The sequence below is a fragment of the Triticum aestivum genome, chromosome 4B (assembly GCF_018294505.1).
Source record: "Triticum aestivum cultivar Chinese Spring chromosome 4B, IWGSC CS RefSeq v2.1, whole genome shotgun sequence".
In the NCBI taxonomy this organism is placed as follows: Eukaryota; Viridiplantae; Streptophyta; class Magnoliopsida; order Poales; family Poaceae; genus Triticum; species Triticum aestivum.
In genome coordinates this window covers 623,262,538-623,334,626 of record NC_057804.1, presented here as the reverse complement: position 1 = coordinate 623,334,626, position 72,089 = coordinate 623,262,538, and the positions used below count along the sequence as shown (strand labels likewise).

Here is a 72,089-nt window from a genome sequence, read left to right as displayed (position 1 = left end):
GCTAAATCAGAACGCTTGTACATAAGCATGCAGCCGTGGCGTGATTAATCAAGGGTAAAACTGTTTGATCTATCTGATTCAACATAAACACGAGTGCAACTGAATTGTTCTGATCCTCCTAGCTGGTACATATGCCAAAAACTGCAGTTCAGGATTAGTATTTGACGGCTTTAAGCACACACATGGCCAAATTAATGATGAAACCAAACATCACAAAATACAATGCCCGACATGCTTTGCTTAGTGAGTAGTGTATAACGTAATGGAGAACACTAATGGCTGTTTCGCTGGACGCGAATGCTCCACGTACGCACTTTTGGATGCTGGATTGCTGGTGCTCTCAGCTGGCCACAAATCGACCACGACATGCATGTAGTCGTACAAGTCTACGAGCGCATGGGCCAGGACTCCTAAAGCAAGCGACATTGCGCGTACATGTCAGGCGTGTGTAAGAGCCCTAGGTGCTTCCGCATGTGCGTGGGCCATCCTTAGTTCAATACATGCCAAAAATAAATCAAATTCACGCCGTATACAATGCATGCGCGGATCCCAATGGTGGCCTGACGGCAGGGATTCTGGCCTGCTTATACCGCGGCCACCATTGGAATTTTTCGCAGCTATCAGCGTTGCTCTTTGCGTGCGTCTTTTTTGTTCTTTTCCTGCTTCCTAATGTTATAGTAATTTTTTATCAAAATATTGAAACGAGGTTTGATCCTCTATCCCCTATGTAATATCCCCCTCAGTGTTTCTTTTTGCTATTACACATCATTGTAGGTTTTGAAAAGAACCTATCATCCTTTTCAATGTTCTTTCTTTGGAAGAGATCATCAAACTTTTCCAATGGAAGAACAAGGGACTAAAGTTTTGTTGATGAATTTATTTTGTCCCATATATCTATTTATTTTTGCATTCTTTTTGTATACACCAATTCCCCTTTTTGTTCTACTACATTTTGTATATACTAACCAAAATCAAGTATGTACCATGCATAGGTGCGGTAGAAAATTGCGTAGGTGGGTCAGTTTTTTCAGTCAAGAAACATAAAAAATGCAGCTGCCTCTAATACCGAACGGAACTTGTTTTTAGAGTGGCCCAAGGACACTGGATGGGGGTAGCCCAGCCATGGGGTATGCTGATGGTGCGGTTTGTTGAGAGCAACTAGTTGATGAGCGCTTCTTTGGGAGCCTCCCAACGATCACTTGAGGGTGGGCTACTTGGTGCGTTTTTAGCCACCGCCATATGTCGCGCTCTGGGTGCTCCTTACGAATTATATTTTTTTCTGCACACATTTTTGGCTTTTTAGATGGCTTTTTCCGGATTTTTTTGACTTTTCGGTTTTTCACCGGTCATTCTTAGCTTTGAGACAAAATTTTGATTTTTATGAAAAAACACTTTTTTTGGTTCAGTGAGAGGTATGATTTTGCTTCCACGAGAGGCATGGCCGTGCCTCTCAGGAACAAAAAAAAACGTGGTTTCTCTTTTTTTTTCTATGAGAGGCACGGTTTTGCTTCCACTAGAGGCACGGCCGTGCATCTCGAAAATAGAAAAAAAATACTCGTTATCTTTTTCTCTTTTCTTTGGTGAGAGGCACGGTTTTGTTTCTGCGGGATGCCACTGGAAACAAAAAAAAGTGTGTTTTATCTTCTTTTTTTTCTGAGAGGCACGGTGTTGCTTCCGCGAGAGGCATGGCCATGCCTCTTGAAAATGGAAAAAAGACGTTTTTTCTTCCGCGTGAGGCACAATTTTGCTTCCGTGAGAGGTATGGATCCGCTTCCGTGAGAGGCAGGGTCGTGCCTCTCGAAAACGGATTTCGAAAAGAGGAAAAAACGTGCTCCTGATTCAGTTTTTTCTTCTGGTTTTTTCGTCCGCTTTTTTCATGAAAAATAAATTTCATCAAAAACCATCAACATGGGATCTAGTTTTGAAGATCTCGACGCGAGGAATTCAACGGTGAAAATGATTAGAGATTTGGATGCACGGTTTAAGAAATAAAACGTTTTGAGTAAACGGATCTACGAAAAAGGAAAACTCCCATGTTGCGAACGCGCCATTTGTAATAGCCTGAGGAGGTGAGAGTGATCTTTGGAAGGAGTACTCTTTAATTAGTGATTTCTCGGTTTGTTTGTTGTGAGCGTGTGGGTTTGTTGTAGGGGAAAATCTAGCAGGTGGAGTGGGCCAAGAAGGAAATTCGACCTAAACCCCAAATGAAATCAGCAAAAAAAATTCACCCAGGACCGGACTGGAAACTAACAAAGACACGTGGCAATTAAATGTTGGACAAAGAAACAACCCGCAGTTAGATGGTCAGGAGGACAGTGCTAATCCCAGCCTATCAGGGTTCAAGTCCTGATTTTCGCACTTATTTCAGGTTTCCTGGCGATACACTTTCACTGGGAGGAGATATTCCCGTCGACTACGAGACACCTATGGTGACTTTGTAAATCTCAAGATAATTTTCTGGCTCAATCTCTTGAGGGTGCTCATAAAGATAGGGTGTGCATGAGTGTGTTCATAGGGGTGAGTGTATGCGCGTATATATGAGCGTTGCGTATGTACTGTGTTAAAAAAACTAAATGTTGGACAAAAAATGTGACTTTAACACTACTAGGGAAAAGCCTAGCAGCAGCGCGGGTTTTAGGCATCTCAGTAGCGCGGGTGCCGGCGCTACTAATAAGGCGCTACAGCTAACGTATAGCAGTAGCGCCTGTTGACCCACGCTACTGCTATACATGAATAGCTGTAGCGCGCTTTAGGAAAGGGCGCTACTGATATTATCTGCAGCGCTGTTTACGGGAAAGCGCTGTTGGTAAAGCGGCGCTACTGCTAAATTTCTCCCCCTCGCTACTACTAGTTTTATTAGTTTTTTTCCTGCATATTTGTTTTGTATTTGAATAGGCTTTATACAATAATCTTTAGCATATCATACACATACAAATGTAATCATAGCATATACATACAATTAGTCTCATCAAATTATGTCATCATCATAATCATCATTCAACACAAAGTGGTCGCTCATCATCAATCTCGAAAATAGCGATACAAGTCTCGATTACTTGCAAATACATCATCATCCATCTAAACAATGATATACGCGAGAAGAGCTATCACTTTGAGTACATGAGTTTGTATCCCTCTCTCGCATTAGCGTGAACCTAAACTAACTACTGCCTGTCGCTCGGAAACTGGAAACCGGTACACCTGGGCCTGACACTCCGGCCGCTTGTCGTATATATACTCCTGGCGTAGCACTTCTTCGTCATCTATGATCTATGCACCTGCATCGTCACATGAGTCGATGATATGCAACATATATAGTTGAGCAACAGAAAGAGACAGACTTGGCAAAAATAGAAACAACATATCATAAGCATAAATAACAAAGTTCATCGTACCCAAAATGCCCTAACTAGAGTGATTTTCGCTAGTCGAGGAGGACGGTTTAATTACATCACAAATAAAGTTTCACCGTGCATAGCTCAAAGTTTTGTCATACAGAAAGTATGGACTAAACGGACACATTGTCATATATCGACAATCACTCCAACATGTTGTGCCATCCATCAATGTGAGGGAGATAGTCCCCGAGCCTAGTGAAAGGCTTCAGGTCGAGACGCTGAGCGGCTACCCATGTTCGGACGTCTTCCCGCGACATTTGTCCTTCTTCGTAGAACATCCCTGTTTTTCCGACGACCTCCTTCATGATGATTTGGGCAAGTTCGCACTGGATGTTATAGAACTCAGCTCAAAGTCGATGATCCTCGATATCTCCTATGTCCTTTGCTCATTGCAGAATATGGGCATCGCCAGATCTAGGTGACATGTGAAGGTTCTGGTGATCCCATCTGTACTCTAGCATGTGGTGTAGGACATAGAATCCATCATTAAGAGAATCGTTCGGTTGTTGGATGCAGCAGAAGTCGGTCTTATGGCTGAAGGCGACCCTGCCGCCCCTTCTCTTCTTGCCCCTGACCTCTCCACCCCTTGCTTGGTAGTCAAACATAGCACTATCGAAAACATCTTTGATGTGGGTGTAATCCTTTTTGTGAATGTTTTTCGACGAGTCCAAGTAAAGAGCGTGGGAGAATCGGGGGTAGAGGATGATGAGGACGGCGCGCCCGCCGCTGCGCAAAATAAGTACACCTCAAATTAATTAGCCTCCACCATGCAAATGAATTATTGAAATCGAAGGAAGGATAGCAGCGCGGATGACTTACACGGGATGATAAGGCACGAGAATCGCCTCCTTGTCCTTATTGGCGAGCATGAAACTGACGATGTAATCCCTCATGTATTCACGCTGCTCTGCGCAGACTCCCAAGAAGCCCTCGTGCATGTAGTACGGGTCAGCGACACAGATATGACGTATCTGCTCAACCCCAATGATGTAGTTCATGTGCAAGGCATAAAGGCGGAAAAACGTAAAATCCAGCTTCTTCACGTGAAACATGTCGAATATGTAATCGAATCGGAGGAAGAACTTATCCGCGGGGAAGCAGTAGACATACGACATTTGCCGCGGAACGTTAACCACGTAGAGTGGGTATCCTGGATCTTTCGAGGCGATGAGGCCTTTCTCTACCCGCAGCATATCGTCATGAAGTCTCCTTAGATCGCCGAATCTGGCCCGTAGCGCTGTTGCAGGTAGGATTGGTTGACCGGGGATATGCCATTTATCCGCATCGGGGATATCTATACGGTCCCGAAGCCGAGGCTGCTGAGGCGGCTGGATCATAGAATCAGCTTTTTTGCCTTTCCTCGCTCTCTTCCTAGACTTCTTTACTATCGGAAGGTCATCCTTAATACGTTGAGACGGTAATTCAGGCACCGACTCATGACGCTCAAACCCTGAGGAGGCGCCAGTATAGACATACTGTTCAGCGCCATCGTCATCCTCATCCTCATCCATGGCGACGTCATCAGCGACTAATGGAGCCTCTTCCTTACCCCGTCCGCTATCACCCAACCCGACACCCGACGCTAATTGGGTAGGTGGGGTGTTGATATTCATACCTTGCTGAGGCTGTGTGCTCGTGGGTGTGCTCCCAGCCGCCTCCAGACGAAGCAGACTCTTTGGCCACAACAGGACCCATCCATTGCAACAATCACCAAGCCGCCGCAGGGTCTCGTCGTCATCCCCCACTAGTATTAGAGAAGGCAAATTCTCGTGGCCCGGTTTGACACTAGCCACGGAAACCTTGAAGACGTTCGGGGGGATCGGCCGGCTGTGGAACAATGATTCCTTCGGCTCCATTATCGTCGCCTTCCCCACATCCACCTTCTGTTCGCCGATGGTGTACAATATGGTGCACGGGGTTTCGTCGGCCTGCAAAGAAAAGTATGCGACGTGAGACATCCGAAAGGCAACAAAAACGGGAGATTATACATTTATATTGAAGGGGCCGGTGTGACAGATACCGTGAGGGCATCGAGCTCAGCCAAAGAGGAGGCACCACCGAGCACGTCCAGTGCGGGAGCCGGTGCGAGAGCAGGTGCGGGAGCCGGTGCGGGAGCCGGTGCGGGAGCAGGTACGAGAGCCGGTGCGGGAGCAGGTGCTCCCAAGAAGTCAGCAAGGGGAAAGTCCTCTGCATTTTTTTCTGGATTTTGCCTTGTCCAAGTGAAAACGCCCATCACCAAGGAAGTAGATATATCTGCAATCGCCTGTTTTGCGGCAGCTACCGCTGTTGCGACTGTCTGAGATGATTTCTTCTCAACTGCAATCTCAACCTTCTTGTCGATGTTTTCTTTAGTTAACCTCCGCCTTTCCTTTCTCTCCTCCATGGTCTCACGGTAGTACTTCTTCCACGTGGCGCTGTCTCCGACACCGTGCACGCGTCCATACGACGGTAGAGTATCCACTGGTTGTTGTTTCAATATGTTCAATGCCCGGTTGAATGGAGTGTCCCACTTGGGCCTCGCCAATGCCTCAGACGGCGAGTCGCTTTCGGCCGCAATCCGGTGCTGCTCTCTCTGCAAAAGGCACAAGGATCATTTACAAAGGTGACTAACGTGTGCAGTCGAATTGATCAGAAACTAAAATTACCAGCAGTCTCATGAACTCCGTAATGACCGGTGTTGTCTCGTAAACCTTCTTCACTGGGTCCCAACGGTGTCGGGCCCTCAGTACGTCACGCTCCTGCGGGACGATGAAATCCGCCAAGGGGTCTGGGATGCCCAGACTCGCGGCTTTCGCGTCCTCCTTGGCCCATTTGGACCTCTTTCCGTCGTAACCACGGCTTCCGAGGTGGTGGCTCCCAATGTTCCTCTTTTGAAGCCCCTTCATGTACTTAGACTTTTTTTGGCAGCTTCGGCCTCGCAAGCCTCCTTGAATATTTGAAACTGCTCTTCCGTGATTGTCGGTTTATCCTTTACAATCTCGGAGTAGGGTTCCCCGTCGTTGATCTTTGCTTTCACTCGATTTTTCCAGGCGGCCAACGCATTGCTAAACTTGGTCATGGCGTGTTTGTTTATCTTCTTCATTGTCGGGTCCTCGTCTGGATCTTCATAATCCTTCTCATTCCGGCCCGGGAACAAGAATATCTGGTGAAACTTCTTTAGGAGGGAGCTCCTCATATTTTCTATCTTCTGTAGTTTCTCATCGTTGATGGTGGCGGTTGTCCATACGATGCAGCCTATTTGATTGCCGTAGCACGCGCGCGCTTCCTCGGGTGCCTTTGGCTCAAAATTGCCGTCATCCACCTCCGTGACCACCAGTCTAGTAGTCCTGAGTTTGTTAGGAACCCGTTGCCTCTTTGCTTTCGGTTCTACACCGGCTCCGCTCCCCGAGGCAGCACCGGTCTCAGCGCCGGTCTTGATGCCGGTCTGAATCTCAACGCCGGTCTCAGTCTCAGCACCGGTCTGCGTGTCGATCTCAGTCCCCGTTGCCACCGGTGGGCCCAGCAACAACATCTGTTGATCGTCGGTAAGGCTAAAAAATTCGTCTGCCGCCCGGTAGACATCGTCGCAATCACCAGAACTGTGTCCTTCATCGTTGCTAGCCATGTTTCCTATGATTAAATCTAGTCAATTAATTTTAGACCTAATAAAATGAATAATGACATAAAAAAGGACTATTGTTTTGCAGGAATGTTGACTCCTTCCTGGTGCCGTAAATCACGGGCACTCGATATGTCCTAGTTTGTAGCACAAGTCATGCCGAAATTCACGGAACATTTCGGCATGACCTTTGCTAAAAAGTGGACAAATCGAGAACCTGAAATTTGTCGGAACAGAAATGAATCAACATTCCAGCAAAACATAGGCCACTCAGCATCATTCCCTGGAAACAACAAAGCCACTTGGGCACAATCGAACAACTTCAATGAAAAGATATAACATGACCACTTAAATGAAAAATAAAATTTGCCAAACACACATTATTATCTAGCTATTCCTCTCTCTCACACAAACACACATTATTATCTCTAACCCTTCTCTGCCTAGGATGGAACCCAATTAAATTGTAAAGAAACTCCATTTCTCTAACCCTTCTGACATAATGCTCTAAAATAAAATTTTCCTCTAACCTAGCCAACCTACTTAACCTAGCTTGTTAATCCAACGAACCTAATTAACCTACCTATTTAACCTAGTTAGTTAATCTAGTTTACCTAGATAATTAACCCTAATTAAACAAGTTAACACAGCTAATTCTCTGTCAAAGCCCAAAATAAATTTTTGCACTAATTAACCTAGATAATTAACCTAATTAAACTAGTTAACCTGACTAGTTCTCTGTCAAAGCCCTAACTAAATTTTTGCACTAACCTAGATAATTAACCTAATTAAACTAGTTAACTTAACTACTTCTCTGTCAAAGCCCTAACTAAATTTTTGCCCTAACCTAGATAATTAACCTAATTAAACTAGCTAACCTATGCATGAGAGAGAGGAGGGGTGGGGGCTTACAGAGGATGGCTCCGGTGGTGGCGACGGAGGCAGTGGTGGCGAGGAAGGTAGGGGCGTCTCCGGTGACGGCGAGGGAGGCAGGGGCGTCTCCGGTGATGGCGAGGGAGGCAGTTGTGGCGAGGAAGGATCCGGTGGAGTCGACGGCGGCTCCGGTGGCGTTGACGAGGCCGCGCGGCTCCGTGGCGTTGGGGGCGGCTCCGGTGGCGTCGACGACGCACGGCTCTGGTGGCGTCGACATCGGCAGGAGACGTCGGCGAAGTGGGGCGACGGCGAATTGGGGAGACGGCGGCGCGCGGGGTGGGTTGAGGGATTTGGGGGAGAAGTGGTGACCGGGGGGAAACGGTTTTTTGGTTAAGTCAAACTTAGCGGTAGCGCGTTTGGTAAAACGCGCTATAGCTAAGATAGCTACAGCGGTTTTTACAAAACGCGCTGCTGCTATAGCTATGTAATTTTCTTCCGTTTTTTAATTTCCTTTTCTGTTTCTATAGCGGGGGTCTAGGACACGCGCTGCAGCTACGTTAGCTATAGCGCCTCTTACAAACACACGCTGCTGCTATGCCTTCCTCCGTTTTTCCGCTTTTTCATTTATTTTGCTTTATATTTTATTTTTTCCTTTCTCCTTTTTCTATTTCTTTCATTTTCATTTACTTTTATATTTGTTTTTCATCTTATTTTATTTCCGTTAGTAGTAGCGCTCTTCCTAGAAAACGTGCTGCTACTTATTCCCTAGCGGTAGCGCGTTTCCTACAAGCCCGCTACTGCTATGCGTAGCCTATCATTATAGCAATGGGAATATTAGTGGTAGCGCTTTTGCCACTACACGCGCTACTGCTAAGGTTGTATCTATAGCGTGGTTTTTTTCGATCGCTACTGCTATCTAGCACTAGCGCCCTTTTTTGACCCGCGCTGTTGCTAAATTTCTGTGTATAAGGTTTTCTCTAGTAGTGTAACCAAAATGAAAATCGGATGTGTGATGAGTAGACAGTCCCTAAAAGTAAGTTTCTCGAATAATAATCCCCCATTAGTAAAGAATCAACAGAAATATAGTTCCCATTGCTAGCCACAAACAAACATATATACATTCTTCCATCTCTTTCCTCCTCCAGAAGAAAAGCTCTTCTCCTCCCGTCGGCCTGCCCCATCTCTGATGGCCTCTAGGCCATGAAAGTGCGGATGATCTCAGCCCTCTGCCGGCGGAAGGGACCCCGTTCTCGTTCTTGTTAGATTCAGCGTCTTGGTTGGGGCTGTGTGGCGGCGGCGATGTCCCTTAGTAGGAACAATTTCTTTCATGTTCTATCCCCGTCCCGATGGGGTGTCTGACATTGTCGGAGGGCGTGTAGAAGTTTGTCTCCGTCGGATCTTGCAGGATTCGGTCGGTGCTGGTCTTCGGTGGATCTCTTTGGATCCGGTCTTTGTTCGTTTTCGTTTGAGTATTTACAGGTTTGATCCTTCATATCTACGACTTTCTTCATCGGCGATGGTTGCTACTCTGGTGCACTAGTCCTATGGGGCCTTAGCACAATGATTTCTTGACTGTCTACTACAAGAAGGTTTGTCCGGCTTCGGTCAGGAAGGGGCAATGGCGGCGGCACGCCTTCAGCTTGCTCCAACGCTTGTAGTCGTCGCTAGGTGGTCCACGGACATGGTTGTAATTTTTATTACCTTGATGTTCTTTATACTATCTGCTAAGTAAATAGGCAATTTTTTGACTAATTTAAACCATAAGTAGATAACTAGCATGGCATTGACAGAACTAACAACATACTGGTACTGGTCTAAACAAGCACATACTACGCAAACAGTAGACAAATCTACACATGATGCTAGCACTGCTAATACAGAAATTATCAGGAGAGGGATAAACGCGTTATACCCTCCAGTAGGCCATGCAGAGGCCGCCACGGCGGTGGCAGCAGCGTCCTCGACGGCCTTCTTGTCGGCCTCGGTCTTCTCGTCGGCGGCACGTTCAGCGTCGCTGGACATGGTGATGACGGAGATGACGCGGACGTAGAGGAAGTAGTGGATCGGAGGCGAGCAGTCGCGTAGTCGCTTCCCAAAAACCTATTCGGCTCTCTCCCGTACAAGAACCAGAGAGACGGGGTTTCGGAGACCTGCTCTCCCGTCGATCGTGTACGCGGCGGACGGGATGGAGTCACCGGTGGCAGCAGCAGCAAAGGAACGACGGTGGGCGGTTCGCGTGGAGCAGATGTGATCTGATCGTGGCGGCTAGGGTTAGGGGACACTTCACACTTATATAGACGCAGCCGCGTGGAGAGACGTGGGCTTGACCCACGTCCGAGTCCGTGACAGCCCATGATCCGACGTCTCAGATCGTGACCCTGCTGTCAGAACCTCTCCGTTAGTGACTGGCAAAAATAAGCGCATAGGTGTGAGCTCGGCTCATTCCCGCAACCCGCGGCGGGACGAGGCGAGGCGCGCGGCGGAGGAGGAGCGCGCGAGGGCCTCTTCTCTTCTGAAGCTCCAATAGCATGTAGAAGAGTCACCCTTATAAACCACTCCAACTTTCCTTCCACTAGCATGGTGGGACTAAACTTCCCACCACCTTGTCATGCCACTTACATGGGCCCTTAGAGATCAAATCTGAAATTGTCATATGGTCTCTAGGCCCATCTCAGATTTCAACACTACCATGATTGAAAATCAATAGATTGGAAGTTTATCGTAAAAAAGAAATACAGTGCATATATGAAATTGAAACAAAAGATTCTACACGGGGCGCAGCGTGAAACGAAGTTGGAAGAGGGAAAAACAAATATATTTTCAGGTTTCCTAAAGGGAGCCATGCGCCACCGCAGACGGACATGGGTTTCATCTTTCTACCTCTCACTTGCCATGCAAGCATGTGCAACAGTGGCCCTCGCCCAAAGGCATGGGTGAACCGGTTCTCTGGCCGCCGGTGGAGGCAGAGTACGCGTCGCTGACTCGTTGGAGGGCAGTTCCATGACCAAAGGCGTCGAACATGCCGGACGGCTACGACGGGCCTCGGAGCATCTAAAGTCCAGCGTCCCAAACCCGTCTTAAACGTCCGGGCAAACGGCGTAGTCAGTGACCGGTCATCAAAAGATGACTTAGATGAGCTCCTCGAACGGGGCTCAAACGTATGGGTTGATCGACACCTTTCATATCCCACGCCCTTCGGCTATTTAAGCCGGCCGACATCCCTCAACCCTAGCCACATCCACCTCTCCCTCTCTGCGTCGCCAACCCGATCCCATCCATCTCTCTCTCTCTCTCTCTCTCTCTCTCTCTCTCTTGCTCCACTACTTTTCCCACACCCTTCAGCTATGCCATGATTTGGCAAAAGAAGACCACGTATGCTATGCTCATGCCGATGCGCTGGTTCCAGAGTGAGGAGGAGATCCGATCGCTGCCAGCCTGCCTCCGGACTCGCTAGAGCCGGAGGAGAAGGAGGAGGAGGGAGAGGAGCAGCAGCTGGCTATGATGGAGATGGAGGATCCGGAGGTGGAGAAGGTGGAGCAGCCGAAGGAGGAGCTGATGCCAACTCCGGGGTTCAACATGGAGGGCGCGAAGGCAGAGTTTGTGGTAACCCAAACGGTCGAGATGGCGGAGCAGCAGGCCGTCCCGGAGTCCATCCAGGATAAGGCCTATGTGGAGGCCAACCGCTAGTTTATCTGACATGAACAGGCGGCGACCGACGCGCGTTTTGCCGAACTCGACATGGAGATGGAGGCAGAGGCTAACGCGGAGCAGCCGCAGAAGCCGGAGCTGCGGATGTCGCCCATGTACCTAGAGATGGGCACAGAGATAGTAGACATCTCCGATGAGGATTAGGGCAGTATAGGTTATTTGATCTACGTAGAAGGTGGATTTTCTTGTTTGTATGCTTTTTACGGACTAGCAAAAGAGTCCGTGCGTTGCAACGGGAGAAGAAAATACCGCACGATTCCAACCCAATAAACATGACTAAGATCCCAATAGGTCTGGCCAAGGCGTCTCTCTCTCTCTCTCCATAATATGAGAAATCTATTTTTTTCAAGTAAGATTTTGCCGAGGCGTACATGCACGGTTATCGACAGTTTCTTTCATCTCCAATTTAGGTTTGATGAGGTGTTCATTGCAATCCGGATCGGCAGAAAGAAAAATGGATCGTGTGCTATTGATTAAGTTACGCCCTAAATCGCATTTAAAAAATATTTAACAGGTAAATTAACATCATATTCATATTCTACAAATTTTTCTAATCAAATTTCATATATAACATGTTAAAATTGAAGTTAGCGTTTAATATATATGGGTATTTTTGAAAAGTATCATTTGTTCTAGATGGAATGCGGTTAAGTATAAAAACGGCACGATTTTTTCCGCTAAAGTGCAAAAAAAAATGTTTTCTAGGGGTGCAGGTTATTTACCAGAAAAGGGAGGGGGTTTTCTGAAAAATGTTAAAAAGGGTATGTTTTCTGGTTTCAATGTGGATGGCGACTTAATTACCTAAAAGAGAGGGGGGTTTTCTATAAAAATATTGGCGATGAACGGAAGCAATCCATACTTTATAAGTAGGAATAGATTTAAGGTTTCAAATATGAGGTATCCGGATGGAGTTGAGGAAATTTGTGGTGTGATCGGCCACTGGCCGCGCCTTTGAGGGCCCGGATTTACCAAGTCCAGCTACATATGCTCTCACAAGTATATACATAGCAGTTGCAGTCATCCAACGGATGTCGTCAACTCATCATCCGTGTGGAAGAACAAGAGCCTGTAGTGGCATCGCGAGGCATGTGGGAGTGTCGCCTATGCCCCGACACACTAAGAGGAGACAGACAGTCGAGCAGGCTGCTCAGTCATGACTGTAGTCCATGTAGTTTTGGCCCGGTTAACACGTGACATGGAGGCGGACGCAAGAGGAAGACAACCGGCGATGGACGCAGACGGCATGTTCGGCCGCCGCAGCCTCCATGGACAAACACTGCAGCCCACCAAGAGGGCCTGCGGAGGAATAGTAGAGGGAAAGTGGAGGGCACCGATGCCGAAACAGAACTGCGGCAGACGCTTGCCGCTGGGATGGAGGACTGCGGTGGCGCAACCTCAACAATGGAGGCTGGTAGCTAACTAAGTTTATGGTTTTTTAATAGTACTAGATGACCCGTTGCGCCCATGGCACAAAAAGCCAATTAGAACCATGCATTATGTGACTATTGTAGGGCACCTTAAGGAAGAGAGAAATATAAGCTTATCTATCTGCGTTGATATTTATAGTACTTCAAATGGATGATCTATAATATCTATACTAACATTACCCAATGTAGAGATAGCAAGGAGCATTATAAACATAAAGTCCGACACACAAGCTGTATATAGGTGACACTGAAGGTTTATGATGGTGTCGTCATATGGAGTGAACGGTTAGACAGAGGCGGAGGCACTTTGCCTTGCGCCTAAAGGTGAAGGCATACATCGTTCCTTCATCTATGTTTGCTATGTGAAGAATTCCGTCAAGTTTGTTGTTAAGATACTCCTGTCAGCAGCTCCTTCCATAAGCCGCGCGATGATATTTATCATAACCTATATAGTTGAGCAAGAAACAATAAAATTTCAATAAAGAGGAGTGAAATCACTGAACAGGTATATCCTGTCATGCAAGAAAGATTTGCATGAGGCCAGGCAAGATAATATCAAACCTACGTTGGATCTGTAGTGGACTTAAACACCATGTAAATGGATACTTACATAGTATCTTTATACATAATGGTTTATACTTGAGGTCATGGTAGCATGATAGCCCAAAAGGACTAACGATGTACAAAGAAAGGTACGAAGGCAGTTCATGCAGCTCATTTACATTGATCTTATACATGGCGTTTGTATAGGGTCACATTGTTTCCCCACATACAATGGTCACTCAGCTCATCTTTCATCTATGTAGTTCTCACCACGAAATGCATAGTGTTTATTATGTTTCCAAAGCGACACAAGTAACATAAAGGAAGCCAGGTTTTTCCCATGGACAATGTATTCCCCATCAGCTAAATGGGCCCTTTTCCATCGATGGTCCGGTTCTGAACAAAGAGAGTCAGGAATAGGAAACTAAGGTATATGAACAATTGCAAACAACTTTTCTTTTCCGGCTATGTATTTACCTGTGGCGTTGTTGCTGAGGCAAACATTGCTGTGTGAACCTCTGCGTTCAAGTTTCTGCCTCAAAGCTGGCTTTTGTAATAAAACAATGAAGCAGTAAGGTAGGAAGTAAGCAGCGTGAACATCTGTAACTAATGGATGTCTAACATTTTGAAGTAGACTGGTGGAACAGAAGTCGGACCTGGATTGATAAGCATGCATTTGGAACAGTCACGGGCAGGTTTCGACGCTGCTTGAGCGATCTGTGGTTCTTATGCATAGCGCATGGACTGCATGGGGTTGGCTAAGAATGGCTTAAGGGAAAGCATAAATAACCTGTACGACACATGAATTTCGACACATGCTTACCGCCGATATCTTCGACAGGTATGTCGTTAGCATCTAACTCTTCTTCTTTGATAGTTACTTTCTGCACGCAAGCAGCAGACCTGTTAGGATTGCTAATTTTTGGGTGTTCTTGATGTTATGGTTAAACGGAGAGTATGAATATATCTAGCAATTTGCTTGGCATAAAATAATCACACAGGACAGAATGAGCTGATAAGAAATCCGCAGAAAGGATTGATGTATAACCTTTCCTCTTGAGTATAGTTTCATAGTTCAGACTTAATATATTGTTTTGGGTGTATGTATAATCAGTCTGATTGGGTATCTTGGCGGCATAATAAAAAATTAAACTACCTTTTATTTATTACAGAGTATAGCATGTACACAATGCAAAGGTTTCAGACACATATATCTGCTGACCAGACATCTCTCTACAGCTGATAGGAAGGCCAATAGCTAGTCATGAATTTCCTAGATCCATACTTCTATTTAATTGCAACACAGCATAACAAGTTATCGGGTCTGAAAGCTAATTCGTGAATTAGCAGGGCAAAGGGTGGGAACATCAAGAACGCATGGGGAATGTAATCAGTGCCGGCAAATAAATAATCACATAGAGTTATTTATCCATGCATCATCTAAACTCAAAGAACATTTATTTGCACCAACATTATTCCACTACTCGGTTCAGTTATTAGGTCATGGGCTCATGGCGCGCGCGCGTGTGTGTACACACACACACATGAAGCTGCATGAGTTTTGTAATCGTGTGGAGAAAATAGAAAAGAAATAAAGAGAAGAACAAGACATGGCACGTGCCTTTGGCCAAAAGTTTTTGTGTGTCGTGTTCGTCGACTTGATGTGAATTGTGATCGATCGTGGGCGATTTCCAACAGCAGAATAATTACTTGACGACCACTTTCTGCAAAGCAGCATCCTGTCTTTTTATTTTGTCACCAATCGTACTGCTACTCCATGCATATATGCAATTTGAATGTGCTGGTGGATATGAAGATGTGTATGAGTAGAATACAAACTCAGAAATAATTTTGATTTTCAGAATATGTCTCTGTTCAATTTAATTCCATCACCCGGTGAGTTAACAAGAGTATTCATTCAGTTACCAATATTTCATTATAATTCCCAACAGCATAGATGATATTTATGCACTCTAAGGATATGATTGTGTAGTTTCCTTCTTTTATATATGCATTATAGACTGCTGGGCTTAGCATTCTTAAACCTGAGACATACTTTTAAGGATGTTTGAGCTCTGCTGTTGCAATGACACCGCACTCGACAAAGCATTCAGCATATGAAACTAAACAACCAATCTACGAAGAAAGTGTCTGCTCGACTACTTGGCATGCAATCAGAAAGTAGTAAATTCACCAGCGAGCAAAAGAACAATGTAGGGCTTTATGGATTATCACCATGCTGTTCGTCACGCATCATCTTCACTGGATATTTATTCTGAACCGTTATATCAGAGACCTGGAAGAAAGCAAGAACAACAAATATATAACTCAGGAATGAAGACTGCATTTTTCAGTAAATTGAGACCTACAGTAGAAAATACCACCATTTCTCTTGTTTTCAAGGTTTACCTGATATGATATTCCCTTTTAGGCAATGTCAAACATGGCAAAACTACTCTAACAATTATCTATCATTAAACCCATATAGGTGAAATTTGGTGTTCCATTACCTTTATACACAAGTCAAACCATTTTTTTGTAACACCAATTCCAAAAATCTATGATGCTCTTGTACATGTGCAAATGCAAATTTGAATTTCTGGAACAATCATTTGGTTGTATAGTTTACTTACACTATAAATCCTTTCCTAAACAAGATGGCATGCGTGGTAGGCTCCGTGGTGCTTAGAGCTTACTCCAACTTTATTCCAAAGGATGTACACCAGCATCTTCCTCGCTGGTCCCCAACATTGCCACATGCCTTCAATAAGACAGTAGAGGGATGATTCATCAACTGAAGATGAAGAAATGAAGGAAGAGCAGAAATATACCCGAGGCATCGGACTGACACCGTACACGGATGGAGCCTGGAGGAACCCTCTTCTACACTTCTCTCGACCTACTACCGCCTTCCCTGCCTCGCGCCTTGCATCCGGACCTACATATGAAAGAACGGCCCTCAACATTAAACAACACATGAGACACAAAAGTGGGCATACAGAAAATAGTTAATTCAGCCAAGCCAAATCACATCAGTACAAAAAAACATAAGCCAAGTGGATAAGACATTTCAGCTTACTTTGTTTGTCCCTTTGTTTTTCTCTGCGGATAAGGATAGTTGCAAACATGGGACACTCCAAAAAGGGTATTGCTGCACAGGAGAAGTAATCCCTCGCCACACACAGCGCGCGGCTGTAGCTGCAAGATACCAAGCCATAAAAAATCCACAAACATTCTCAGTTCATTTTACTAACAGAACTAATTGCAAAGATGAACTATAGCCAAATAAGGTGATAATGGGTAATATTTTTTCTAACAAATTTCTGTCAATACATCAAAAATAGCTCCAGGATTTGTAACCAAACATCAACCAAGGATAGCTTATAGGTCCCATATCAAATAGATTGATTACTGCAACCAGCATGCTCAGAATCGAGCAAGCATCATCTAACTGAGCGCAAACACCATCTCTAAGTTCAGTGAATAAAGCTACAGAAGTGGTACATAGAACTGAGTAAAGAGTAAGCTCACCAGGTTATGTGGCATGAGTGCGGTGAGATGAGATGATGAATGACCTGCAGGAAGAAACTGGATGCCAAACAATTTCAGTTCATTGGAGATAAGTTTCAGGGAAATATGAAATAACTGAGTACAAAACAAAGCACAAAATCTTCCCCTCAGCTTGCTTCGATTTTTGTCGAACACATAGCAGGCATAGATAAAGCAGATTCCACACAAATAAATATGAGAATTATGGGGATCAAATCGAGTGGTGGAGGTAGAGAAGGAGCACAACAGGGGCGCAGGGTCGTAACAGGAAAAGCAACGGGGGTGGAGAAGTGCGGGGGCTGGTGGCTCTCACCTAGATTCGTCGAGGAGGAAGAGCCTAGGCGCAGCAGTGCCCGTGCCCCTCCTCCTGTCACCCTGCCGGCCATCACGCGAGACTCAAAGGGACGGCGGTGGATGCAGAGGCAGCGATGCCGCGTCGCCCCGCCGGCTACCGCGGCCACAGGATGCCGCGCGCCCTCGTTCGGCTTCCCCTGCTACTTCAGCGACATAGGCCGCCCCGCCGGCTACCGCGGCCACGGGATGCCGCGCCCCCTCCTTCAGCTTCCCCTGCTACTTCAGCGACGTGGGCGCAGCCTTGCCGGTGCCGCACGCTCTCCTGCGGAGTGCGGTCCGCACATATGCAAGCTCCGCTTCACCGCCACGGAATCTTCTCCGCCATCGCGAGCTCCTGCTGCCGCGGCCCCTCCTCCTCCTCCATGGCTCCCCTTTGTCACGCCCTTTGTCACGCCCTCTCCCCTTTGGCAAGCAGGCAGTGAGGAAGACAATGACGGGCGACGGCGGCGGCTGACGATGGCCTGCGGAGACGGACGAAGAGGCGGGGATTGGGCGAAGCGAGGCTTGCTGGGGAAGGAGAGAGAGGCACGCGCGTCCCTGCCAGCAACAGTGGTTGCAGACGCTGTAACTCCTAAGGGCATGTACAATGGTGGCATATGGATACATATGCCTCATGATAAAAAGTAATTTGAAGCACCTACATTCATTTTTCCTCTTCAATGCAAGCTATCACTAGTGGGCCTCATTAAGAAATACTCCCTCCGTTCGGAAATACTTGTCATCAAGATGAACAAAAGGGGATGTATCTAGACGTATTTTAGTTATAGATACATCCCTTTTTATCTATTTTGATGACAAGTATTTTCGGACGGATGGAGTAAAAAATAAAGACTCTAGTATACATGCATCTCTACTTTTCACTCCAACCTTTTCCGCTTTTGTCACCGGACCACGTTTTTTCTCTTCAAGCACCCGCCCCCTGAAGAGGATCCTGCTTCCCTATCCAAACCTACTTTACGTCATATCGGATCCTACATGGCATGCGAGGCATCACCTTGAAGTTATGCATTGTACATGCCCTAAGCAAACCCAAGAGGATACAGCCACCCCACTGACATGTATGGACCAGCGTGGATAGGGGCCATTTGCAACGGAACAAGGCCACGCGCGTCCAAGTACCAACTCTGACCGAGCGAGGCAAGCCTTTAACCAGCGGCTAAAACAGAGGAGCTCAGCGCACCTCACCTTACCTGACGCCGCACTTACCCAATAGACAGACGGATGGGACCAACGGTCTTGAAGAGGAAGAGACCCAGCTGGGTACACGGAAGCAGGGTGCGAGTAGACCAGCGCCAATCCACCGACCCGGCTGACAGCCTCACGTCGCCCACAATCGGCCTGGTCTGCTTTTCCACCCGGACACAGACAGGCACACACGGCGTGACTGCCACATGGACCCACGCAAAAGGCTGGCCCAGTCGTCATCCGCTCTAGCCTGATCACGCGGTGTACAGAAAAACGAGTGCATGGATGTTTACCACGATGATGAAAAGTACGCTGACAACGGCCAGAGAGGCAGCGAATCAACCCGTGGTTGAGTTGGTTAGGTGGACAGTGGTATCCCCAACCCACCAGGGTTCAAATCCTGGTGCTCGCATTATTCTTGGATTTATTTCAGGATTTCCGGTGATGCGCTTTTAGTGGGAGGAGACGTTCCCGTCGACGACGAGGCGCCTACGCTGACTTCGTAAATCTCAAGATGATATGCCGGCTCAGTCTCTCGGAGGTGCTCATAGGGGTAGGGTGTGCGTGTGTGCGTTCATAGGGATGAGTGTATGCGTGTGTATATGAGCGCTTATGTCTGTACTGATGCTCAAAAAAAACGGCCAGAGGGGCAGATCGAGCATACCGGATCGATTTCAACCGGTGTTGGCGCTAGAACGGCGGGTTGCATAGAGTGATTTATATGTTCAACTAGCAAAAGAGCTCATTTTTTTCGAAACGGAGGCAAAAGAATTGCCTCGTCGATTAATTAAGAAGAAGAGAATTGCCCGGTTAATGTACGGAAAACCGGGCTAAAACCGACCATAATCGGGTTACTCACCAATCATGACCCCACAAGCACTCGTGCAACCCGCCAAACCCTCCTAACACGCAATAACTCCTCACGCTTGTACACCACAATTTTGAACCCGACAAGAACATCCCAACGAAAGATAGTGGACCACACCGAAACCACGTATGACGACCCAAACCATGAGGATGAGCCGAGGGACCGGGAATCATCCATTAAGCAGCTGCGGGCGCGGCGCCACTCTTTTTGCCTTTGCACCTTGGTGGCTTCTCCTTCACTATACCAGACCGAGGGCAGTCACTCGCCTTCTTGTATTTGCCCTTGAATGTCGTTCCCGTCAGGAGGCAATCAATCGCCCTTCCAGTTCCAGGGCTAACAGTCTCCACGCTAGCAAGCAAGTCACAAAGCTCTTTTGCAAAGAGAGCATTGGAATTATCCGTTGGCGGGGGTGGAATGGGTGCAGAAGCCACATGTGAGTGCGCAGCCGAGTTCACCTCACTCGACTCACATGTCAAGGTTGAATCATGTCGCTCACACGTGGTTGCTTGCGTGTCCACCATCATATGCTCCACTGATAGAGGCGAATCAGAGCTCGCACATAACACTTGAAGCTCGGGCATCACCTGTAGCACCGGAGGCACAACCACGGGAATGGTCCCGCCCTCAACGGTAGACATCACAATGGGCAAGGCAGACGGCGACGATGAGTTGTCCATAGCTCTAGGGGAGAAACAACCATAGAGCTCCCCAACTCTGTTCTCCACTGAGCCACCAACATCAACCTCGCTAGGAGGATGTGGAGCAGGAGCGGATTGCAACACAGCCGGCACAAGAGAGAGCTTTCCCAGAGCAGCCTCCGCTCGCTCTAGAAAGCTCCCAACACGCACCAGGAGTTCAGCCTGGGCAGCTAGAGTGGACTAGAGCAGCACATCAGATGGGGTTGCCGATTCAGCATGAGCGGAAACGACCGATGCCCAGGACCTATGGTGAAGCACCTTGGAGGGGAGCTGGGATACCATCGGACCATCACAAGGAGTTGGAGCTCGGTGATGCTCGGTGTCGAGGCGAGACCGTGGCGGCATCGCGAGGCATGCAAGTGAGCTGAATGGACGCCAAGCATTGCGACACCCACGCGCCAAGTGGCCGTTCTCCAAACAGCGGAAGCACCTCAAGGGATCTGTGCAATCAGCGGCTCGATGACCAGGAGCAAGACATCTGCAACACCTACCAAAGAGCCAAGCCGGAATGGGACGAGGGGGTAATTCCGGAGTTGGCGACTCCAGACGGCGCCGGCCACGCCGAGGCAGCACATCTTGCCATCCTCCAGTCGCCTCCCTCTCGGGCATCACACACTGATCAGCACGCTGAGCTGCCGGGACAGAGCTTTTGGCAGCCGATGGCGTCAATGGGGCCAACTCCTTCTCTTCCTCATCGTCAACATCCCCGTCACCAAGGGAAGCCCAGGACACATGCCGCCCCATGTCTAAGTCGACCGGGGACGCGTCGGCGGGCGCTGTCGGGGACGATTCGAAGATGAGCGCTGCTGGAGACGAAGCGGGAGCGGAGGGCTCTGTCGAAGCCGAAGATGTCGTCGCCTCCTCCCCGAGGAGCGTACGGGCCACCCTTCGCCCTTGGACGGTTGGGTCGGCGCGGCGGGAGGCGAGGGCGGCCGCGGCGAGAGCTGACGCGGGGGCTGGAGCGGGAGGCGGCGGGTAGCCGGCGCTTAGCACGACAGGAGTGGCCGCCGCCGTCGCGACCGACGCGGATGCGGGCCGAGGTCGTGGGTCGGGGCGGCGAGAGGCGAGGGCGGTCGCGGGAACTGGAGCAGCGGGCGGCGAGGAGCCGGCGCTCGGTACGGCCGGAATGGCCGCCGCCGTCGCGGCCGACGCAGGCGCGGGTCGAGGTCGTGGATGAGCACCCATGGCGTCACCCCGCGAGGAGAAGCGCGTAGGTTGCAAGAGGGCGTCGAGAGGATGCCGGATCTGGACCGGGCAGGTGCAAGGGAGGCCGGAGAAGAGAGATCAGGGCGGCGGCGCCGCCGGCGCAAGCGGGCTCGCGAGAGCCATGTCCGCTCGTACTTTTTACCGCTCCCCCGACTAAGCAGCACTAGCAAAAGAGCTCATGCATTGCTACGGGGTGAGAAAATTATGCCCTTCAAGTCAAGCGACCGACAACATAATACCTATAATGATTATAGATAATATACAACCCATATTGTAAATTAAAATCAATAAAACTGATATTGATAATTAGACATGCTAATATAATACATTTAGTTGATGGACTACATGACACAAGCTTAGAGAACGGTTGTCATGAACCAAAATGAATCAAACTGATTAAGTGATTAGATCTCTATCGGTTACCATGGAGGCAGGGGACAAGGCTCGTTTGAATGGCTCAAAGATGCCATAGACTCATAAATGAAGTTAATGAAAGTGATGACGATGTACTGTACTACTCAAGCGTAACAGTTTCAGTAAACAATGTCTCACATAGTACAGTTTTGTAGAAGGAAAATAACTTAACCTCTTGATGTAGAGAATGCAACACAGATGCTCAACTACCTTACAAGTGTGTATGAGGAAGGATATGTGAGGTCAGCTCTGATTGCCATGGTTCAATCGCTTCGACACGGAAAAAATAGAGTGGATATCACCTCCGACAGCAAGGCTTTCTTCTTCTCCCCCCTTCTCACTCCCACTGTTAACCGCAAAAAATTTCAGACACCATGGTTGCTTGCTTTCCTGACAGCTAATTCACAGATCCGGACACACTTTGCAAGGCCAAACTGGAGAGAGGTGTACTCTGATTTGGTACTCACAAGAACCCTCATATAGGTTAGTCATATTTGATCATTACTAGGAAACATGCCCGTGCGTTGCAACGGAAGAAAAAAAATCGTATGCCCCTATCCTCCTTGCACATAGATCCACATCACTTACTTGCAAGGATATATGGCCACAAATGCATATTCAAATTAAGAACGATCAAAATGCATATTATTTATCTTATATATATTTCATACAGGGAAAATTCAACCTTTGAAGAAAATGAGGTGAAAGAGTTAACTTCTGGAATGAAAGTCAAAGCCAATTACCTTTTGGGGCAATGTATTATTAAAGTATATCCATACAACTTGCGATGTGATCATGAGAGAACAAGGTTGAATAATGATTTTTTTTATCAAGTAAAGAAGGTGAGAACAGTGCTCAAAACTCAAGTGTGAGATTATAGACAACATACAGATTGCCTTATTCCAACTGAAGAATATATGTACCAATGAGATCGATCTCCATGCTACACCAAATTATCAATTCATCAATTGATTGTACATTGCATATCAATTTACTTGCCTGAAATTTTAAAAAACCTGACTGGTGATGAACTAACCGATTCACACAAAGAGCTACAATCAGAGGAAGTGGGTAAGAATGGCAATTAATATAAATGGCAAACAACAATCTAACAAAATAGTACAATACTTATAGAAACTGGCAACGAATTTGGAATTTAATATTTTATTGAATGGAAAAACCCCTCCGCATTATTAGTGATGCCAATCCTGAAATAAGATAACAACTTGAAGAACAGAGAAAACTAATTTATTTGGAGCTCGTAGCTCAGAACACAAATTGCAGTTTCCAGCCTGAGAGATAGACACATGCCAGTTTCCCTCACATGTGTGACCTTCAGAATATTGCATTGCTCTCATTACCAAAATGAGGGCATCAAATATTTAACCTGCAAACCAGAACATGTGACAATATCTATGAAGAGCTGCATCTACTTCATTTCAATGACATATTGATTAGGAGGTAGTAGCATGCAACATATACAAATAAAAGTTTTGCAGTGCGACAAGCGCCACCTCCCCAAAATTCTGGAAAGCTCAATCTTATCGCACCTCCTCTTGGTCTTCCCCCTGGACTCCATCTAAGACAGCTACACGGCCGCCCGGGCGATCATTACAGCGAATGACACTGACTCAAGTTCACTCGACACCTTCTACTCCACGCTCAACTCAGCGAGACTCGGCCAACTCAAGTTGTTATCAGCAAGCCTTTGTGTGAATCGGTTAGTTCATCACCAGTCAGGTTTCAGTAACACATTTCAGTTTCACAAAATTATAATTCACCAGTCCAGTGAACATGTTGCACATTTCAGTTTCACAAAATTATAAACATATCCTGAATATTTGATGATTTTGTACTAACTATACAGTACGATAGAATTACAAAAAGAAAAGTAAGACACTAACGGACTAACCTGCATGTCCTTGGTTTGTTCACTCTGTTTGCTCTGAATTGCAGATTACGTTTACAGCCACATAGTATCACGTCAAATGTCTCATGAATTAAGATCACAAAACTTCTCTAAAAAAAGAACATCACAAAACTCTCATGAACAATATGAGGTCATGCAGGATGCAACCAACCTTGGGTCGCTCGGGAAATCAAGCAAGATGTGTTATCCCTGGTCATGTTCTTGGCCGGCCTCTGTTGCTCCGCTCTCGCCCAATCATCGGATAACTGAAACCACACAAACCTCTTGAATTCCAACTCTAATCCGCCACCATTGGTCACTATGTGTGGCTCGACATGTGACGGCGTGCGTCCAGCAAATCCCTGCAGCTCGCCGACCCAAAACCCACCGCTGCCGCCACAATCTCCTAGCTGCACTATAGTCCAAGAAATTAGAATCTCGCACCATACGTAATCAAGAGCAGAGATACGGAAGAATTCAAATACTTGGGACTGACAAACGACGACAATCCTGATTCGAGACTTGGGCTTAGCGGCTTGCTTCGAAATGTCTATAAAAGAGCAACCTCTATAAATGTCTATAGAAGAGCAACCTCAGTATAAACGTCTATGAAAGAGTTCAAATACAGAAGTTCATATAATACTACGAAAGAGTTTCAATAGAGGTTCTGAACTTCAATGTCTTAAAATTATTACTTCTTGATACAGCTGCCTGAAATTAACAATAAGCGGGTTACAATATGAAATTCCCAACAGAAAAGATTAAGTGGTCATGCACACACACAACTCACTTCAACAGTTTTCGACCAGCTAGTTAACATGTGAAGCTGGGCTGCCTGTTCTTCAAGATATTTATTATATCTCCAGGCCCATTTCAGCATATGATGGAACGATTCTTTTAGCTCTCCTTTCTCAGACTCGCTCAATTGTGTGCGCAGTTCTTGAGACATCTAAACATCAAGAGAAGCAACTTGAAGAACATAATAATCTCAAACCCAATATGAACAAGACTGAACAAGCAACCTAGATAAGCTTTTGATGGAACACATCAAGATCAATCATTCAATCACCTCTCTCCGAAAAATAATATACACTACCAAATTCAGATGTTGTAGAATTCCGTAGGATCTCTTCAATCTAAGAATCAAAAAACTGATGAGATAGAAAAAACAAAATAATAATTTCACGGGTTCAAATGCACACCTTCGATTCAACTCTCAGATTGGAAAGCAGCTGAGGGTATTTCATTGAAGTGTATGGACATCTGAACTGGACAACTTCAAGCAATTACAAAACCTAAAAGGGCAACCTGGTGCATGTAGCTCCCGCTTGCGCAGGGTCCAGGGAAGGGTCCGACCACTTTGGGTCTATAGTACGCAGCCTTTCCCTACATTTCTGTAAGAGGCACATGAAACAAATAGCAAATAAGATTTTCCAGTGGACAAATTGTCAAGACATCTTTCTCTCACTGTTAATGAATAAAAAGTTTAGCAAGTCTGGATACTTCTAAAGTTTTGTGGTGTCTTGAATGGTGAACCATTCAGGACTGCTCCATGTGCAGGTATGAGTTTTATTAAGTTCGGTGAAGCATTTGCGCTTCAAGCCACATCTGACTCCGTCATTCGCTGTTCAGTGGCTAGGCCATCAATAATCCCAAATCCACTGCCAAGTCTAAAAGGCAATGTGTCTGATGAATCCAACAACTGGCAGCGGCAAAAACCGTTGAAAAATTAAACAAGAGCGCCACCGACATAAAGATAAATATAAGAGGAAAAGGCATTTATCTCTACCCTTATCAGGCAGCTAATATTCAGATGCAATTAAACAAGGCAATCCTAGGAACACTTAGGTTAGAAAAGCAAGTCAGGAGCACAATTAATTATCTCTACTCTCATATGTAAGCAATGATAGCAGGCAAAAACTATGCTCTTTGATTGCGAAGCAGAATGTTGCCCATCTGGAATCAATGAGTGATGCGCCATAGAGAGGGCACTTCTAGTTCTAGTGCTTCAGGGGTTGGGTTTTTAGCGTCAGCAGCACCATTAGGAAAATCACCTGCATCGGCCCCGGAGAAGAACCCACCGCGGCCGTGGCGCCCGGAGAACACCTTGCGGTTCTTGGCCACGACGTCACACGCCGCCTCCGCCGGCATCCGGCGCGCGAACAACGCAGCCGCCAGGAACCATCCGGCGCCGGACCCTGCTTGAAGTAGTCCACTACGCGGGCCTCGGGGTTCCCGGACAGCTCCCGCAGTCAGCGCTCGAGCCTGACCAGCACGGCCGCGGCGAGCGTGCCCCGCAGAGCACGCCCCTGCCGGCTCCAGCGCCTGCGCGCCAAACAGGAAGTTGGACTCGTGGATGGAGAAGATCTGCTCAACGGCCCGACGCCGTGCTGCCCCGCAAGCCCCGGCAAGGCGGCTTTCATCCCCGCCGCATCGTGGTTGAACGCCCGGCTCAGCCCGCCCACACGTCGCGGCGGCTCACCCTTGGGCGCCCTGTCCGTGCGTGCGCCGGCCTCGACGCCACCGGCAACGGCCCGACGCCGTGCTGACGCGCCCGAGCCCAGGCGAGGAAGCCTCCATCCCCTGCCGCATCGTGGTCGCGTCGTCGTAGCTGTCGCCACCACCACGGACGTCGTCGCACAGCCGCAGCCTCCGAGTTCACCAGCCGCCGGTGCCCCCCTCCTCCCTGCGACCGGCGCCGCGACCCTCTACCTCGCGGACAACGACGACAGCGCCACTATCGACCGTCTCGGGCCGCCCCTCGCCTCGCTCACGTGGGCCGCAGACAACCCCTGCCGCGACGCCTCGTTCTATTCCTGGGCTTGGACGGCGCGTACTCCCGGTGGTGGAGAACGGGAATGGATAAGCTGCCGGTGGAGGATAGGGGGTTTAACGTAAAAATGAAACGTTTTCTAAACTTAAAATAGGACTGCGGGTTGATTTCATGTAAACTTATGAGCTTGTTTGCAAAACGGCCACGATGACGGACGACCAGAAGCATTAGCTGCTTTATTAGTAGAGAAAGATTATTTGGCTGTGCACCTGATCAAAATTGAAGTGACGAATCCTACTTTACATTACAAAAAAAGACACTACATATGAGAGTAAGGAACAAAATCAATAGACTGCTTCTGTCATGTTAATAGCTCTCACACAAAGGTGATGTTGACGGACCCGTGCCGCAGAGTCTCCCTCGCCCCTGTCGATGCCGTGTTGCAGCCGCGGCGCTTAGGAGCTGGACCCGGACACAAGCTGCTCAACATCTCCCTTAACTCCGTCGACGCCGTGCTGCAGCAGCAGGTACGCGGCGGCGTTCAGGAGCTAGAACACAAAGCTTCTCAAGGTCTCCCTCGCCTCCTTCGACCCCGTGTTGCAGGGGCGGGTACACGGTGACGCCGTGTCTTCTTATCCGATCCTCTTCCTTTTTCCTCCGAAAGTGTCGCGTCTTTTCGTTCTTTCCACCCTGAATCCAGGTGCGTACCTTCCCCTACGTGGGCGCTGTTTTTCTCATCCGACCCAATCTCTTTCTTTTTCCCTCACATAAGCGTGTCACGTTTCTCCCGTTATTTTTTTTAAACACAATACAGACGTATACACTTATATACAAGCGCATACATTCACCTCTATAAACGCACACCCTACCACCTCCCCCGAGAGACTGAGCCGTCATACCATCTTAAGATTTAATCGGTCTTCCTGGAGCGCGCACTTTTCCGTTCTTGATTATATCAATTTTCTCTTAATTACTTCCCTTATTCTCAAGGCGGCTTGCTGATTGCAGATCATAGACATATATAAATTAGTGGAATAGATTGTAAAGGGGCGAGGTGATATTATTTAATAAGGCACATAACGAATCCCTGTTTCGCACACGATCAGGACTTGGCTCAGTTGGATTGATAGAAGCAACTAGTACTTTATTAGTAGGTAAAGATGTATGGCTCGGGGTTGAAAACTATAATTTGACTATTTGAATTCTATGAAATCGAGGGATACCCTATATTTGCAGACAAATATATTCAGTGACTATCAAAGTGTTTCTCATGTGCACAAGAATTTAGATAAGTTCATGCAACTTTCAAGATAATAATCCTACCCATGTATTTATTGTATTGATCTCAAGAGATTCAACACATACAATGGCATGTGGTTTAAGCCATTAGGATTGGTTTTTTTTCTCGAAAAGGATTAGGACTCGTATATGGGCTTCGAGCATTCCAACTTCGTTTTAGGACACACATGTGAGTGGGAGTGAATCCAACATACAAATGCTGCAGATACATGAAACGACTCTTTATTCATACTAGCAAATATGCAAGTGCATTGCAACGGAAGTGAAAAAAATCACCTCTCATACACACTCTCGAGACATCAGTAAATCTCTTGAAATCGTGAACGATGTCACATGAAAAACAAAAAGATAAGTGATGTTGCGCAAAAACATAAAGACGTGATGATTTTTGAAGTGTATTCAAGGGTGTTTCCAATTTAGACAATATAAATATCTATCTAGTTGCAACTATCTCTTTTCGCATTTGTTGTCGTTCCTCCTCGGTGGTGCCCAACAAATATTTGCATTACGATGAAAATAGCATTTGCAAAAGAGCATTATTTTTGCCTCCTTAATATATGTTTTTTTTTGTAGTCCAAGTGAAGTATTAATTTGGTCGCAAACATGTTAGACAACTCCATCGAAAACAATCAATTTGTAAGGGCATGCATACCAAATGTTCAAGGTTGCATATCAACATCGATATTCTCAAGAAAAAAATTATGGAAACAATTTAAAACAATATGAAAATTAAAGTCAAGCTATTGGTTTACGTAAAGCTTGTATCAGCAACATTGTACATTTTTCTACATCGAAAACATTTTTATATACATGCTTAATACTTACCAATTTCATGGTTAACATTTTTCATAACCTATATATTTTTTATGTCTACTTCTTTTATACACATTCTACTTTTTTGTATACATCAGGAACATTTTTTACATACACGTTTAATAACATGATACATGACAATATTTTTGAAAACATGTAATTTTTATGTCTACTTTGTTCCATACACAGTGTATATGTTTTTGTATACATTTTTTTTACATTTTTTTAAATGTACGATTAACATTTACTAAAATATATTTTTATTTTTCTATACACATTGTACTTGTTTGTATATAATGGAAACATTTTCTCTGTACAAGCTTGACATTTGTTTAATGCATGATTAACATTCTTTTAAAGTCCGCATATGAGCTATTTTTATAATTAAAATATTTATAGTATTTCGAAATAAAGCCAAAAGAAGAAAATACAAAGCGAATGTAAAATAAGTGAAAAAAGTAAGAAAAAATAAGTGTTGTAGGCCGCGTTGGGCTGGCCCAATTAGGCATCTTATCTAATAGAGAAAAGGAGAGCAAAAAGCGAAGATTCTGCGGTCGAACCTGGGTCTCATAGGTGGGAGCACTAGGGTCCAGCCAGTCAGTCCGGCCATGCAGTTGTGATTTGTTGGTGGGTTGACTCCTTATTGTATCAGAAAGAACGGCCGACTTAAAGGGAAAAAACCGAATCGTATTTCCCACCTACCGGTGGCATAGGTGGGTATTCATGCGAACTCCAGGGGCAAATTACGCGACGGACGACCAGAAACCCAATTTTTTTATTATTATATATATATATATATATATATATATATATATATATATATATATATATTAGGTAAAGATAAAGATAAAGATTGTGCCACATGCCCGAGGATGTATACAATATTTTCCATATAAATTAAAATTGATAGTATGTGTTGAAACAATAGTACACATTTGTATTTTTGTGGGATGGATATTATTGTTATTTCCAAGGATCAATCATGTACAATGCCACGTTGTTTCAACCAATAAAGAAAGATTTATGCTTATACTGAATTAAAATTTATATTCGCTGGGCATTAAAATATTATTCGCACCGTATTAATTGAATTTATTATGGTCTGGTTGGCAGTAGGGAAAATCTTGCAAATTAATATCGCATGGTTGATTGGCATTAAAAGGAGATTTTATAACTATATTAGTGCATTTATGCCATAATTAAAGGTATCTTGTGTGAAATGTGTTGTATCCCCCTCTAGAAAACACACCGAGTCTATATATAGTTATCAATTCATATGGTGACATGTATCCTATTCCACATCAAAATGTCTAAACTTAATCTGCTTCTGCAAGCGGTGGCTTTATGTTTCTTTTCTCATGCACTTCAAATCAAAGGTCATCGGCTACACCCCACTGTTCTAGAGGTAGTCGTATGATTCATTATAACATTATCGAATTTTATAGGACTAAGATGTGTCGTCTGGTGAAGTAGAACCTAGTATTTTCTCTAGTGCCATATATCTTGTTATGCTGTGATGTGTTAGGATTGTAAAGAAATCAAGAAGATGATTTGGGGTTATTGATTGGCTACCGAGTGATGGGAGAAGCGGCACATAAGGAATGCACATCCTAAAGGGTTAGTAAAATACGAAATCCTACATGGCTTCAATCCAAGGTGTGGCTAGTGGATCTACATGGAAACTACTTTATTGTTCTTGATAGGTTGCCAACAAAGAATCCATGCAATATGTTTGGATTTTGGACCGTTGGCCTCATATTTGCTAGGAATGCATCAGGACTTCAGTAATGATATTACCGATGCACCTTATTTGTATCCTTGTCTCTTGAAAACTATCTTATTTCTATTTATTTGCCATTTCCAAAGTGCTGTAAACTATACCATATGATTCAGAATAACCATGATACGAAGACGGACCAGTAATGTAATAATAAGGAATAAGTAATGGATAGAATCACCACAAATTCCTATCTATGTGGGATGGATGAGAGATACATACTGATGTACTCACTCCGTCCGAAAAAAGTTGTCTAGAGCTTAGTTCATTTCAAATTTTACAGAAAACTCCTTCCGGTTTTAAATCTAGTGCTAATCCCCCCTCACCTATGCTTCTTCCTCCTTCGACCAAGCGGCCGTCGTAGCCACCGCCGGCAGCCGCCGTAGAAAGAGCGGGCGACCACCTGCGCCGTCGCCCACCTGCGGTTGCTCCGCCGCTGCGAACGTGGGCCGCCTGCACGGAGGCGAGCTGCCCTGCCGCCCAGCTGAGGCTGCTCCTCGAAGGCGACCACCTCGACGGGCGCCTCCTCCTCGCAGCCCTGCTCGCGTCCCTGGCCCTGCTTGTGCCCTACTCGCCGGTTCCTCACCCCCCGCGGCAACCCCAGCCGCCGCTGCCAACCCCGGTCGCAGCTCCCCTCTTGTGCCTCTTGAATAATTCGGCAGGCGGGCAAGGCGGATCTTCCCCGGCGGCGAGACAACCACATAGACCTGCTGATGCCACTGCCGCCTGCCCTCGACTGCTGATTACCTCTGCTGATTGCTTCTGCTGATTGCCTCTGCCCTTGACCACCTCGACTGCTGATTACCTCTGCTGCTGCTGTTGGCTGCAGGTGCAGTGCCAATTGCACTATCAATTCAGTGCCGATTGCAGTATCAATTTCAGTTTGTCAATGAAGTACTCCATCAGTGTCAATTGCAGTGTTAATTGGAGTATTAAAATTGTCAATTGCAGTGCTGATCTACTGCTAATGTTATCTGAAATTTACAGTGTTCTGTGTCTGTCAATCATACTCCATTCAGTGTCCTGTGTCTGAAATTTACAGATTTCAAACAAACAATATCAAACTTAAAGAAACCTAGACAATACTCATGGCCATAATCATGGAAACCTCTATTCTACTTTGCCAAATCATGGGCAGATTTTACAGGGTTTACATGACTCATCAGAAACTAAAATACGAACTGAAGTTGCATGAACAGAAAGAGGGAAGAAACAAAAGAAAGGAGCCAGCTCCAAAAATTCAGAGCCAATCTTGCAATGCAATCAAGAGAGAAAAGGTGAGGTGAAGTACCTGTTGTGGATAGGATCAGGGCCATTGGGCACCCTCCTCTCGCTGTTTGGTGAAGTGAAGGTAAGGTGAAGTAACTGAATTCACTAGCATAATCTGAATCAAACAAAGCATAATTTGAATTCACTAGCATAACCTGTTATAGAAACTAGAATGAACCTTCTTTTTTCCCCGCCCCCGACCCCGACACGCGACGCCTCTGGTACTTCGCCTCTGTTCCTGCGGAAGCTTGATGACATCACATGCTAATAAACCTTAAGGGGTACAATACTGTATTCTTTTAATCTGATGCTAATAAACCTTAAGGAGTACAGTACTGTATTTCTACTATGCAGCAAGGTACTCCAACACAATATCAAATTCATCTTTTGTTTAGATTCATCTTCTGTTTAAATTCAGTTTATTTAAAACAATGAAGTTTAAATTCAGTACAATATCCTTGAAGTTTAAAAGACCTTGTGTTTTTAGGAAATGCATGAAGTTGAACAAGGAAATTAAGATCCTCCATAAGTACTGTGAACTTGCACTAACTTTTGACAACAGCAAAAATTCAGTTAACCACGACTGTAACTAACACTGTCTTTAGATTTTGACACCAGCAAAAATTTAGTTAACCACTACTATAAACTGTCTCTAGATTTTGACAGCAGCAAAATTCAGTATGACAGTCTGAATTGAATAGTGGAAATGACCACTATCCCTAGATTTTTGACCACCTTACAATTTCTTGCCTTGACTCAAGCATCCACTGTCTCTAGATTTTTTCCATCAAATGAAAAGTGGAAATGACCAATACTTCAACATTTGCTTAAGATTATTTCCATCAAATGAATAGTGGAAAAATCTAGAGATCTGTGTTTACAAAAAATTGATTAGTGGGAATGCTTCAGAATAGAGATGTAAAAAAATTGATTCAGAATAGCGGGGAGCGGTGCGGATCTGCATTTCTGATCGACAGGAGGGAGCGGCTGGAACCGGCCATTTTGGGACTAGCCATTGCAATTATGTCTTCAGAGAAATTCAGTTAAAATGACAACAATTTCAGTTTTCAGTTTTGACAACAGTATAACATCTTGTCAGTTTTGACAGTGTGTGTAGTTGTTGTGGAGCAAACTACACACATTTAAGATTAGGAGATAGCAGAAACAGACGGCCGAGGACCAAACCTTGAACTACAGAATCTTCTAACAGAACTTTAGATGTTCTACAGGTCATGTACGATTCCCAAGTTCTAACAAAAAAAATTCAGACAACTCCCAGGAGTACATGACTTGAATTTAAAGGATCACACTATAGACGTGGCTCAAACTATAGAGAGAAAAGCATTTTCCTGCAACCTTTAGCATGAGTATTTCAGAATTGCTAGTGAAATGTCAAACTAGCATTTGGAGATCAAAATGTCCTAGCTCCAAACATGGAAATGTAGAAACAGCCAAATGTAATGCCCTAATGTTCTGAACCTCATTGTTGAATGTCTTGTCAGGCGGCATCGGTGCATTTTCCTGAAGTTTCTTCACCGCAATCACTCTGCCATCATCTGTCACAACACCCTATATTATTAATCCCATAGATACAAAGGTATGAGTACTCCAAATGGACATTGGTGGAAAGGATAGAAGATGTTAAAGGAAAATAACCAAACCTTATAAACGTTTCCGAATGGACCTCCACCAATCTTCCGCTCCGCGAAGAAATCATTTGTAATTTTCTGGTCTGCTGCTTGCCCCTGATGTGCCAGTCAGCAATGCAGCATTGAGCCTTCACTTCAGTACATGAAAATTTACTGTCAATTTTCAGCAATGCAGCATAAAAGATAAAAATCGGACTTTCCAGTAGTAAAAGATCAAAATTACTGAATTTTGACTTCCGTAATTACTGGTTTCTCATTGACATTGACCAAGATTACTGAATTTGTTTTCGGTTTTCACAGTTTTGACATTGACCAAGATTACTAAAGAAAAAATTAGTCCAAATCTGTCTATTGTCTTCAACATTGACCAAGATTACACAAAAGCTCAGGCAGTAGCTAAATTTTCCCCACTCTGGTGCACCATAATTTTCCATATCCATTGAGCAAAATTCAGTCCAAATCTGTCTACTGTCTTCAACATTTGCTAATTGTCTACTGTCTTCAACATCTATCAGTACAAATGAACTTCAACTCAGAACTATAGCATCAACTTGAGCTTACTCTGGATCTGAAGCTCCGGTGAGCTCTGAACTTGAGCACGTGGAGGTGTTGTGGACGCCTTGAGCGCGTAGTGCTCCGGCGAGCTCGACGGTGAGCTCCTTCACCTTGACCACCCGTGCTTCCCAGTGCTTGGGTCGATGACGTCCACGGAGGGGGCGGGCTTCATGGTTGACGGCGAGCAGGTGGTCGGACGAGGGGGCCAGTAGGGGTCGCCGGGTAGTTGGCAGGTGCCGACGGGGAGGGAGGAGCGGAGACTGGAAGGCGGGAGGGGGGAGCGCCATGGCAGGAGAAGAGGCCGGGTTGACGAGGCGGCAGACGGAGAGGGGGCACTCGAGGAGGAGGCTGACGGAGGAGGTAGACATGGACGGCGGCCGCCATGGCCAGTGGTCCTCGGGGTTGGACGCCTCGCTAGGCCGCCGCGCAAAAATCCAACCTTCGGGCAAAATTCGAAGCTTCAAACGAGGCATGGGGGAAGAAGGTGGCACCGGCGTGGGCGGAGGTGGGGAGGGAGGGGCAAGGCGACGTGGGGCGTGGGGAGGGAGGAAGGGATCGAGGCGGCGCGGCGTCACGGCGTCACCGGCGAGCAAGCAACGAAAGAATGGGGTAGCGAGGGGAAGAACGGGCGGCGTGGAGTGCGGGTTGTGTCGGGAGAAGCTGGGGGTGTTTTCTGCAAAATGTACACGGTGACAACTTTTTCCGGACGGAGGGAGTACACTCTTGTAATCATTAGATTCATTCAAATAATGGTACTCCCTCCGTCCCGAAAAACATGTCGCGATGGCATTTTTACAAAAAAAACCCTCTCGTTTCTTCCGACCAAACCCGCGCTCCACGTCCTCCTCCTCCGACAGAAGCAGCAGCTGCGCTGCTCTCCGCCGCCGCAGCTTTGCTGCTCCCCGCCACCGCAGCTCCCCTTCTCCCCGGCGCCGCAGCTCCCCTGCTCTCCCGCTCTCCCGCCGCAGCTGCCTCTTGCTCCGCCGCTGCAGCTGGCGCTCGCCTGCCTCCCCAAGCTCCCCCCTTCCTCAAAAAAATCTCCGATTTCCACAGCTACCGCCGCGCTCTGCTTCGGCTGCGTCGGAACCGCCGTCGAAGAGCCCGGAGGCGCCGGATACGGACCACCACCAACAACCTAAAGGCCGACGAGCAGCCGGGTGTCGTCCTCGCCGTCGACGACGACGGTGCCGCCGACGCCGCGAAGCGAGGGCGAGATCCTCCAGTCGGCCAACGTCAAGAGCTTGCGGGCCTCCTCGCCGCCCCTACCTCGTCGCGGGCTCGCCACACCGCAGCTCGGCCTCAGCTCCAGCCACCGCTGTCCCTGCGACGTCTCGCTGACCGTCGCCGCCGCCGCGTCACCGGACGTCGAGAAGGAGCCCTTCCAGCGCTTCGACGCCGCGGTGAGTGAGCTCCTTCCTCGTGCCTCTCTCGCGTTGTGCCATTCTCTGTTGGTGCTTGGTAGGATCGCTCCAGTTTCTGCTGCTTAGAGTGTGTGCTGGCCTGACGACCGCCCGTGATAGTTCTGCTGTGCAGTTTGGTTAGGGATTCCGTCGTTGCCATGAATGACCTGCTCAAGATTTGACCCCTGACATGTCTGAATATCGCCTGTATCAGCCACAAGCACAGTAATATTGTTCATTTCTCTAACAAATTAGGGAAATAAACCATTCCAGAAATAAATGAATTTGATTCCAGAAATAAACCATTCTCTAACAATATTGTTCAGGATATTCGAGACCCACAGGTGCATCAAGAACTGCAGCAGATTTGATGGAGCACCTATGGAGGATCAAGGGCGACGCTTAGTTGGACGTGTGATGAAATATGAGTTTCTATTGTTGAACTATATAATTTGTATTGAACTATTTGTTGTTGAATTATTTTGTTGAACTATTTGTTTTCTATTGATTTTCTGTGATGAACTATGTGATAAAAAAATTATTTATGTTGAGAATTGACGTCAAACCACGCTGAATATGGGCCGATTCGCATCGGTATCGGTCCATTTTTCATCGAAAGTGGGCCGAAAAATGGGTCGACATCGGCGCCTGGGGGCGACGGATGGGTGCCCAACCGCCTCTAGAGCCGATTATATCGCCGGCTCGCCTCTAGGCGGGCGATTTTTATATCATACTGATTGCTCTCGCATCGGTCATCGCATTAGCCGGTGTTGTCAGCTTCATTTGTTGGCGCTGCTCGGCTCCGGGCGATGACGGGAAGCATGTTGAACTGCCAAAGGATGGAAGGAGCGCCTCTGAAGGATCACCGACGACGGCGTTGTCAGCTTCACCGATGACAACTTCATTTGCTGGTGCCAACGGATGAGGTGGTTCGGCGGAAGCGATCGACCACCCGTGAGGGAGATCGTAGGGGCTTTGGTGTGCCTCAAGCTACGTCATGAGGAAATGGACCTTGACGGCATGGTGTGGAGTTCATCTGATGCAGCCTCCTTCGAGAAGGGTCGTCCGCATGCCTTCAAAGTATAGGAGCATTGGCGGTACGAGGAGATTCTGTACATTCCATCTACTGTTGGCAGTATTCGATGCTTGCCGTGTAGTCTCAGTAGGAAGCGTCTTGAATGAAAAGTCGTGTTAAATGTGCCGACTGTAGCATGCTGTACCTGGACGCTTATTTTTTTGCATTCTTCCGTTGTCTTGGTTTTTTTTTCCGATGGAAATAGGGTGTTTTATTCCAAACTCACAGAATTACAATCCTTAGCAACAAGTTCAAAAATAAAAGGAGGGGATTGGTTAAGCCAGCACGCAGTGCTATCCCTGGATCTACCATATTTGTCTCTTGTTGACGGTCGCGAACTCGATGTTTGCAACTGGTTGTTTGCGTTTCTAAAATCCTGCGGTTGCTACACTGCAAGGGTTGCTGGCCATGGTTTTTCCCCGCTGTTCGTTTTTCTTGCGATCCGGATGCCTCTATGTCGCTTTTGCAACTCCTGTGGAACGTTGTCGTGCTCGTTCTATTTATCTTTTCTGTAAACGATAGCGGTGGTGTTTGTCTCATGGATGTGTTCATGGTGTTTGTCCCCCGCTGTAGCAGTCCACAATGCATCGTTTTATGCATCGGTTGTACACGGGCGGTCTTGATTTGTCGCAGATGCCCGGTGATCGAAATGGACAAACCCAAACGTTTCTTGCGTGGCGGGTGCCGGTTGGCTTCCTTCTTGGTCGTGCATGGCATCTTGATCATAGGTCGCCGGCCGGCGGGAATTGGGCTCGGCCGTTTTGGCTTTGGGTCTTTTGGGGATCGTAGCCAGCCGCGGCGACATCGCCAGCGGAGCTACCGGCCGCCGCACTACCCTAAAAAATGAGGCTCTTCATGAAACTGTTGGCTGTATCATCGTCGCCGGCCGCCTGCATTCTGCCGAACAGGTTGCGGGCGCCGGGAAGCACGTCGGCTGGCATCTCCTGCCCGCGTTTCCTAGCCCCTCCGGATGACGAGGCGCCGGCCATCGGCGTGGCGTTGAGGTTGATGAGCATGGGCGTGGAAGGCGCCATCACGCTCACCTCCGGCGAGCATTCCCCAGAGAAAACGCGACGCCGACGCACGGGGAGACTCTGTCAGCATCATCCGAGGAAACGCGGAACGAGCCGGTGTCGGCCGCGGCCACGGCAGCGTTGACGAGCCCGTCCTGGCTAGGGTTTAACCCTAGGTAGACCAGGGCCTCCCTCGTTGCCGCCGCGACGCGGGCGTTGGTTCCCTCCTGCTAGGCGGCGGTGACCATTGCTTCGTCCCTTGCGTCTGCCACATGCCTCTGGCCCTTCCTCTTGGCCAACTCCAGGGCCTACTCCTCGGGCGTCAGCTGCTACTACTTCTTGCACGCCGAGGCGCTCTTGCCGGTGGCGCGGGGCTTGCCTTTGCTGGAGGAGGCGGAGGTGATGCTGGACGAGGCAAGGGAGGCGAGGCCGGCGGCAGCATCGAGGGCGTCGTTCATGGCGAGAGGCCTGGAGCGCGCGCGGGCAAGAGGGTTTTTAGAAAAGTGAAGGGAAATGATGAATGCTTTGCCACCGACTGGCGGGCCAGGGGGAGTAGTTGGCGCGCGGCGCGTCCGTCCGTCTCGTGTCCGCGACGACGCAAATGAAACTCAAAATTAGACAGCGAATGGGTCAACAGACGAACAAAAAACGAACACGTGTTGGACCAACTTTTTTGTCCACCGTGACTCAAACTAACGCGTACGGACGAAATGAGTCAGCGCGCCAGAGTTGCTCCTGGATACCCGATGGTGCCAGGTTTGACTAAACTTGAGCCTACCAGTCATTTATCTGTAGCTTCCGACCGTTGCCAGGCCGAGGAGACGAAGTCGAAAGACGTGGTGCATTGGAAACACACGCAGGGCTTGGCTGCTCACCATCAATGAACTGGGCACGCAAGGCTTAGCTGCTCACCATCAATGAGTCTGGCGCATCTTGTGCAGAGAGGCAGGGCAGTGATGAGACGATGTACTCCCTCCGTCTCAAAATGTAAAACGCTTTTTAATACTATCACAGTCTAAAAAAGTCTTACATTTCGGGACGAAGGTCGAAGGGAGTACGTTCAATCACTGGCTCTGCGTGCAGCACTACACGACCTTACTTAAACACGATTTGTTCTATAGGCTCGTACCGCTGCATGCAAGACTACGTACAAAACCCCATGTTCTTACCGGTTCCACGGAACCGGGTCCGCATGTAACAGTCGTCCTAACCGGCCGTATTGTTCGGCCATGTCGGGTTTTTTCACTGTTCTGGTTTAGTATAATTTGCCCCGTGTTTGAAACATTTTTCGGATCTAATACAAATCGCGACGCCAACATTCACGGCGTCCTGCTTGCACTGAAGACGTCAAGGACGGCACCGTTTAGGCCTGGCCCACATCCCTGGTTAGCCTTTTTGACCGTCCGATATGGCAAAGGGGTAAATGCCAATGACCCTTGGCGTTTACCCCTGGAGAGCAGTAAACCGGCCCGAGCTGGCTCGGGTGCAGCCCAACCCACCCCCAAGACGCAGGAGGCGTCTTCCTCCTTGCGGCGGCGCCCTACAGAAGCTCTGCTTCTCTCCTCCCCTCATCCAAATCACCCCCAAATCGATTATTGTCTTCATCAAAAGTGCGGACCTGAGCCCTCCCATCTTCCTTGAGGTATTCTCCACTGGTTCCTCCAATTATTTTTGGTAGAAAACTTTTATTTTTGTGCCATTAATTCATACTTGTTGGAACCTTAGGATTCGTTTTGTTTGCATTTTTTTGAGAAAGGGGAGCCAATGGCTTGGTCATGTGGGTATGCTGTATACTTTAGAAGAGAAGGCATGCGTTTATATGGTAGGATTGAGAAGAGAAGGCATTTGTGGTAGGGTTGTGCATCTTAATTTTTGTTGCTATGTATATGGATTTAAAATAGATGATTGCTTGAAAGAGAATCTAATTAATTTGTGTATTTTGTATGTTTGATTCTCATTGAGATATGGTCATATAATTAGGATGTTATATTGAGATTTTGTTATGTTGGTGTTGCCATTAAGATATTATACATAAACACTATTCTGATCACGGGATCAGAATACAACCTGAACTGCCTGAGTAACGCGCCTGACCTTCTCTGTGAACTAGGTTGAACTTCCCGCAACATTGCCTAAATAGGGCTTGCTATATATCGTCGGAAAGCAATGGACACCAATATCATGACCCAACTTAAATTTTTGGCAAAATATAAACGGTTTAAGAGCAGTTTTAAAAACTGTTTTTTCTTCGCACAAAAAACGTGAATCGTATTTTCGATCGCATTTCTAAACCGTTATCGAAATGAGGCATATAATATGGCGTTGGAAAGCTGCTGCAAAACCGCTCCTTCCACATATGGAAAGTTTTTTCTAATTCCCTATGTTTAAGAGTAATTTGAAAAAACGTAAAATTTTGTAAACTGAACAGCTGAGTTCGTTTTTTCAATGTCATTTCTAAACGGCTAATCCAATGGAGGCATATGCTATGGCGTTTGAAAGCTTATGAAAATGCGCTACTTTTTCATCTTGAAAGTTTTTTTCTAATTTTGAATGGTTTAAGAGTAATTTAGAAAATGGTCCAAGTCCTGCCGAGTTCGTATTTTCAAGCTAATTTTTTAATCGTGCGTCCGAATGCAGGAAATGGTATGGCGCAGGAAAGCTTGAACAAATGCGAAACTTTTTGGTATGTATTGTTTCTCCCAATTCTTTACGGTTTTAAGTCAGTTTCAAAAATGACAAAAAACGTATTTTCGCCGTAATGTCTATGAACTTTATCGGAATTGGGAAAATAATATACCGTTGAAAAGCTACGGAAAATGCGAAACTTTTTCATGTTGATGGTTTTCTTTGATTCCTAGCTGTTTTCAAGTAATTCTGAAAATGGCGAGATCATTCGTTCTGCCTCTACCGTGAAACAGATTCTTCGAAAATGCACCGCGTGAAGAACCTGAACTTCTCGGTGCGTGTACCTGAACTTCACTCTGTTTTTCACGTGATTTTTTTGGTCGTAGATCTTCATTCACTGCTCGTAGCTCTCCATCCCACTCACGGGAATTAAGCAGGTGATATACCGATGGAAAGTTGCTGTAAACACGCAACTTTCACGTGTTGATCATTTTTTCATACTCGCGACGATTTTGAAAGTTTTTCATCTGAAATTCATTCAGCGTGGTAGTTGAACTTCATGCTATTTTCACGTTGAACTTCTGTGACGTATTTTTGTTTGTACACGCGCCTGAACTACCCTTTGTACGAACCCGACCTTTATCGGAATTTTGAAAACCATTTTTTCTTCATAAAAAAAACGCGGATCATATTTTCGATCGCATTTCTAAACCGTTTAGCAACTAAATACTCGTTTTAGATAGGAATCTCGCTCATAGGCGGATTTTGCACTCGGGTCGTGAAGAACTCGCGTTTTTTGCGATTTTACTGCCTGAGTTGTTCGACCTGAACTTCCCGCTGTGCCAGGTTGAACTTCCCGCAACATTGCCCAAATAGGGCCTGCTATATACCGTTGGAAAGCTATGAACACGAGTATCATGACCCAAGTTAAATTTTTCGCAAAATGTAAGCGGTTTAAGAGCAGTTTTGAAAATCGTTTTTTCTTCACACAAAAAATGTGAATCGTAATTTCGATCGCATTTCTAAACTGTTTATCAGAATGAGGCATATAATATGGCGTTGGAAAGCTGCTGCAAAACTGCTTCTTCCACATGTTGAAAGTTTGTTCTAATTCCCTATGGTTAAGGAGTAATTTGAAAAAACGTAAAATTTCGTAAACCAAACAGCTGAGTTTGTTTTTTCGATGTCATTTCTAAACGGCTAATCCAATGGAGGCATATGATATGGCGTTGGAAAGCTTATGAAAATGTGCTACTCTTTCATGTTGAAAGATTTTTTCTAAGTTTGAATTGTTTAAGAGTAATTTAGAAAATGGTCCACGTCCTACCGAGTTTGTATTTTCAAGCTAATTTTTTAACTGTACGTCCGAATGCGACAAATGATACGGCATTGGAAATCATGAGGAAATGCCAAACTTTTTTATATATATTGTTTCTCTCAATTCCTTACTGTTTTAAGTCGATTTTAAAAATGGCTAAAAATGTATTTTTGCCGTAGTTTCTACAAACTTTATCAGAATTGGACAAATAATATACCACTGAAAAGCTACGGAAAGTGCAAAACTTTTTCATGTTGATGGTTTTGTCTGATTCCTAGTCGTTTTCAAGTAATTTCGAAAACGTCGGGATCATTTGTTCTGCCTTTATCGCGAAACAGATTTTTCAAATATGCATCGCGTGAAGAACTTGAACTTCTCGGTGCGTGTACCTGAACTTCACTCTGTTTTTCACGTGATTTTTCTTGCTCGTAGGTCTTCATCCACTGCTCGTAGCTCTCCATCCACTCACCGGAATTGAGCAGGTGATATACCGATGGAAAGCTGTTGTAAACACGCAACTTTCCCGTGTTGAACATTTTTTCTTACTCGCGATGATTTTAAAAGTTTTTCATCTAAAATTCATTCAGCGTAGTAGTTGAACTTCCTGCTGTTTTCACGTTGAACTTCTGAGACGTATTTTTGTTTGTAATTTTGTCATCCATTTCGTCAGTGTTACACAAATGATATTCTTTTTGTACAAACCTCTCACAATATTTTTTTAACTTTCTCCGTCCGAGGACTTGAACTTACACAAATGATATTCCTGTCGTTTTGAAATAAATTAGAAAATGACGAGATCATGATTCCTGCCTTGATCGCGAATGGAAATGCATTGCGTGAAGTAGTTGAACTTCTCGGGCATATCTGTTTTGAACTTCACTCTGTTTTTGACGTGTTGTTTTTTGCAATGTGTGAAGTAGTTGAACTTCTGGGGCGGCCTGTTTGAACTTCACTCTGTTTCACCTTATTGTATTTTTCTTATATGAAACACACACCATGCAGTACGTGAACTTCTGGTTGTTATCACTTTAAACTTCTCTCTATTTTCACTTTAGTAACGGAAAAAATCTGTGTTTTCCATAGACATTAAAGCGCTCTAACTTTTTTATTTGAACTTATTTGTGTGTTGTTTTAGAAATGTGAAAATTGGTGTGTTTTAGAAACGTTGAACTTCTTCGCTTTTTCAAATTGAACTTATTGGTTTTATTCTTTTGTAAGTAGAAAAATCCAATTTTTCAAATAAATATCAAACCGCTCCGCTTTTTCTAATTGAACTTCTTGGTTTTATTCTCTAGTAACGTGAAAACCCGAGTTTTTATATATATTGAACTACTCCATTTTTCAAAATTGAACTTCTTGGTTTTAATCTTTAGCATTGGGGAAAATATGAGTTTTTATAAACATTAAACAACTTCATATTTTTTAAATTTTGGACATCCTTGTGTTATTCGTTAGTAACGGGAAATGTCCTAGTTATACAAACAAAAAAATTGTTATTTTAATGTGAGTTTCTTGGTTTTATTATTAGAAACAGGAAAATGTTTTCTATTAAGATTGAAATACTCCGTTATTTTGTTTTGAACTTCTTGGTTTTATTTATAAAAACAGAAAAAACTAAATTATTTATTAAAATCGAACTACTCTGTCAGTTTAATCCGAACTTCTTGGTTCTTTTAGAAAATGCGCAAACTGAATTCCCCCTTTTCATAATTTTTTGTTTTTGCATTCGAGTTTTGAAGTGATTTTTCTAGCTTAAATTTTTGTTTGTGCTTTTCTAATATTTTTTTGTCACTTCAAGTTGTAAAAAATCGTAACTCTCCCATGTTTCACCTTGCGTGTTTAAATATTATTTGAACTTGCTGAGATAACACACTCGACCTTCTTAGACACAACATTTTGACCTTCACAAAAAACTCATTAGCAGGACAAACAAACCCATTAGCACGACTAGGCAGTGGACACAAAAATGTTTCGCGCGTTTTGCACGTAAATACACAAGTAGCTGAATTTTTGCTGTGATGATTTTGCACATACAAGCATAAAAAACCCACAAGAGCAATTCTTTCTTATTCTTTTTCCGCTCCAACCATCTTAAAGATAATATACCTTTATTTATAGAACACTTGAAGACGAACACCTACTTTTGAAAATACAAATGGACCTAATGCAAATGTCGTGGAGTTATTCTCCAGCACACACTTTTTTTATCCTCTCACAACCTCTCTATTCTTAGTATGATTGCTTTTGCATTCTCAATAATTGGGAAGGAATACATAAAATAAGAAAGAAAGCTTGCCACCACACCGGGGAACTTGCTATGTTGCTCTTTGATGAGCTGGCCCTAGGAAAAATTTAGTTGTTCGTCAACTAGCTGGCTGTTTCAGCATCGTTAGTTCTTGTTTGACTGAAGTAAACCCAACCTGTATCTCTTTCGAGTTCTGCCTGCTGCCACTGCCTATCCCCAATTATCTGTTTTTTTGTACACTGCTTTCTTGCTTGCCTACCCCTGTGCCAAACAGGGTAGAAGTTGAGTGCTGTCAAAAAAAGAAAGAAAAAAACAGGTAGAAGTTCAGATTGAGAGGTGCACTTCTCTTTCTATGTGGGTGTCAGTAGTAGTAGAAATTCAGAAAACAAACAGACACGGTAAGAAATGTCGATGTTGCTGAACCCTTAGTAGCCTACATGGCACAACATAATGTTGAATTGAAGGAGTTCCCAGCGGCAACTGCGCGGGGAGCAGAGAAACATATGCAGCCGGAGGCTATGGCGGCACTAGGTGTTGTTCGTCGTCTTTCCCATTCAGCAACCATGGACTGCCAGCCTAGCTGCTCTCCGTGTCGTGGGACCATGATGATTCATCGATGGTAGGCAACAGCCAGAGGGCAACGCCATTGGTTACATGGGGTAGGTCGAACTGAAGCCGTTGCACATGTCGACCTTCTCTCTCTCAGCTTGCTCGATACCATTGACAGGGAAGTATGCAAGATCAGGGGAGATCAAACCAGGAGCGATGGCAGTGCCATAGGCAAGTTGCGGGGGTGCCATGGGAAGGTCGCGAGGGAGCCCAGGGGCAGGTCGCGGTGGGATTGACGGCTGACAGAGGCCACCTCCACGGTGGAAGCAGCGGAGGAAGGCCGGCGATGATCTGTGTCGGCGGGGCGCGGCGGCGGCGTGGTCCGGGAAGGAAGCCACGACGAGCGACAGTAGAAGACGGAAGTTGGGGCGACGACGCTGGTGCTAGTGGATTTAGGAGTCGGCGGGCCCGATGGAGCTGGGGCGCGGTGGTGATGGCGGGGGAAGGTCGTTCACGGCGGCGGAGGTGCGCATGTGGCGGCGCGGGGAGGTGGATCTCGGCGGCGGAGGTACGCGGGCGGCGGCGCGGTGAGGTGGGTCATGGCGACGGAGGTACGCGGGCGGCGGCACAGGTAGTTGGGTGACGGCGGCGATGGTGCGTAGGTGGCGGCGCGGGGAGGTGTGTCCTGGCGGTGGTGGTTACAGAGAAGGTGGGGGCGTGGGGAGATAAGACCGGGGTGTTTTTTTGCTTTGGGAAGTTCGGGAGGGCCCTGTCGGGCCCCATATAGGGCACCGTGATCCAAATAACTACTCCCTCCTTTCCGGTTTATAAGGCTCAATTCAAAAATCTCACCAACCAAGGTAGATGGTGAGTGGTGGGATACTTTTTGTAGTTTGCAAAAGCACCTAATTAATGCTCTTGTTTTTCTCAAAAAATTATGTTTATCAATGCATTAATTGCAATGCATGCATGCATAAAGTACATGCATTGGTCAATTTTCTCTCAATACTTGCATGCAATGATTTAATGCACCTTGAAATCTGAACATGTGATGGGAAACAACCAAATTGAGCCTTATAAAATGGAAAAACTAAAATTTTGAGATAAGCCCTATAAACCGGAAAGGAGGGAGTATTCTAATCCTGGGATTAGAATAGAGTTGTCCTATATATATATATAATTGGTCTTGTTATCTTGACATTGAGATATGTTGCCCCGTGCATTGAGATTTTGTCATATAAAGATAATTGGTTTTGTTATGTTGCCATTGAGATATGCATTTATGTTGATGTTCTTATGCCAAATATATGATATGTAGGATGTTATATAGTGTTATGTATGTTTCATTTATTCATGCTTGATTTGTAGGATGGCGGGTGAATGTTGGTACGACGGTCTTCATAAAGGGTATGACAAAGAGCATCGAGCACGGGACATTGAGAATCACCGGGTAAGACTCAATCTATTTGAATTCTTGGTTATTACTTTTCATTTTTGCTAGTCACTAACCACAATGCAATGCTATTTTGCAGGAACTAAAACCTATGCATATGAGGGGTCATAGTGCCCACGACTGGCCGTGCGACGAGCGGTATGAGCCATACTTCGAGAGATTGGGCCTTCTCCCGTTTGTGCTTTAGTTCAAGTGACACACTCCATCAATCAACCACGGACCACACCTATTGACCGTTGGAGGCCAGAGACACACTCGTGCCACTTGTCATGTGGAGAGATTACCGTGACCTTGGAGGACATGGCGATGATCAGTGGCCTTCCAATCAATGGAGAAGCTTTGACTGGCACCACCGTAACTGCTAATTGGCAAGATTGTGTTGGCCAATTGACAGGTGTTTTCCCCGTGCCCCCCAAAGAAGGTGAGCGTGACAGTGAGGAAGTGTTGCATCATTGGCTCCGAGAGGAGAGAGGAGTAGTATGCCCTTCGGACGCCAATTAGGTTGTTGTGCAGCAGCACGCCCGAGCTTATATGTGGTATCTGTTAACGAGGGTAGTGTTCCCAGATTCTACCGGTAATAAAGCCCAGTGGATATTTTTGGACCTACTAAGTGTCTGGGGCTGTAAGTACAGTTGGGGTTCAGGAGCACTAGCATACTTATATCGTCAGGTAATTAGTAACCAAATTGTCAATTTGTTTGCATTTGCATTTTCGCCGACCTTATCAATAATTTCTGAATTTGCAGCTCGACGAGGCATGTCGTAGGAAGAAGGCCACATCTGGTATGGGTGGCTTTGTTTGGTGCCTTCATGTTTGGATGTGGGAGCAGATGCCCGTTGGACGTCCCGAGAGAAACAAGATACCTCCTCCTGGATGGCTCCCACATGACGGGAGGCATGGAGTTGATCGTTGGCGGTTTCCGACCGTCACCTACTATTGGGAGATGGCGAATGTGTACACATGCAACTTGGTTGCGTGATACACCTGCTACATCAACGAGCTGGATATGTTAACTCATAAGCAGGTAATGATAACTTACGTAAGAGCACATCAATTGTGATGGAACCGTGTACTTAACTAGTATCATCTTGTGTTGTAGGTCGATTGGATGTGATATGATGCCGAGTATGATTTCAGGCTGAACGAGATGTGCACGCGTGACAGGAAGATTTGGCAGGCGAGATGCCCACTGATATGCTTCTATGCTATCGAGTGGCACTACCTAGACCGTGTCACAAGAAAATTTTGGAGAAGTCAAGGGACACCAAGGGATGAGAGTTACGAGACAAACCAATTTTTGCATCGGTGAGATAGTTGTAGCTTTGGATATATAGTAGAGCATTATCAAAGACATTTCTTGCTAATACTTTCATCTTGTACATACTTTGCAGAATTAGTCGAAAGAATAACCCGGAAACTTTGACTTGGGCCATCAAGCACTCCGAGTGGATAGATTTGTGGAATCAAAGAGCGGCCCTAGTGGAGAAGGAAAGAATACTCCATAGTGATTCATTATACAAAGAGCATCTGAAGTGGCTTGCGAGACATTATCGGTTGAAGCTAAAGCCTGGTTGGAACCGTTCGCAGTTGGAAGAGTTGGATCATGGGTGCGGGTATATGGACTTCAGTGTAGAAACGAGAGACAACGAAGGGACACAACTTGACTACGCACAATTACATGACCGAGTGGTATGCTCCACACAATTAGAACCTACTTCAAGTGCATTTACATGTACTTCAAAGATAATTTTCGTGTTCTTCATTTTGCAGGGAATTGAGTTATTGCATTGTGTTAATGAGGCTGGTGTAGCACTTGGTGAAGATGGGGGAAGTGGATTATCTGAGAAATCTCTTAGGAAAACAATGAAGGTATATGTTTGATACGTCTCCAACGTATCTATAATTTTTGATTGTTCCATGCTATTATATTACCCGTTTTGGATGTTTATGGGCTTTACTTTACACATTTATATCATTTTTGGGACTAACCTACTAACCGGAGGCCCAACCCGTATTGCTATTTTTTTGCCTATTTCAGTGTTTCGAAGAAAAGGAATATCAAACGGAGTCCAAACGGAATGAAACCTTTGGGAGCGTGATTTTTGGAATGAACGTGATCCAGAGGACTTGGAGTGCAAGTCATGAAGCAGTCGAGGCGGCCACGAGGGTGGAGGGCGCGCCCACCCCTACAGGGCGTGCCCCCCTATCTCGTGGGCCCCTCGGGCGGCCACCAACCAACTTCTTCCTCCTATATATACCCACGTACCCCGAGAACAACAAAGGCGACCACGGAAAACTATTTCCACCACCGTAACCTTTTGTATCCGCGAGATCCCATCTTGGAGCCTTCGCCGGTTCTCCGCCAGAGGGGGAATCGACCACGGAGGGCTTCTACATCAACACCATAGCCCCTCCGATGAGTTGTGAGTAGTTTACCACAGACCTTCGGGTCCATAGTTATTAGCTAGATGGCTTCTTCTCTCTTTTTGGATCTCAATACCATGTTCTCCTCGATCTTCTTGGAGATCTATTCGAGGTAACTCTTTTTGCGGTGTGTTTGTCGAGATCCGATGAATTGTGGGTTTATGATCAAGTTTATCTATGAGAAATATTTGAATCTCCTCTGAATTCTTTTATGTGTGATTAAGTTATCTTTGCAAGTCTCGTCGAATTATCAGTTTGGTTTGGCCTACTAGATTGATCTTTCTTGCAATGGGAGAAGTGCTTAGCTTTGGGTTCAATCTTGCGCTGTCCTTTCCCAGTGATAGCAGTGCCAGCAAGGCACGTATTGTATTGTTGCCATCGAGGATAAAAAGATGGGGTTTATATCATATTGCACGAGTTTATCCCTATACATCATGTCATCTTTCTTAATGCGTTACTCTGTTCTTTATGAACTTAATGCTCTAGATGCATGCTGGATAGCGGTTGATGTGTGGAGTAATAGTAGTAGATGCAGGCAGGAGTCGGTCTACTTGTCACAGACGTGATGCCTATATACATGATCATGCCTAGATAATCTCATAATTATTCGCTTTTCTATCAATTGCTCGACAGTATTTTGTTCACCCACCGTAATACTTATGCTATCTTGAGAGAAACCACTAGTGAAACCTATGGCCCTCGGGTCTATCTTTTATCATATAAGCTTTCAATCTACTTTTATTTGCATCTTTACTTTTCCTATCTATATTATAAAATACCAAAAATATATTTATCTTATCATACTATCTCTATCAGATCTCACTTTTGCAAGTGGCCGTGAAGGGATTGACAACCCCTTTATTGCGTTGATTGCGAGTTGTTTGTTTGTTTGTGTAGGTGTGTGGGACTTTTGAGGAGCCTCCTACTGGATTGATACCTTGGTTCTCAAAAACTGAGGGAAATACTTACACTACTATTGCTGCATCACCCTTTCCTCTTCAAGGAAAACCAATGCAAGCTCAAGACGTAGCAATGTTATCTCTATTCAAAAGCCTCCATCTTTACACACTATTTACTTAGTCTAGTATTGCATCTTTGTTATGTTGCAAATTTTCGTGAGTCGGTTCCACAAGATGGCAGCTATGCTCTCTTTCCATGGAAGTAAATCCGTCCTCATAGATGGAGCTTCTACTAGCCGGGACAATAGATGGTGTCTGCGTCTTGTCTTGCAACATGAAGAGCAAGAGGAGCAACAAGGAGAAAGACCAAGAGGAAGAGGAAGAGGAGTACAATCTAGACGAAGAGGAGCAAGAGCAAGAGGAAGAGGAGTACAATCAAGACGAATAGGAGGAGGTGCTTTGGATGTCCCAAATGGATGATGCAGTGCAGCCATCACAACCCACACAACACACGCCGCGTAGCAAAAGAGGAAGGAAGAAGTGAATTAGTTTATATAAGATTCTCGCAAACTTTGTCATGTTTGATCCGTGAACTTTAGAAGTGGCATGAACTTTGCTACCTAAGACTTTAATTTGCACTTATGATGGTTCTTACTATTGCTTAGTCATGTTGTTGTTTGCTATGATGGTTGTCCCTGACGTTGCTTAGTCTTGCTATTGCTTAGTCATGCTAGAACTCTAGCATGGCTGTCACTGATGTTGCAGGTTCTGTATGGGGTAGAATCCATGGTCCCTGGCATTTTGGCCAGGAGAGAGGCTTAGACGCCACGGTGTCTGGCGTTTTACCCTGTGTAGAGGCCTACAAACTTCAAAGCAATTCCTAGAGAGAGGCCTAGACGCCAGGATTTCTAGCATTACATAGTAGGGACATGAACAAACAAATGAGAAATTAGAAGAAAGTTTTTGGAAACTCATAAGTAGATGGTCTCAACTTCATGACGTACACCATAACTCAGATCCACGACATAAGCATTACATAGTTCAACTGACATACACAGTACAAACTTCAACTAACATAGTTCAAATGACATACAACATCACTTAGTTCAAATGACATACAACATCACATAGTTCAACCCCTCGAATTTTTCTTGCGTGAATTCTCTTTCTTATTTTTCTTGCATGAATCATTCTTTTTTTTCTTGCTTGCATTGTTCCCATCTAGCACCGAGGAGCTTGGTTCGGTATATAGTAGCGACAAGTCTGGCTCGTAATCTAGCAGGATAGGTTCCAATCGAATGTCTTTGTTTGGTCCAGGGTTGCAATAGATGACACCCGGTATTTTGAGAACCCAATCCCAATGAGCAGCCTGGGTCGGTATCGGGTACGTACCTTCATTGATTGCCCAGTCAATGATCCGTTCAGGCCTCTTCAAGTCCATCTGACGATATTCTTGCATAGTTGCATAAAATGCGATGTGCCTACCTAGATCACTTCTACAATCAAGATCATCCCGTTTCATCTCGGTAAGATTCTTTTCTGTTTCAGCAGTGACATTATCTGAGTAATCGGAAAAATATAACCATGCATAGTTCCTCACAGCTTCATTCATTGCATCGCAACTATTGACCCATAGAGTCATCTTTTCTTTAACGAGTTCACGGTTCTTTTCATCCGCCGCTTCCATATATTTCTCAATGAAAACCATCTTTGCGTCATTATTAAGTGCCATTCCTACATGAGTGACCTAACATTATTAAGTGCAACATTATAAAGAAGTATGTAACTCTATAACTAATCATAAGCATAACAATGATACGTCTCTGACGTATCTACTTTTCCGAACACTTTTGCCCTTGTTTTGGACTCTAACTTGCATGATTTGAATGGAACTAACCCGGACTGACGCTGTTTTTAGCAAAACTGCAGTGGTCTTATTCTTGTGCAGAAATAAAAGTTCTCGGAATGACCTGAAAATCGACGGAGCAACTTTTCAGAATAAATAAAAAATACTGGTGAAAGAATTAGCGTCAGGGGGCCCACACCCTATCCACGAGGGTGGGGGTCGCGCCCCCTCCCCCTGGGCGCGCCCCTGCCTCGCAGGCCCCCTGGACATCCACCGACCTCAACTCCAGCTCCATATATTTGCTTTCGCGGAGAAAAAATCAGAGAGAAAGTTTCATCGCGTTTTACGATATGGAGCCGCCGCCAAGCCCTAATCTCTCTCGGGGGGCTGATCTGGAGTCCGTTCAGGGCTCCGGAGAGGGGGATTCGTCGTCGTCGTCATCATCAACCATCCTCCATCAGAAATTTTATGATGCTCACCGCCGTGCATGAGTAATTCCATCGTAGGCTTGCTCGACGGTGATGGGTTGGATGAGATTTACCATGTATTGAGTTAGTTTTGTTAGGGTTTGATCCCTAGTACCCACTATGTTCTGAGATTGATGTTGCCATGACTTTGCTATGCTTAATGCTTGTCACTAGGGCCCGAGTGCCATGATTTCAGATCTGAACCTATTATGTTTTCATGAATATATGTGAGTTCTTGATCCTATCTTGCAAGTGTATAGTGACCTATTATGTGTTATGATCCGACAACCCCGAAGTGACAATAATTGGGATACTTCTCGGTGATGACCGTAGTTTGAGGAGTTCATGTATTCACTATGTGTTAATGCTTTGGTCTGGTACTCTATTAAAAGGAGGCCTTAATATCCCTTAGTTTCCATTAGTACCCCGCTGCCACAGGAGGGTAGGACAAAAGATGTCATGCAAGTTCTTTTCCATAAGAACGCATGACTATATTCGGAATACATGCCTACATTACATTGACGAACTGGAGCTAGTTCCGTGTCACCCTATGTTATAACTGTTACATGATGAACCGCATCCGACATAATTATCCATCACTGATGCAATGCCTACGAGCTTTTCACATATTGTGCTTTGCTTATTTACTTTACCGTTGCTACTGTTACAACTACTACAAAACTGCTACTATTCCTTTTGCTACTGTTACCGTTACTTCCATACTACTTTGCTACTAAATACTTTGCAGCAGATACTAAGTTATCCAGGTGTGGTTGAATTGACAACTCAATTTGGGTTGAATACTCTACCCTCGAAAACTGTTGCGATCCCCTATACTTGTGGGTTATCAAGACTATTTTCTGGTGCAGTTGCCGGGGAGCATAGCTCTATTTTTGAGTTACTTGGGGTTTATATCTGCTGATCACTATGAGGAACTTGAAAGACGAAAGAACTAAGATTTTTCCCTCAACTACGAGGGGAGGTAAGGAACTGCATCTAGCTCTGCCCTTGATTCATCATCTGTTTTGAGTAAGCTTGCGACACCTAAACCTGCTAGTGCTATGAATTCTGATATGTCGCATGTTATTGAGGATGCCACTTCGGCTATGCATGATATTTATGATGAAACTACTTCTGTGCTTGATACTACTGTGCAATTAGGTGAATTTCTTGATGAACAACTTGCTAGGGTTAGAGAGAATGAAATTATTGAAAATGAAATTATTGCAGATAGTGATGATGAAGGTTCTCCCCCTAAATATGAATTGCCTGTTGTTCCTGAGGGTTATGTTATGGATGAACAAACTACTAGAGATATTCTCACTTGCAATGATAGATCTGATCTTAAGAAGTTATTAGCTAAACTGAAACATAAATCTCTAAATGCTAGAATGAAATATTACCCTGCTTTTGCTACTTCACCTATCTTTGTTACTGATAAGGATTATGAATTCTCTGTCGATCCTGAGATAATTACTTTGGTTGAATCTGAGCCTTTTATGGCTATGAATCTTAAACTGTTGTGGCACATCTTACTAAGTTAAATGATATAGCCACCCTGTTCACTAATGATGATAAATCTCGCTACTATTATATCCTTAAGATATTTCCATTCTCATTAATGGGTGATGCTAAAACTTGGTTTAATTCTCTTGATCCTGGTTGTGTGCGTAGTCCCCAGGATATGATTTATTATTTCTCTTTTAAATATTTCCCTGCTCATGAGAAACAAGACGCCTTAAGGGAAATATATAATTTTGTGCAAATTGAAGAAGAGAGTCTCCCACAAGCTTGGGGGAGTCTTATCTGATTACTTAATGCTTTGCCTGATCATCCTCTTAAGAAAAATGAAATACTTGATATCTTTTATAATGGACTAACTGATATTTCCAAGGACCACTTGGATAGTTGTGCTGGTTGTGTTTTCAGGGAAAGAACAATTGACCAAGCTGAATTGCTATTGAATAATATGTTGACTAATGAAAACAATTGGACTCTTCCTGAGCCAACTCCTGAGCCTATTCTTAAACCAGCTCCGAAGAAGAGGGGTGTTCTATTTCTCAGTCCTGAAGATATGCAAGAGGCAAAGAAATCTATGAAAGAAAAAGGTATTAAAGCTGAAGATGTTAAGAATTTACCTCCTGTTGAAGAAATACATGGCCTTAATATACCACCTATTGAAGAAACACATGGTCTTGATAACCCGACACATGTAGTAAAGGTAAATTCTCTCTATAGATATGATAAAGTTGAAATCCTGTCTACTAAGTTTCCTAGCCGATGCTTAGATGAATTTGATGACTTTATGGCTAGACAAGAAAATTTTAATGCTTATGTTGGTAGAGAATTAAAGAGTAATTCTTACATGATTGGACGCTTGAGTGATTATATGGCTAGAGTTAAAGGTGAACTTAAGCTCATTAGTAAGTATGCTTCTATGGTTACCACTCAAGCTGAACAAGTACTTAAAGCTCAAAGTGATTTGCTCGATGAATTAAATAATAAACATGATTTTGCTGTTAGAGTGGCTACTAGAACTGGTAAAATGACTCAGGAACCTTTGTATCCTGAAGGCCACCCTAAGAGAATTGAGCAAGATTCTCAGAGAAATAATTTAGATGCACCTAGTCCTTCTAAAAAGAAGAAAAATAAAAATTATAGGACTTTGCATGCTTATAGTGAACCTGTTGTAGACACACCTAAGAATCCCAATGATATTTCTATTTCTGATACTAAAACACAATCTGGTGATGAACACGAACCTAGTGATAATGTTAATGATAATGTTCATGTTGATGCTCAACCTAGCAATAATAATGATGTAGAGATTGAACCTGCGGTTGATCTTGATAACCCATAATCAAAGAATCAACGTTATGATAAGAGAGACTTTGTTGCTAGGAAGCACTGTAAAGAAAGAGAACCATGGGTTCAGAAACCCATGCATTTTCCTCCTAAGCCATCCAAGAAAAAGGATGATAAGGATTTTGAGCGCTTTGCTGAAATGATTAGACCTATCTTCTTACGTATGCGTTTAACTGATATGCTTAAAGTGAATCCTTATGCTAAATATATGAAGATATTATTAAAAATAAAATAAGGATACTGGAAGCTGAACTTTTCCACCATGCTTGCTAATTACACTTTTAAAGGTGGAATACCTAAGAAACTAGGAGATCCAGGAGTACCAACTATACCATGCTCCATTAAGAGAAACTGTGTTAAAACTGCTTTATGTGATCTTGGAGCCAGTGTTAGTGTTATGCCTCTCTCTTTATTTCGTAGACTTGAATTGAATAAGTTGACACCTACTGAAATATCTTTGCAAATGGCTGATAAATCAACTGCTATACCTAGTATTTGTGAGGATGTGCCTGCTGTGGTTGCAAATGTCACTATCTTAACGGACTTTGTTATTCTTGATATTCCCGAGGACGATAGTATGTTGATTATCCTTGGTAGACCCTTTTTGAATACTGCAGGGACTGCTATTGATTGCAAGAGAGGCAATGTCACTTTTCATGTTAATGGTAATGAGCATACGGTACACTCTCCGAGGAAACAACCTCAAGTTCATAGCATCAATTCTATTGGAAAAATTCCAACTATCATTATTGGAGGTTTTGAATTTCCTCTTCCTACTGTCGAGAAGAGATATGATATTCTTATTATCGGGGATGTGCATATCCCCATTGAGGTAACCTAGTGTTATTCGAAACTTCTCCAGTTCCATGTTATTCGGAATGAGTTTGTTAACAAGACTTGATTAACCTCGTTAGTGGATTCCTTTTGATGATCATGAGCTGGATGAAGTTAGAAGACACAACCTTCTGTATCCTCTTTTTACTTTCTGTTATTTAGAATAAATAAAGCAAAAATAGTATTCTCTGTCTGTTTTCTGAATTATCCATGCAATAAAAAATACCCCAAAAATAAAAGTTCTCCAAATGCCCTGCCAATTTAATATGATTTTTTCTGGAATATATGAGAATATTTGGCACTGAGAACACAGCAGGGGGAGCAAGCACCTGGCCATGAGGGTCCAGGGCACGCCCCCTACCTCGTGGGCCCACGATGGCCCCCCTCCACTTATTCCTGCACCCACACACTTCATCTTCCTCCCAAAAAATCACCATCCAGCTCAAGCACGAGTTCTAGCTCACTTTGCTGTGATTTTCGATCTCCTTGCTCAAAGCTCCATTTACAAAACTGCTTTGGGGGATTGTTCCTTGGTATGTGACTCCTCTAATGGTCCAATTAATTTTTGTTCTAGTGATTTATTCATTGCAAATTTTTGCTACCTAGGTGACCCTGTTCTTGAGCTTGCATGTCAAATTTATATGGTCCCAAGTAATTCTAATGCATGATATAGGCTTTAGGCACTTGTGGGAGTAGTTGCTATCAATATTATTGAGTTTGGTTCACTTTTATTTTTGAGTTACTAAAAATTTCAGAAATTTTTTAGAGGAAGAAATATGTCTAGGAAAATGTACCAAGGTGGTTCTTCAAGAAAGAAAGGACACAGGCTCACAATGTGTGATCACGATGATGAACCACCAAGGGAAGTTGACGTGCGGCCTTGTGAATGGCCGTCAGAGGAGTTCATGGTCAAATCAGGCATCAAGGATGAATTTGATGCATATGTGCGTAATGCCGATCTTGAGGACTTCATGCAAGATAAGTGTTCTCAGTACTACTATTTGACTGATTCATTCGTGAGAAGGTTTAAATTTACATCTTCGCGTAATTCTCCAAGTGTCCTGTTTGATGTTTATGATAAATCATATACCATGGACCTAGAAGATTTCACTACTGCTTGTAAACTCCCACAGTGGGGCAATGTTAATGAACCCCGTAAATCTAAATATAAAGACTTTCTTGCTGGTATCACTGTGAGAGAATCTAGAGAAATAGCACAAGCTACCATAGGGAGCATTCACTTTCCTGCTATAAATTATTTTGCTCTCTTCATTGGTAGATACATTAATGGTAAAGATGAAGCATGTCACATGTGTGCACCTCATCTTTGTGTTCTCAAGAGTGCTGTATTAGGTGATAAACAATACAACTTGGGGGCAATTGTTGCACGTAGGTTGCATAATACTGGTTTAGTTGGAGATTTATTTGGAGGTATTTATGCGACCCGTGTGGCTAATTATCTTGGTATACATGTACATGAAGATGATAGGGAGTTGCCCCCCGCTTATTTGGATTATAATGCCATGGTTAGTCATCATTTTCTTGAGAAGAATGAACAATTCCTTCAGTATCGACTAGTCTTTGACAGTCATCGCGCTGTCCATATTACTCTCGCTGCTCCTGCCCTCTTTGATTATCAGGCAAAAGGAAGATATGTTATCACGAGGGAGGAGGCAAATGAGTACGAGAGGAGGACGGATGCAGCTCGCCGCCATGCCGCAGCTCAGCAAGCATTGGCTGCTGCATCTCAGTATGACCCCAGTTACAACTTCGGATATCAGCCAGGCTAGCCATGGCCATAGACCAACTTAGGCCAAAAGCCTAAGCTTGGGGGAGTATGTATTTCTCACTGACATTACATTCATGTTCACACACTCATTCTAGTCGTCGGTGCTCATACTTTTTCATTGTACTATCCATGCTAGTTCATTTTCTTTTTCTAGCTTTCTTCTTGTGTGTTTGATAAACCTTAAGAAAAAAAATTAGTTAGTTAATTTCCATGCTTGTAGTAATAATTAAAAGAAAACCCAAAAAAATTTCTCGTTCTTCTTTTGCTTGTAAGGAGCTTTCCCGTGTAAATAGTTTTATTTATTTTCTTTCCTTTGGGGGCCGAGAGGAGAAGACCATAATGAAAATGTTTAGTGGCTCTAATATGCAAGATTGTTGATTTAACCAAGTGCCCATATTACCTTGTCTTCTCCCTTGAATTGAATGCTTGCAGATTCCAGCTTAGTCCAATGCACGTGCACTATTATTATTATCCACGCCGTTCGGTCATGCAAGTGACAGGCAATAATGACGATATATGATGGACTGATTGAGATGAGAGAAGCTGGTATGAACTCGACCTCTCTTGTTTTTGTAAATATGATTAGTTCATCGTTCTTGATTCAACCTATTATGAATAAACATGTTTGCAATGACAATTAGAGATTATAGTTGCTTATGCCATGCTTAATTAGCTAGGAGCTTATAATGGTTTACCTTGCGTGGCAACATGCTATTAAAATGGTTGTGATGTGGTATGATAGGGTGGTATCCTCCTTTGAATGATTCGAGTGACTTGACTTGGCACATGTTCACGCATGTAGTTGAAACAAAATCAACATAGCTTCACGATATTTATGTTCATGGTGGATTATATCCTACTCATGCTTGCACTCGGTGTTGATTAATTTTAATGCATGTTCATGACTGTTGTCGCTCTCTCAGTTGGTCGCTTCCCAGTCTCTTTCTAGCCTTCACGTGTACTTAGCGGGAACACTGCTTGTGCATCCAAACTCCATAAACCCCAAAGTTATTCCATATGAGTCCACCATACCTTCCTATAGGCAGTATTTACCTGCCGTTCCAAGCAAATTTGTATGTGCCAAACTCCAAACCTTCAAATGAAATTCTGTTTTGTATTCTCGAACATCTCATGTATCAACTAGGGTTGTCTGTATCTTCCATTCTAGGTGGGTTATTCTCAAGAGGAGTGGACTCCGCTCCTCATTCATGAGAAAAAGGCTGGTAACCGGGATGCCCAGTCCCATGCTTAAATCAAATCAAAATAATTGCAAACAAAACTCCCCAAGGATTGTTGCTAGGGTGAGGCACCCGTTGTTTCGGGCAAGCCATGGATTGATGCTTGTTGGTGGTGGGGGAGTATAAACTTTACCATTCTGTTTGGGAACCGCCTATAATGTGTGTAGCATGGAAGATATCGAGATCTCATAGTTGTTATGTTGACAGTGAAAGTATACCGCTCAAGATGTTATTTATCTCTATTTCAAAATTGAGCTCTGGCACCTCTACAAATCCCTGCTTCCCTCTACGAAGGGCATATCTATTTACTTTTATGTTGAGTCATCACCCTCTTATTAAAAAGCACCCGCTGGAGAGCACCGCTGACATTTGCATGCATTACTATTAGTTTATATTGGGTATGACTATGACTGGATCTCTTTTACCATGAATTACAATGTTTAGTCAGTACTTAATCTTTAAAGGTGCTCTGCATTTATGTTTTGCGGTCTCAGAAAGGGCTAGCGAGATACCATCATGTTATATCATATTATGATTGTTTTGAGAAAGTGTTGTCATCCGAGATTTATTATTATTGCTCGCTAGTTGATTATGCCATTGATATGAGTAAACATGAGACCTAAGTGTTATTGTGAATATGGTTAGTTCATAATATTTGCTAAAAACTTGAATGATGGCTTTACATATTTACAACAACAAGAGCAACAGAGTTTGTAAAAGTTTATCTTTATCACTTTCACTTTGTCAACTGAATTGCTTGAGGACAAGCAAAGGTCTAAGCTTGGGTGAGTTGATACGTCTACGACGTATCTACTTTTCCAAACACTTTTGCCCTTGTTTTGGACTCTAACTTGCATGATTTGAATGGAACTAACTCGGACTAATGCTGTTTTCAGCAGAACTGCCATGGTGTTATTTTTGTGCAGAAATAAAAGTTCTCGGAATGACCTGAAAATCCACGGAGCAACTTTTCAGAATAAATAAAAAATACTAGCGAAGAATTAGCGTCAAGGGGCCCACACCCTGTCCATGAGGGTGGGGTGCGCGCCCCCTCCCCCTGGGCGTCCCCTCCCCCTGGGCGCCCCCTGCCTCGTGGGCCCCCTGGACGTCCACCGACCTCAACTCCAACTCCATATATTTTCTTTCATGGAGAAAAAAATTAGAGAGAAAGTTTCATCGTGTTTTACGATACAGAGCCGCCACCAAGCCCTAATCTCTCTCAGGAGGGCTGATCTGGAGTCCGTTCGGGGCTCCGGAGAGGGGGATTCGTCACCGTCGTCATCATCAACCATCCTCCATCACCAATTTCATTATGCTCACCGCCGTGCGTGAGTAATTCCATCGTAGGCTTGCTGGACGGTGATGGGTTGGATGAGATTTACCATGTAATCGAGTTAGTTTTGTTAGGGTTTGATCCCTAGTATCCACTATGTTCTGAGATTGATGTTGCTATGACTTTGCTATGCTTAATGCTTGTCACTAGGGACCGAGTGCCATGATTTCAGATCTGAACCTATTATGTTTTCATGAATATATGTGAGTTCTTGATCCTATCTTGCAAGTCTATAGTCACCTGTTATGTGTTATGACCCGACAACCCCGAAGTGACAATAATTGGGATACTTCTTGGTGATGACCGTAGTTTGAGGAGTTCATGTATTCACTATGTGTTAATGCTTTGGTCCGGTACTCTATTAAAAGGAGGCCTTAATATCCATTAGTTTCCATTAGGACCCCGCTGCCATGGGAGGGTAGGACAAAAGATGTCATGCAAGTTCTTTTCCATAAGCACGTATGACTATATTCGGAATACATACCTATTTTACATTGATGAACTGGAGCTAGTTCTATGTCACCCTATATTATAACTGTTACATGATGAACCACATCCGACATAATTATCCATCACTGATCCAATGCCTACGATCTTTTCACATATTGTGCTTTGCTTATTTACTTTACCATTTCTACTGTTACAATTACTACAAAACTGCTACTATTACTTTTGCTATTGTTACCGTTACTTCCATACTACTTTGCAACTAAATACTTTGCTGCAGATACTAAGTTATCCAGGTGTGGTTGAATTTACAGCTCAACTGCTAATACTTGAGAATATTCTTTGGCTCCCCTTGTGTCGAATCGATAAATTTGGGTTGAATACTCTACCCTCGAAAACTGTTGCGATCCCCTATACTTGTGGGTTATCAAACAACTAGGGTAATCCTAATTCTAACCCTAATCGTAAGCATAACACTAGGAGCATGCATAGTACACCAATTAAAGTCATTAGGCTAATGCTAACAACACCATATAAAACACTATATTCTACCCTTTTATGGAAAAGGATTTGCAAAAAATAGGGAAAACTAGGGTTTGAAATAATCCACTAACTGTGATGGATTGAACCAAACAAATCATGGGGGTGTACTGGATTTATCTCAATGGTTGCAAATGACTCTGATCCAACGGTCAAATGGGACCGATTTGTGAGAGATTTGAGGGGAGTTTGGTTGGGGGAGAGAGAGTAGGGGGGGGGGGCAGAAGCTCGGGTGTGTGAGGTTGAAGAAGGAGTTATGGAGTGGGCCCACAAGGACATAATCTACATACGACCAAAACGCCAGCAACCTTGGAGTCTAGGTGTGAAGAGGAGAAAAAGACGTTTTACCTGTCCGGATACGGCTAAACGCCGTGGGCTCTGGCGTCTACGACAGAGGTCCAGACGCCGTGCCTCTTGGCGTCTGGGATTTATAGAAACTTTACCTCACTCCTGGTCTAGAGCAGAGGACTAGATGCTGCAGTTCCTGGCGTCTGGGATGAAGAGTAGAGGTCTAGATGCCGTGGTTCCTGGCGTCTGGGATTCATCAGGGGCAACAGAAGTTTTACCTCTTTGGATACGACAATTTGGTTGCAGAATTGACCACATGGACAACTAATGAGAAAGTTCATGGTACATAATACAACTCTAAATAGAAGGTCTTAAATTCATGACACATAGCATAACTTAGGTTCATTACATAGTTCCCATCACATAGCACAATAGGTCCATGACATAGTTCATCACAAATTCATGGTACAATCCTCAAATAGCAGCACATTCAAGTCTCTATTGGGTCACACGTGGCCATTTTCCCTTCCTGTCGCGTGCATCACGAGCTCTCGCAAGCTTTCTTGCCCTCTCCTCTTAAGAGCTGCCTTCTCTTTGCGCGCCCTCTCCTCCTCATGCTTCTTCCGCTCCTTCCTCTCCCTCTCACGACGTTCTTCATCCTCGGCTCTCTGGTAGGATTCTTCAAACAGCTGTCGTCTCCTAAGACAATCTTTAAGTTGGTAGTTTTGGAACTTCATGATCTATCCATGTGAAGTACTTGCAAAGAGGAGGAGGTGACTACATACAAACAAGTTTTTGTTAGTAATATAAGGTGAATCATAATGGAGAATAGCCTACTTTTCTAACATACCGATGGGATGTCATAGACGTTAGTTGGACGTGCACGATCATGTGCATAGTTGGGACACATAAAAAATCTTCTTCCTTCTGTCCATGACTTCTTCCGGTCAGTGGAGACCTTCACCTTGCACTCATCTCCTCACCAACATGATGGGGTTTTCACTTCCTTCTCCTTTGTCTTGTCTAACCTTGCCTCCTCCCACTTGTTTGGCATGTCCTATTGGTCAGCGCACAGCGGCCTTGTCGTGGAACCGGATGAAGCCATGCCTACGCGAAGAAGAATTGTTAGAAAATTACATGAACAAACTAAATGCAAAAAACACAAAACAATAAAACAAGAAAAGAATGAAATATTTACCATTCATAATTTGTCAACCACTTGGATTAAGCAAGTAACCAAACGCTGACCCGTTATTAATCGCCCGTCCTCTTCTACCACCACCAGAACCACCTCCATGACCACCACTACGACACCCTCTAGGACCTCTATTAGCGCCACCTCTACCACGTTGACCACTCCTAGTACCTCCTCTAGGGCCTCTACACTACTGCAGCATGCTGCTAACACGACACTACGATCAGAGACCCTACGAAGAAACTGTGTGCGATGCAATAATTGCAAACGGTGGTGTAAAAGAACCGTCAAAAAAGGTGCAAAACGTTTGCAATGACAGATGCATCAAACACGGTTCAGATTTTGGTTGCATGTGCGATGCAGGGCATACAGTTCGGTTCAATGAACTATTTGCAATGAGAAACAAGAACGGAAACGGGCAGCCATATGAAGGCGTGTGCGATATACTACATACAGTTCGCTCGGATTAACTGTTTGTGATGAGGCGGAACAATAGAAACGGGCAGCTAGATAAAGGTGTGTGCGATTGAGGGCATACACTTTCGAAGGATTAATTGTTTGCGATTAGGCAACAGAATAGAAACGGTCAGCCAGATCAAAGTGTCTATGATTGATGGCATACACTTCACACGGATGAACTATTTGCGATTAGCCACAACAAAAAGAAACAGTTAGACAGATCAACGTGTGTGCGCTAGAGGGGCACACCTTCTATAAAAGAAGCGTTCACGATGGTAATAACAAGCGCACACGATTCTTGGAACAAGACATGTGCTGACATTGCCTATTGCGGTGCACCCTATGGTACAAACGCCACGTCCGCGGCCGAGAAAGCATGCCCACGTCACGCCGTCCAGGATAGTGCCGCACTTAGAAATTATAGAACCGTCAATAAATTTTGAGCCTGCGTACCGTCACATTCCAAATTGCAAACCTGTTCACACCGATCAAAACCTAAATAGTTTCCCACTTAGGAGCGTATTAGTACTCGGTTATAAATACTACTACTCCAACATGACTGCACATTCCTCCTCAACTCCTCATCCACAAAAAGAAACAAGTCATTCATCATCGTTCCCTTGCGTCTGCCATGGCCAGCGTGAGTTCTAGATTGAGAGATTGCCACCAGAGAGAGGCGAGCATGGAAGCGTGATACGTCTCCAACGTATCTATAATTTATGAAGTATTCATGCCATTAAATTATCATTCTTGGATGTTTTACAATCATTTTATAGCAACTTTATATCATTTTTTGGGACTAACCTATTGACGTAGTGCCCAGTGCTAGTTGCTGTGTTTTGCTTGTTTTCTACATCGCAGGAAATCAATATCAAACAGAGTCCAAACACCACGTAACTTTTTGGAGATTTTTTTCTGGACCAGAAGGAACCCAATGGGCCTGAGCTGCACCTGGGGGTTGCCCTGAGGGGGGCACAACCCACCAGGGCGCGCCCAGGTGGGTTGTGCCCACCTCGGTGGCCTCGCGCACCCCTTCTTTGCACTCTAAATTCCCAAATATTCCAAAACCCTTCGGGGTAGCCCTAGATCAGAAGTTCCGCCGCTGCAAGGCCGCCTCTGTATCCACGAGATCCAATCTAGACCCTGTTATGGCACCCCGCCGGAGGGGGAGATCATCACCGGTGGCCATCTTCATCATCCCGGAGGCCACCACGATGAGGAGGGAGTAGTCCACCCTCGGGGCCGAGGGTTTGTACCAATAGCTATGTGTTTAATCTCTGTCTCTCTCTCTCTCATGTTCTTGAGATGTCATGATCTTCATGTATCGCGGGCTTTGTTAATATAGTCGGATCATATGGTGTTTTCCCCTCTCTATCTTGTTGTGATGAATAGAGTTTTTCCCTTTGAGATTTTGTTGTTATCGGATTGCATACTTTTATGGATTTGAGAACACTTGATATATGTCTTGCAATTGAATACTCGTGGTGATAATGGGGTATCATATTGATTCACTTGATATATGTTTTGGCACTCAACTCGCGGATTCCCGAGGTGACATTGGGGTAATCTATTCATAGGGGTTGATGCACGCTCTTGTCTTTATTTCTCCGATAGAAATCTTGGGGCACTCTTTGAAGTTCTTTGTGTTGGATTGGGTATTATAAATCTGAATTTGCTTTGGTGTTAGTTTAGTACGAAGTCTAGGATAGATTGAGCGGAAAGAATAGCTTTGTGTTATTTTAGTACGAACTCTTGAATAGATCGAACGGAAAGAATAGCTTTGAGGTGGTTTCTTACCCTACAAACAATTCCGTCTTATGTTCTCTGCTAGATAGGAACTTTGGAGTGATTCTTCATTGCACTTTGAGGGATGGTCATATGATCCAATTATATTTGCACTGTTGAGAGATTGCACTAGCGAAAGTACATACGCTAGGCCTTATTTCTAAGCATTGCAATACCGTTTGTGAGCCCGTTTACTATTTGCTACCTTGCTGTTTTTATTTATTCAGATTATAAAAATATATTCCTACCATCAACATTACACTTTTATCACCATCTCTTCGCCGAACTAGTGCACCTATACAATTTGCCATTGTATTGGTTGTGTTGGGGACACAAGAGATTTCTTGTATTTGGTTGCAGGGTTGTTTGAGAGAGACCATCTTCATCCTACACCTCTCACGGATTGATAAACCTTAGGTCATCCACTTGAGAGAAAATTGCTACTGTCCTACAAAACTCTGCGCTTGGAGGCCCAACACGTGTCTACAAGAATAAAGTTGTGTAGTATACATCAAGCTATTTTCTGGCGCCATTGCCTGGGAAGTGAGTGCATGAAGGTATATCTTTAGGTCTTGCAATTGAATATTTTAGTTTCTTGTTTTATCACTAGTTTGGTTTATAAAAGAAAACTATAAAAAATGGAATTGAGGTTGCATCATATTATTGATCATCTTTATAGTATCTTTCTTGAAAATGATGGTTCGAAAAATTGTGCTCAATTAATAGAAGAAGAATTTAATAAAATGGTTGGCATGAATGATGAGCATGGTGTCAATGTTGTCAGTATGAATTCTTTGAATATCCATGATGTTAATGATATGCAAAGCTACAAGCTTAGGGATGCTATGTTTGATGAAGATGCTATTTTTACTCCCCCAAGTTTTGATGAGAAAATTTGTTATGATGATAGCATGCCTCCTATTTATGATGATCGTATTGATAAAAGTGGATTTGGAGAGGTCATGACTTTATTTAATGTTGAATCCACTATTTCGGAAGAGGTTTCAATTGATTATGATGAGAACAAAGTTGCTGTCTATGATGATTATGGTGATGACATGTATGTTATAAAGAATAATGATAACCATGAAACTTGTCATCATTATTTTAATTTTGAATCCCATGATAGTTATTTTGTTGAGTTTACTCCCACTGCTATTGATGAGAACAAATTTTCTTATGTGGAGAGTAATAAGTTTTCTATGCTTATGTGTCATGAAAAGAATGCTTTATGTGATGGTTATACTGTTGAATTTCTTCATGATGCTACTGAAAATTATTATGAGAGAGGAACATATGCATTTACATATTGCAATAATATCAAGTTTCCTCTCTATGTGTTGAAAGTTTTGAAGTTGCACTTATTTTGCCTTCCTATGCTAGTTGATTCTTGTTCCCATGAATTATTTGCTCACAAAATCCCTATGCATAGTAAGTGAGTTAGGATTAAATGTGCTTTCCATGTGATTCATGATTCTCTTTTTCATGTTTCAATACCATACTTTTAAGCGAGCATCATTGAAATCATCATGCCTAGCTAAAAGGCATTAAGGAAAAGCGCTTGTTGGGAGACAACCCAACACTCTCAGCTACTGTTTTTGTGTGCTAACATGATTATGCTACTGTACTAATGATGTTTTATAGCTTTTGTTGTAATAAAGTGCCAAGTAAAGCATTTGGGATCAAGTTGGGTGATGGTTGACTTGATCTTGCTAAAAAACAGAAACTTTTGCTTCCACGAAAATAACTCTCATTTTTAACTTAAGAGTCCTTTTGAGTTGATTTGTTTCGCAGAAGATTAATATACAAATTGCTAGTGGTCCAATTTTTTTTCATAACTTTTGGAGTAGCAGAAGTATGGTTTCAGTACAGATTACTACGGACTGTTCTATTTTTGATAGATTCTGTTTTCAATGCATAGTTTGCTTGTTTCCTTGTTTCTATGGGTTATATTGCTCAATATAAATTGTGGAAATGATATGCTACAGTAGGCATTGTGTGGAAACAATTATGAATCTTGTCTTTGACAGTACCAAAAGTGAAATGGTTTGCTCTTTATAATACTAACCTATCTCACAAGGTTCCGTTAAGTTTTGTGTGATTGAAGTTTTCAAGTTTTGGGTGAGATGTCGATATGAGGAGAATAAGGAGTGACAAGACCCTAAGCTTGGGGATGCCTGAGGGAGTCCCGTATTAAGGGGTCCTCGGATAGCCGGACTATATGCATATGCCTGACTATTGGGCTATGAAGATACAAGATAGAAGACTTCGTCCCGTGTCCGGATGGGACTCTCCTTTGCGTGGATGGCAAGCTTGGTGGTTAGCATATGAAGATTCCTTTCTCTGTAACCGACTCTGTGTAACCCTAGCCCCCTCCGGTGTCTACATAAACCGGAAGGTTTAGTCCGTAGGACAAGAACAATCATAGTCATAGGCTAGCTTGTAGGGTTTAGCCTCTACGATCTCGTGGTAGATCAACTATTGTAATACTCATATCATCAAGATCAATCAAGTAGGAAGTAGGGTATTACCTCCATCGAGAGGGCCCGAACCTGGGTAAACATTGTGTCCCCCGCCTCCTATTACCATTAGCCTTAGACGCATAGTTCGGGACCCCCTACCCGAGATCCGCCGGTTTTGACACCAATATTGGTGCTTTCGTTGAGAGTTCCACTGTGTCGTCACTATAAGGCTTGATGGCTCCTTCAATCATCTAAAACAACACAGTCCAGGGTGAAGTTTTTCTCCCCAGACAGATTTTCGTATTCGGCGGCTTCACACCGCGGGCCATCTCGCTTGGCCATCTGGAGCAGATCGACAGCAACGACCCTAGCCGCCAGGTCAGGTTTGGAAGCTTGAGCTACACTGTCGACATCCACAGAGACTTGATCTTCGACGGATTCGAGCCCATGATAGCCACGCCCTGCCGCCACAATGAATATGACCTAAATCTATCATCAGGCTGTGTGCAGGAGATAACGCCTATAATCGCTCTGGCCCTAGATCAAGAGCAGAGCACGCCATCCAAGGACAGGAAGCTCAACCTTGCCACGGAGGCCGCAGACTCAGCGAAGATAGAGCCGAACACAGATCTGACCTCCAACGGGGCTTGTGTCATCGGAACCTCGGACTTGTCTTCGGCCATAGGCTCTGAACCGCGTGTATCCGCACCCATCGACTGGGCGCCGATCATAGAGTTCAGCTCCGCGGACATCTTACAACACTCACCCCTAGGCGATGTGTTAAACTCATTAAAGTCTCTCTCCTTGTCAAGAGAATCTTGGCCGAACTATGTCCGACTTGAGTGGGAAGCGGACGACGAAGAACTTCGTTACCCACTCACCACCCACTTGACAGCCGCTGTCGACGATTTGACCGACATGCTTGATTTCGACTTCGAAGACATCGACGGTATGGATGACAATGCCGGAGAAGAACAGGAACCACTGCCCACAGGGCGCTGGAGAGCCACCTCCTCATACGACATATACATGGCGGATACACCCAAAGGAGACCATGGCGATGACAAAAAGGATCCAATTGAGGATAAACCTCCTAGGAAGCAAAAAAAGTGCCGACGCCAGCAACGCCGCTCTAAATCACGCCATGGTAAAAATAGCGATACTGGCACAAGAGGGAATAACACCCCGGACGATGTTGAAGACAACGAAGAAACCGCGGACCCAGCAATGGAGCAGGACGAGCAAGTTGATGGTGAACATAGTCCGGGGCACCTGTCCGATCACAACGATGCCGAAGATCCCAATTATCAACCTGCCCCCAAAGAGGAGATCAGTCTGGATGACGATGCATTCATCGTCCCGGAAAAACAATTGGAACAAGAACACCTTCACCAGAGACTTATCGCCACCGCGAGGAGCTTGAAGAAGCAGAAGCGACGGCTTAAATCCACATAGGATACACTCAATGATAAATGGAACGAAGTACTCGACACTGAGGAAAAATACGGCGGCAATCACCAAACAAAGAGCTACCCCAAACGCAAACTGCTTCCCGAATTCGACGGCGATGCTATTGCACCCATACCGCCGAATAATAATACGACCGATCAACCAGGCCGACCACCTCGTGGTCATGACAGAGGGGCTAACAACGCCGCACAGAAAACCGCAACCCCTCCCCATAAAGGAAAGGAGGTCGCAACCCAGAACCAAAAACACGATTTACGTGAAGACCTGGACAAAAAGGCTGGTAGAACCAGGTCCATTTATGGATCCAGGGAACGTGTTCTCGCACAGGATCAGGGCCATCAAACCAAATATGTCGGTCACTTACCAGTTCAGAACCAACATCGAACACTACAACCGTCGGACCCACGCCGCGACACAACCAAATAGAGGGGTGCTGCACATCCCCTGTGCTTCACCGATGAGGTGCTGGATCATGAATTTCCAGAAGGGTTTAAACCAATGAATATCGAGGCATACGAGGGAACGACAGACCCTACGGTCTGGATAGAAGACTTTATTCTTCACATCCACATGGCTCACGGAGACGATCTCCACGCCATCAAATACCTGCCCCTCAAGCTAAAAGGACCAGCTTGGCACTGGCTGAAAAGCCTCCCCGAAAATTCCATTGGAAGCTGGGAAGAACTTGAGGATGCTTTCAGGGACAATTTCCAAGGGACCTATGTCCGAACTCTGGATGCAGACGATCTAAGTCACATAACCCAACAACCCGGAGAGTCAGCCCGTAAGCTTTGGAACCGATTTCTCACTAAGAAGAACCAAATCGTCGACTTTCCGGCGCCGAAGCCTTAGCAGCTGTCAAACATAGTGTCCGGGATGAATGGCTAGCCAGACACCTAGGCCAGGAAAAGCCAAAGACAATGGCAGCCCTAATTACACTCATGAACTGCTTTTGCGCTGGAGAGACCAGCTGGTTGGCCCGTAGCAGCACCAGCGATGCTGGCACATCCGAAGTTAGGGATGGCAATGGAAAGCCACAACGCAATAAAAACAGACGTCGAAACAATGAAGAAAGCCCAGACAATACAGCAGTAAATGCTGTTTTCAGGGGCTCTAGACCCGGTCAACGGAAAAAGTCACTTAAAGGCAGCAGAGATGGTCCATCTAGCCTAGATAAAATTCTAGAAAAGTCCTGCCAGATTCATGGCACCCCCGACAAACCAGCCAATCATACCAACAAAGAATATTGGGTCTTCAAGCAGGCCGGCAAGCTCAACAACGAACACACAGGGAAGGGACCGCAAAGCAAAGACGAGGATGAATCTCACTAGCCAAATATGGGGGGACAAGGTCAAAACAGTGAACTTGATTTATGTCACTCATATCCCAAAGAGGGAGCGCAAACACGCACTCCGAGACGTGTATGCTATAGAGCCTGTCGCCCCCAAATTCAACATGGTCGGCCTATTTGATCACCTTCGACCGCAGGGATCATCCGACTAGTATCCGTCACGGGGGCTCGACTGCCTTAGTGCTCGACCCAATAATTGACGGATACCACCTCACCCAAGACCTCATGGACAGCGGCAGTAGTCTCAATCTGATATATCAGGACACTGTCCGTAAGATGGGGATAGACCTGTCAAGAATCAAGCAAAGCAACACTACCTTTAAAGGAGTAATACCAGGCGTAGAGGCCCGCTGCACGGGAACTCTAACATTGGACGTCATCTTCGGCTCTCTTGATAACTTTTGAAGCGAAGAGTTAATCTTCGACATTGCTCCATTCTGAAGTGGCTATGATGCACTACTCGGACGAACGGCCTTTGCCCGTTTCAATGCAGTCCCGCATTACGCTTACCTTAAACTCAATATGCCTGGACCACGTGGCGTTATCACGGTGAGTGGAAATACAGAGCGTTCTCTCTGTACAGAAGAATATGCGGCGGCTCTAGTAGCCGAAGCACGAAGCGGCCTTTTCAAGCCGAGCAGCTCATCGGTCCTCAAGACCGCGGACACAACCAAACGTGTTTGGCGCACACCTACGTGTAACAGCTCAGATAAACTTGATCTTGTTTAGCAGCCCTGCCCCCATAGATCGCCCCATAATAAGACTATACATGTTTTCTTGTATACATAAATATACACTCAAAATTACTTGGGTGGCGCTGGGGGCACCCTGGACGTTAGAAGTCTATTGTCCGGCTTGACCCTATTCGGACTCAAGAAGCTACAGTTCACGGTTCAACAAAACCAACAAACTATACCCACGGCCATACCAGATTCTTTCACCTTGTTCTCTCTTTTTTACAGATAGGCCATCATGATATACCCTTCAAGGACACTACAAAACGGAGACAAAGGCGCAGACGTGCAGCAGGGCCCTGTTTCAAGGTTTCTGTTTAGATTAAGACCTTGTGTAAACCTTTTTTTCTTATTATTATCTCTCATTGTTTCATACCCTCCTGGCATATAAAATGCCCAGGAAAGATATCGGCAGTATTTGTGAACTTACTATTCGCCATACTAAACTGGATGTTCTAGAAGCAGCCAGCAGTGTGCTTTGAGAACTATGTTCTCACCACAAGCGCTCTCTCCTCACGCCGGGTCGTAGCACGTGCCTTGAATTCAGGGTTCATTACCTAGGGCTGTATCCATCCCGGTATATATTGAAAAGTCCGAATACCTTCGGGAGTGTTCGGCGTCGCGAGTTTCGGCCTTATATGCATCAGCTCCGAATCATTGTCTTTGGTTAATAATTGGGTTTGCGTTTATGGTACAATTAAAAAAAAATCACATTGCGTACCTCAAAGCCTCTTAGCAGGCTCGTAAAGGCTTCATTCAATCCGCTTTTTGCGGACGAAATTCTCTCAATCACCGTACCCATTAAGGTACGATGTTCCTCCAAAATAGGCGCTTGCCGCAGAAGACCCGTCCATATGTCCGACTGTATATCAGATAGTCTGGGGCTTTTGTTGTTGGTCTCTCTAGGAGCCAAACACCCCGAGCCTCGGGCGGCGGAAGAGTCATCTTCTAGTCTTGTCCTCCTTCGCGGATCGGAGAGATCCTCTGGGACGAAACCTCGGGGTCGTGCGCCTTACGGGGCGGGGAAGTATGAGGCGGCGTTTCGCTCTCCATAATCTCCGGAAGAAGATTCCTCGAGGACGACGATTGTTGAGGGAGGCTATAGGCCGAACTGCAAAACATACGTTTCAGATAATACCCTCACAAACAAGAAAAGAATGGAGTATGCTTATTAAAACACCTTTGTTCACTTACGGTTCGGCTAAAGGCTGGTCCCCTTGTGGGAACTGTGCGGCAATATCGCCTCCCGAATCCAGGCCCCCTGATAGGGATTTCTTCCCTCGCTTGGAGGCCTCTTCCTTCAGGTCTTCAGGGGCGGCTCTCTTCTTTCGACACGGGAGTTCTGATTTCCCCGGATATGGTGCGTGACGCACCTCCCATATGAAGGCCACTTTGGGCCTCTCCACTCCTCTCCTTTTCTTCCCTCATTAGCACTTGATAAGGTGTCGGAGCCAGCATCCTGGTTAACACTGGGTCCGCTGAGTTTTCGGGAAGAGGGGCCGAACACCTGATCCTCTCCGCCTTCTTTACCCAGCCCTGGCCGAGTATGGTTTTCTCAGTTTTGTTATGGGAAACTTAAACTAAAAACATGTTCGGAAATTGATTGCTTACCGAGGAGTCCGGATGGTTGCAGTTGAGTCCTGCGTCCTCTATGGTGTCCGGACACCTTCTTCGTGACCCGAAGAATAATTCATACATCCCTTCGAGCGTTGTGCCGAAGAAGCGCTGAATGGTTCGCGGTCCTTCCGGATTGAACTCCCATATACGAAGAGGTCGGCGCTGGCATGGCAAGACCTGACGTACTTGTTGGAAATATGCCCTAGAGGCAATAATAAAAGCATTATTATTATATTTCTTTGTTCATGATAATTGTCTTTATTCATGCTATAATTGTGTTATCCGGAAATCGTAATACATGTGTGAATAACAGACACCAACATGTCCCTAGTAAGCCTCTAGTTGACTAGCTCGTTGATCAATAGATAGTCATGGTTTCCTGGCTATGGACATTGGATGTCATTGATAACGGGATCACATCATTAGGATAATGATGTGATGGACAAGACCCAATCCTAAACATAGCACAAGATCGTATAGTTCGTTTGCTAGAGTTTTTGCAA

The 72,089-nt window shown here is 44.8% G+C and overlaps 2 protein-coding genes and 1 long non-coding RNA gene across 23 annotated transcripts; 1 reads left to right on the top strand and 2 right to left on the bottom strand.

Moving 5' to 3' along the window:
* Nucleotides 1-23,150: 23,150 nt before the first annotated feature.
* Nucleotides 23,151-26,694, bottom strand: LOC123093666 (uncharacterized). 6 transcript variants are annotated; one of them, XR_006445482.1, is made up of 4 exons: nt 25,785-26,609; nt 24,933-25,025; nt 24,800-24,866; nt 23,151-24,679 (listed from the first exon to the last, which is right to left on the bottom strand). It is a non-coding gene; the product is annotated as an uncharacterized lncRNA (long non-coding RNA). The 6 variants fall into 6 exon arrangements; XR_006445484.1 differs by lacking the exon at nt 24,800-24,866 and having other exon boundaries at nt 24,933-25,124; nt 25,785-26,608; XR_006445483.1 differs by having other exon boundaries at nt 23,151-24,866; nt 25,785-26,608.
* Nucleotides 26,695-30,516: 3,822 nt separating this feature from the next.
* Nucleotides 30,517-34,490, bottom strand: LOC123093663 (uncharacterized). Of its 16 annotated transcripts, none has more exons than XR_006445475.1 (6): nt 33,872-34,490; nt 33,323-33,443; nt 33,141-33,217; nt 31,817-31,899; nt 31,684-31,725; nt 30,517-31,421 (listed from the first exon to the last, which is right to left on the bottom strand). XR_006445475.1 is itself a non-coding variant. In XM_044515671.1 (6 exons), the coding sequence occupies exons 3-6, from the start codon at nt 33,176-33,178 to the stop codon at nt 30,715-30,717; spliced, it is 687 nt and encodes a 228-aa protein (XP_044371606.1). In that variant the 5' UTR covers nt 33,179-33,230; nt 33,323-33,443; nt 33,872-34,453; the 3' UTR covers nt 30,517-30,714. The 16 variants fall into 16 exon arrangements, 7 of the variants coding, with proteins under 7 accessions (XP_044371606.1, XP_044371609.1, XP_044371607.1 ...); XR_006445476.1 differs by having other exon boundaries at nt 30,517-31,215; nt 33,872-34,489; XR_006445478.1 differs by having other exon boundaries at nt 30,517-31,215; nt 31,817-31,893; nt 33,141-33,230; nt 33,872-34,362.
* A 50-nt stretch (nt 34,491-34,540) lies between these two features.
* Nucleotides 34,541-35,777, top strand: LOC123093662 (uncharacterized). The gene is made up of 2 exons (XM_044515667.1): nt 34,541-35,265; nt 35,592-35,777. Exons 1-2 carry the CDS (start codon nt 34,641-34,643, stop codon nt 35,669-35,671), a joined length of 705 nt encoding a protein of 234 aa, XP_044371602.1. The 5' UTR covers nt 34,541-34,640; the 3' UTR covers nt 35,672-35,777.
* Nucleotides 35,778-72,089: the final 36,312 nt, after the last annotated feature.

Coding starts and splice junctions, on each gene's coding strand:
- LOC123093663 (XM_044515671.1), bottom strand. CDS start 33,178: ATGCACCGATGCCGCCTGACAAGACATTCAACAATGAG. Junction 31,726..31,816: donor CATTCTAGTTTCTATAACAG/GTTATGCTAGTG, acceptor TTCACCAAACAG/CGAGAGGAGGGTGCCCAATG. Junction 31,239..31,683: donor CCTGATCCTATCCACAACAG/GTACTTCACCTC, acceptor CTGAATTGATAG/TGCAATTGGCACTGCACCTG.
- LOC123093662 (XM_044515667.1), top strand. CDS start 34,641: ATGTCGCGATGGCATTTTTACAAAAAAAACCCTCTCGTTTCTTCCGAC. Junction 35,266..35,591: donor TCCAGCGCTTCGACGCCGCG/GTGAGTGAGCTC, acceptor AATATTGTTCAG/GATATTCGAGACCCACAGGT.